General features: G+C 39.4%; 2 protein-coding genes across 2 annotated transcripts; both read right to left on the bottom strand.

The window, feature by feature from the left end:
* Window positions 1-27521: 27521 nt before the first annotated feature.
* Window positions 27522-29018, bottom strand: LOC118996145 (thymosin beta-15A). The gene is given in 2 exon segments (XM_037059410.1): window positions 27522-27541; window positions 28919-29018. Coding segments are annotated over 2 exon segments (120 nt in total).
* A 24672-nt stretch (window positions 29019-53690) lies between these two features.
* SLC25A53 (solute carrier family 25 member 53) lies at window positions 53691-57556 on the bottom strand. Its single transcript, XM_037059411.1, has one exon. The coding sequence runs from the start codon at window positions 56295-56297 to the stop codon at window positions 55377-55379; it is 921 nt and encodes a 306-aa protein (XP_036915306.1). The 5' UTR covers window positions 56298-57556; the 3' UTR covers window positions 53691-55376.
* Window positions 57557-72089: the final 14533 nt, after the last annotated feature.

Raw genomic sequence — 72089 nt, 5'->3', positions numbered from 1 at the left:
TCCTTCTCTCCTTCCCTTTCCCTCTAAATATAAATAAATAAAATCTTTAAAAAATTATATGGAACCATAAATGACCCCAAATAGCAGCTGCAATTTTGAGAAAGAACAAAGTAGGAGGGATCACAATACCTGATATCAAACTGTATTACAAGGCCACTGTACTCAAAAGAGCCTGGTACTGGCATAAAAACAGGCACATAGACCAATGAAAGAGAACAGAGAGCCCAGAAATAAACACAACTCTCTTCAGTCAATTAATATTTAACAAAGGGAGCAGCAACATAAAATGGAGTAAAAATAGCCTCTTCAACAAATGATGTTGGGAGAACTGGACAGCTATGTGGAAAATATGAGACTTGAGCACCAACTCACAGTATACATCAAAATGAATTCAAGGTGGATAAATGACTTAAATATAAGTAGTGAAACCATTAAAGTCCTAGAGGAGAACATTGGCAGGAAAATCTCAAATATTTCTTTTTTTTTAATTCTTGTTCAAGTACAGTTTTCTGTCTTGTATTCCCAGCCCTGCCCCCCCCAGTGCTCCCCACCTCCCTCCCATTTCCGCCCCCCACCTTAGTTATTGTCCATGTGTCCTTTATACTTGTTCATGTGAGTCCTTCCCCTTTTCTCCTGTGATTCTCTCCCCTCTCCCTTCTGGACCCTGTCAGCACCTTCTGTATTTCAGTGTCTTTGGTTACATTTTGCTTGCTTGTTTGTTTTGTTGTTTAGATTGCTGTTAATGGTGATATCATATGGTATTTGTCTTTCACCGCCTGGCTTATTTCGCTCAGCATAATGCTTTCTAGTTCCATCCATGATGTTGCAAAGGGTAGGAGCTCCTTCTTCCTTTCTGCAGCATAGAATTCCATTGTGTAAATGTACCATAGTGTTTTGATCCAGTCTTTGACCGATGGGCATCTAGGTTGCTTCCAACTCTTGGCTATTGTAAATTGTGCTGCTATGAACTTTGGGGTGCATAGGTTCTTTTGGATTGGTGTTTCAGGGTTCTTAGGATATACTCCTAACAGTGGAATTGCTGGGTCAAAAGGCACGTCCATTTTTAGTTTTCTTAGAAAATTCCATACTGTTTTCCATAGTGGTTGTACCAGTCTTCAATCCCACCAACAGTGAACTAGAGTCCCCTTTTCCCCACAACCTCTCCAACACTTGTTGTTTGTTTCTTTGTTTATGGTAGCCATTCTGACCGGTGTTAAGTGGTATCTCATTGTGGTTTTAATTTGCATCTCTCTGATAGCTAGTGATATCGAGCATCTTTTTATGTGTCTCTGGATCCTCTGTATGTCCTCCTTGGTGAAGTGTCTGTTCAAGTCCTTTGCCCATTTTTTAATTGGGTTGCTCGTCTTCTTTGAGTGGAGTCATGTGGATTCTTTGTATATTGTGGAGATTGAACCTTTGTCTGAGGTATCATTGGCAAATATGTTTTCCTAAACAGTTGCTTCTATTTTATCTTGATACTGTTTTCCTTAGCCATGCAGAAGCTTTTAAGTTTGATGAGATCCCATTTGTTTATTCTTTCCTTTATGTCCCTTGCTCTAGGTGATGTATCAGTAAAAATATTGCTGCGTGGAATATCTGAGAAAATCTCAGATATTTCATGCAGCAACATTTTTACTGATATGTTTACTGTCAGTTTGTTCTTTATTTGGTATCTCTGCTTGTATTTTGCCAGCTTGTTTGTTTTGTTGATTAGGTTCCATTTATAGGTGAGATCATATGGTATTTGTCTTTCACCATCTGGCTTATTTCTCTTATCATAATGCTCTCTACTTCCATCCATAATGTCACAAAGGGTAGGAGCTCCTTCTTTCTTTCTGCTGCATAGTATTCCACTATATAAATGTACCACAGTTTTTTGATCCACTCATTTACTGATGGGCACTTAGGTTGCTTCCAGCACTTGACTGTTGTAAAATGTACTGCTATGAACATTGGGGTGCATAGGTTCTTATAAATTGGTGTTTGAGGATTGGGGTATAATCCCAGCATTGGAATTGTCAGGTGAAAATGTTTTCACCTGACATTTTTGGTTTTTTGAGGAAATTCCATACTGTTTTCCACAGTGGCTGCACCGATCTGCATTTCCATCAACAGCGTACTATGGTTCCCTTTTCTTCACAACCTTTCCAACACTTGTTGTTTGCTGATTCGTTTATGATGGTCATTCTGATGGTAAATCTTGATCCCAATGGAGATGAGCTTCTTGACACAGCTTGGCTATATTTTTCTTCAAGGTGTGATTCATCTATACCTTCCCAGAAGCCTGAGGTCTCCATGCTGTGTGGAGTTTTCACTTGACTCCTAAAAATTTACTAAACTTCTGTGTAATTTCTGAAACAAAAGGAGGTCCATTATCACTCTTGATGCTGCTGGGTAGGCCAAAGCATTATTGGCCTTCAGTGTATTTCATTACCTCTGAGGATTTCTACTACCTTCAGATTATGTCCTTCAGTGTATTTAACTACCTCTGAGGATTTCTCCATTCTAGTAGGATATGCTTCTACCCATCTTGAAAAAGTGTCAACAAAAAGTAACAAATATTGCCATTCTTGGACCCTTGGCATCTAGGTAAAATCCATTTGCCAGTCCTCAAATGGGCCATGCAGTTGGTATTGTTTCCCTTCTTTCTTTTGATGGAGCTCTATCTTGGGGTTGTTCTTCCAGCACACAACATATCTAGGAATTATTTTTTGTATGGCTTTAGAAATACCAGGACCTGTAAGCCACACTTTAATAGTCATGGATAATGAGCCCCTTACATAGTGAGTAGCATCATGCAATTGGTTTATAACTGGATATGCTAAATGTTTGGGAAGCAGTATAACTCCTTTCATATTTTTCTCTATCCATTATGAACACCTTCTTCATCAAAACCCCAGCTCTCAGCTTTCTCTAAGTCTGCAGTTGAATATTACAGGTTAAATTGTGACAAAGCTAGAACAGGTACCAAAGGCATTATAAATGTTCCTTTAGCAGTCTCTTTCATTGCTCAATCAGCCAGATTGTTTCCTTTAACCACTTCAGTGTCCTCTTTCTAACACTCAGGGCAGTGCAAAACTGCCACCTGTAAAAGTACCTGAACAGGAGCTAACAATTTTAAAATTTCTGCTGCATGCTTAATCTCCTTTTTATTGGAATTTAATAGTCCTCTTTCTTTCCAGATGAAACCATGTGCATGAAAAATTAGGAAAGCTTACTCTGAGTCAGTATACACATTCACTCTCTTTTTGTGTGACAATTCCTGTGCCCTCGTCAATGCAATCAGTTCAGCTTTCTGAGCAGACATTCCTGGTGGCAAGGCCTTGGCCTCCACTACTCCTTCAAGAGTCACAACTGCATACCCAGCCTTTCTGCTTCCTTTGTCCATGTAACAACTTCTATCTGCATATAGAGTCCAGTCTGCCCCTTCTAGAGGATAGTTCTGTCCTATTAATCAATTCTTCTAGAATAAACTTCATCAATTATCTCAGCACAGTCATGAGTTAGTGAGGTTAAGACAGGCTCTCAGAGAAGAGAGGCAGGATTTACTTACAGTTTTGATAGAAACATTGAGATTGTTGAGAAGAATGGCTTGGTACCTGCCCCTTCTTCCAGCAGTGAGCCACAAATTTCCCTTTTGCTCCAGCAGGTTCAGCACTTGGTGGGGTACATAAATGATGATAGACTGTCCCAAGGAAACTTTTCAGCTTCCTGTAAGAGCTTGCAGGTGGTTGCCACAGCTCTCAAATAGGCTGGCTACCCTTGGACAGTGTGATCTAATTTATTTAACAAGTATGCAATGAATTACATAATGTCACTAAGAATTTGGGTGAGGATACCTAGGGCAATGCCCTGCCTCTCATGAATGTATAAATGAGAGGGCTTTAGCCCCAAGGTTTGGAAGTGCCAAAGCTGGTGTAGAAGCCAGGTACACCTTCAGAGACTCAAAAGCCTGGGTGCACTCCTTAGCCCATTCTAAAGGGATATAGTCTAGCCTTTCAGAGTTTTTCCAGTTTAACATATCTGATGTAGAAAACAGAGTATGTGCCCAATAATAACCAGTAGACTTGCCCTCTGGCCCTACCCCCACCGGAAATCTTCACAAAGGGTTTTGCCCTGCCCCAGAAGGAGTTTGTCCTCCACCAAATTTGGTTCCCTGATGGGTGAGACCAGTTCAGGCTCGCTTTCCCCGGTTCCCTCAGCTGAGTAAGGAGGAAGATCCCCCAGGGCTGGATAGGCTGTAGGGACCCTGACCATGCTCACAGCAGCCATAATATCTAGATCTTCCTGGTCCCTCTCCTTTGAGCTTCTTCTTTTATAGGCAAATTCCCTTTTTGCTGGACTATTAATCTTTCCTTTTAATGCTGGATCCTTATATGTAAACTTGTAAAATTTTTCCAGATAAGATATTTTGACTCACTTCCATGATCTTTTACAAAACAACTCTAATTGCAGTATAATACAGTAATTTAAAGACCCATTCATCAGCCAGCCTCTCCTAAATTTAAATTATATAATACATAAGCCAAATAGTATTATAATATAAAACCATTTACTTTTTAGTCATAGGTTTGTAAGCATAGGTCAACCAATCAGCCAAAACTCACCCCAAAGGGCTGTTTCCTGGAATAGAGGCTTTTCCCCTATTTTACCAAACACAGCTCTGTAATATCACAAAAACTACAAGGCATCTTAATTAAACCAGAAGACACCTTTTTACCAGACAGAGCTCTGTAAACCAGGAGGCACCTTAATTCCTGATAATCTAAGTCACAGCCCAAGATTGTAACCTGAACCAGAAAACGCAGTGATTCAATCCAAAATCAAGAAGATGGGAGGTTCTGAGAGTCAGAGGAGAGTCCCCAAATGAAATCATTTTGCAGCTGCTAGGGATTCTCCAAATCTTCACCCTGGGGTCCCCCAGTCCAGGCAGCCAATGGAACTCCCACCAAATACCCAGACTTACCAGAGCATCCCAAAGTCTGTCCCAGAAAGCAGCCTGTCCCAATACCAGAAAGGAGTTGTCAGAATATGAAACTGGGAAAGCCAGAGTTTGTGTTACCTGTCACTACCAGAACAAATAAGCAGAAACAAGGATTGAATCGTTATGGGCACTCTATTCAGATGGCTGGCAATATTAGAAGATAGCAAGTTATGTAGCAGACCATCTTACATTTCCTTTCAAGATAGTCTTTTTTATAAGGAGGAAAAAGTGTAGGTAAGGGATTTGGAATTAAGGGATTACTTGCTTTGGAATTGATTGCTTATGATCTGTTCTGGAGCATAAAGGTTGAATTGCTTGTGGTCTCCAGGAGTCAGAGTGGGCTGTACCTTCAATTCCTGAAATAATAGCTTTTTACATGCATTAACTCTTATGCTTATAAGTACTAACAAAATTAAAATTTTCAAACTCTTTTGCCCTCATCATTTACCTATGCTGCCATTTTGACCAGAAGTCAATTAATCTTCATATAGACAAGTTCTGAATTTAGACAAGGGCCAGCACCTCACTGAAAGTGAAAAATAATAAAACAGTAAATTATATTTCCAAATTGCATAACCTCAGTTCTTTGGGGTGTCAAAAAATATAATGAGCAATTACATGCCCATCAGATGCTCAAGATAATGAAACTTACTGAAAATTAGGGAGGTTAACTATTTTGTTGAGTAAGATCAGACAAATCTATAAATGAAGAAGAATAAGGATCAAGGCTTCAAAAATACATACACAAAATCTTAAACCATTTAAAAGATATACTAATTTTAACTCTCTCAAGGTCATTTGGACAAAAAGTAAAAAAAAATGAAACTACATCCTCAATGTAAGAACTTTATAGTATAAAACAGGATTAAATGTGCACTGATACCAAGACAAGAGGGTCATATTAAAACCCTACATAAAGGACATAAGGGAGGCCATGAGAGGAGAAGGGGGTGGAGTGTTAAATGTGGGAATTAATAGCTATGCTTTTTTTCCAGGCCCAAATTCTCTAGCCTCAATGTTAAATTAATTAGAAGATATAAAAATACAAAAAGCTTTATTTGCATATGTAACACAGAAATTCGAGATTAAAAACTGTGGGACAGAAACACAATGAATTCAAGCAGAATTTTTGGGCCATGGTTTCTCCTGTCTTCCCAGCACAGAGCCTTCTGTTTCTGTGCAAACCACTGGACTCTACTTTTGATATTCCCTTCAGGTAGAGTGCTTGTTTTCACCTTGGCCTCTGTGTATGAGCAGAAACTTGTGTAAAAACTCAGAAACCAATGATGATTTTTTACATTGGCAGTTATGTGAGAAGCCACAACTCCACATTTATCAACATGGCCTTAACTTTCCCTCAGCTTGAATAAACCTCAGATGGGTTTTCTCCTGACTATAGGCCTATAACTTCCCTTTTCTTGGAGCTTTAACTTTAGAAAAGTTGTAATTGCACATTTCTTTCTCTGTCCTTTTGAAATGTAGACAAATATTCTCCCAGCCTCTGAGAAGTTTAGCAACCTAGGAATGTCTTTTTCAAAGACCTCGGAGCTATACGTTTGAAATACAATCATCAAGAAAGATATTGCCCCTGTCTCCCAGTCTCTGTGGAAGTGTAGGAGCTTCAACTTCAAAAAGAGAAAACTAGCCAATGCGGGATGAACTAATACCATTGAACAATGTCCCTCCTAACATTTCTCCAGTACTTTTCCACTAGGTCACTCTAGAGTTTAAAAAACTTCCCATCTCTTTATTGAAACAATTAAAAAAGAATATTGTAATATTCTTTTTTAATTAAATTATTTATTAAACTCTCTGTTAGGGTTACTGGCTGATCATTTATTTATTGGTTGGTTCACTTTTCTTTACAGTCAATATTATTTTGTATTAGTTTCAGGTGTGTGGCATAGTAGTTAGACAACATATACTTTAGAAATTTTTCTCACAATATTTCCAGTACCCATATGGCACCATACATAGTTATTACAATATTATTGACTATATTCTCTACGCCTGTACTTTACATCCCCTTGACTGTTCTGTAACTATCAATCTGTACTTCTCAATCCTCTCACTTTTTTGAACCGGTCCTCCAAACCCCTCCCCTCTGGCAACCATTAGTCTGTTCTCAGTATCTGTGAATCTGTTGCTGATTTTTTTGTTCACTCAATATATTGTTCTTTAGATTTCACATATAAGTGAAATCATGTGGTATTTATGTTTCCCTGAATGACTTCATTGAACATAATACCTTCTACATACATCCATGCTGTCACAAAAGGTAAGATTTCATTCTTTTTTATGCCTGAGTAATATTCCATTGTATATAGGCACTAGGATTGCTTCCATATCTTGGCTAAAGTAATGCTATAATTAATAAAGGGGTGCATACATTCTTATGAATTAGCATTTTGGATTTCTTCTAATATATTCCCAGAAGTGGAAATGTAGAGTCAAGGGATCCAAGATGGCGGCAGAGTAGCAGATAGCTTCGATCATCTGCTCTCAGACATGGACTAGATTTTAAATCATAACACAAAGATGAGAGTGAGTGAAAGTGTCTGTGAGTGAGAACATATGTGGAGGATAGTGTGGAAGTATGCAGGAACTGGCCAGCCTGTGGGGCACCCAGGGGCCAATGGCCTGGGTTTTCTAGGAGAACCACCGCCACTGCTCAGCCCAGCACTGCTGGCTGCAGAGTTGGGATGGCTATACATGGGCTCAGGACCCACGAGCTACCTGGGCAGTGAGAGAAGGCCTTGGAGGTATGGGCTCCAGAAATAGCACGGGGGGAACAGGCAGGCCCAAGGCTGAAGACCACTGGAGGGAGCATGAACAGCGCACCATCACCACCTTGTGTTATAGTACAGCTGAGGGGATCTTCCCAACACCATCCAGGAAAGATTCAGAGAGAAACTGTCTACAATTGGCAGAGGCCCTGTAAGGAGGTGGCCAACCCTGACCATGAGAGACTGTGTGATTTTGGCAGAGAGGGAGCATGGGGAGAACAGGACCCCTAAGGACTCATGCTACACCATGGGGGCCATAGAGAAATTCTTTTAAAAGGGGAGCCGAGATGTACCCAAGGCTTGGCAGGGAGCCAGGAATGCAGGCCTGCTGTGCATGTGAGTGGGACCTAGCAGTACTGGTAACCAAAAAACTCACAGGCAGAGTAAACACTGAAAGTGAAGGTCTGACCCAACACAGCTTAAGCAGTAGATGGAGCAGACTGGAGAATTCAGGCTGAACCTCCTGTGAGAGAGTGGTAGTCTTGGGTCTGGAAGGCAGGAGCTGAATGCCTGAGATTTGTACCAGTCAGCCAGAGCCTTTCGCAGACAGGTGAACTGAACACTGCCTGTGGGATTACAGGCTCAGCACAGCAGAGAGGTCAGGCCCAGGAATTTCCTGCTGATGAGTGCATTTCCTCAGGGGAAAGAAGAAAAAGGCCCTACAACAGACACTATGTGATACACAGCTCCTTGGGCCCTGATTTATTAAACCCAGCAGAGCAGAGAAACTAGAGACAGGGGCAAGGTGCTATCTTCTCTTCTGCAAAGCTGTTTAACATTCATTTCATATAATTCAAGTTTGGGCATAATAAGGCACAAGGCTTTATAATATAGTTCATCTCAAATTTCATATATTGTTCTTCCCTTCTCTTACTCCATCCTACCTCCTTCCTCCTCCTTTGTATATTTGTTTTAAAATCTATTTTCTCTCTTGCTATGACTTGTTTCTATTCCACACCATTACTATTGCTCTCCCTCCAGCCTCTCAAAACCATTTGTGATTGTCATTAGTCATCTCATATTCCTTCTCCCATTCTTAAAATACCCTTATTCTCTCTCCACTTTTATCAATCTTTGCTTGTAAGTAGTGGATAAGGTGGTTGCTATTGAAGTTATTCAATCTTATTTCTATACAGTGATTATCTTTGCATTTCAAATCTCAAAAATTTTAAAAGATTTTATGTATTTTATTATTTAGAGAGGGGAAGGAAGAGAGGGTGAGAAACATCAGTGTGTGGTTTCCCCTTGTGCTTCCTCTACTGGGGACCCAGACCAAAACCCAGGCATGTGCCCTAGACTGGGAATTGAATCAGCGACCCTTTGATTTTCAGGCCAGCACTCAATCACTGAGCCACACCAGCCAGGGCTCAAATCTCAAATTTCACTGTTTCCCTCTACTACTCCATTTTGCCTTCCTCATGCTCTTCCTTTTTTTTTTCATTTTAAGTGTTAATTTTTCCCTGTCTTAGCCAGGTTTTTATCTCTCTCTAAGTGTTACTTCTCCCTCTATTCTCCCCAAATAACTTCTCTTTCCTCTAGACATCTCTAAAACTCTTCTTTCTTTTCTTGTGTCCTCTTATTCTAACTCCACCTGTATAAACATTAGCTCACTGATTGTTGATATTTCTGTGGTGGAGATTTTTCTGCATTTAGGACCACATTATATATCTATATCTGTAGGTACAGATGTAGATTTTATATATATACACACATATATGTATATGTATATATACACATATATGTAAATGTATAAATAATTATGTAAATATAGGCATATATACACATATACATATATGTGTATATACATGTATGTGTATATACACACATGTGTGTATATACATATACACATACATACACATACATATACACATACATACACATACATATACATATATATGTATGTATATATATATAATGCTTCTCCTTCCTTACTCCATGCTTCTCCTTCCTTACTCTGTGCCATCTTCCTTCCTCCCTTTTTAGTTAGAAAGTAAATTTTATTTTCTTTCCTGATTTTCCTTGTCTCTATCTCCTACTCTTATTATTGCCCCTCCCTCTACCCTTGCAAAATCTGTTTTCTTTTAGTTAGTCATCTCATAATTGTTTTTTCTTTATTAAAGTAGTGTTAATCTTTTTACACCTTTATTAATATCGGTGCATTGGATGTTGAGAGTGTAATTGTGGGTTAGGGATATTTTTGGTGGGCTGTTTCCTGGGCTGTTTTTTTTTCCGGCAGCACCTCTACAACAGTATATAACATATGGAGGGAACAATGACTCTCAGTCAGACAGCCTGAGGGGAAAACACATCAAACAATAACCCAACAACAACAAAAACCCAATTACAACACATAAAAGGCATAAAAGGCAGTGCAAAAGTATCAAGCACAGTTGATCAAGGATACTGCACCACTGAGTCCCACAGGTCTTTTACCATAGAAGATGACACCACAAAGAAAGGGAGTCAAAGTGGATAAATGTAACAAGCAGGAAAAAAAAAGAGAAGAGTCACCTAAAATGGGAAGACAAAGAAACAACCCCAAATCAAAACTAAAGGAGGAATCCTCAGAAATACTGCTAAACAAAATTTTGGCAACCAACTATCAGATATCAAGTTCAAAATAATGGTTAGAGTATCCAAGATGGTGGAGGAGTGAGTGAGAGTTACACTAACCTCCTCCCAGGACCAATCTGGAATTACAACTAAATTTTGGAGAAATGACCTGTAACAAACAACTGAACAATAGCAAGAGAGAAGCCTTATAATGATACAAGACACAAGACTCAGCTTCAGCACAATGTGAATGGTAGAGAGTGCAGTAGAGATGTGAGAGGGCTGGCTGAGTGCCAGCCAATGGGTGACAGCTGAAGTGCCAGAGGGGTATTTAAGCAGCAAGTTGGATCACCCTAAGAATGTTGGGGTCTAAACCCTAAGCTAGGATCCCTAGCCTAGAGTACCAGAGTCCAAAAAGTACACAGATACCACCCAGCTATGAGAAGTGGCCGGATCTCTCTCTGCCAGAGATGACCAGCTAGAAACACAAAGAGTCGTTTAAAGGGCCAATGCATAAATTTTCATTTGCAGCCACTTACCCTTGGCTCTGACAAAGGTGGGAGTTTCAGAGTGGACTAGAGATATTTGAAGAGAGACTAGGGATGGAGACTTTGGGAAGAGAACTGAGAGTACCCACTAACATCCTGGTGCTGAGTCATTCCTCATATTGCAGCAACCATCTTGCTCAGGCAGACCACTCCCCTCTGAGTGGCAGTAGCCTGAGGGGAATCAATAGCTCTGCCCCCAGGAGGGACCCTGCCTCACCTTTGGTGCTTAAGACTGACTGCTGAGTGCAGAGTGACTAGATTAATAAGTGAAGGAGTCAGTCACAGACAATGGATCCCAGGTGGTCTCGAACAGGTTGCCTAAGGTCAGACAGTCACCATCCGTCATCACCAGAGGCAGAAACGGAAAGAAAAAACACTGATAAATACTAAATGCTACCAACACAAAATACACCATGGTCCTCTCCATGATTTGCAATATTTTCTTTCTTGCATGCCTTTTTAGATTCATTTCTTGTCCCTTAAGCTTGTGCACTTTGTCACTGATTTTATATTATAGTTTATTTCAATTCACATATTTTGTTCCTCCCTTCTGTGACCCTATTTTGCCTCCCTCTTTTCTTTTATTATTTTCGTATTAAATTTTGTTTTCTCTCTTTATAAAACTTGTTTCCATTCATCACTTTTACTATTTCTCCTCCGTCCACCCTCTCAAAACCAATTTTCTTGTCAATGGTCATCTCACATTCTTTTTCTTGCTCTTGAATACCCATGTTCTCTCTCCACCTTTAGCAATCTTTGCTAGTTGGTTGTAGATAGGGTAGCTGTTGTTGCATTTTTTAATTTTACCTCTAGAATTTCACTTTTTTTTGCATTTCAAATCTCAAATTTTCCCATTTCCCTCTCCTACTTCTTTTGTCTCAAATTTTAATTATTCCCTGTCTTAGGGAATGTTTTTCTTCTTTTTCTCTTTTATCCTGCCCTTTTCTTCTGAAATTTTAACTTTTAGATTAAAGTTAAATTTAAATTTTAAATTTAAATTTAACTTTTAAATTTTAACTGTCTTAGCCTGGTTTTTGTTCCTTATTCAGTATTCCCTCCCTACCACCATCTCAACATCACTTCCCTTACCTCCAAATATCTCTTAACCGTCTCTTTCTTTCTTTATTCCCTCTTATTCTCATCCCACCTATACTGATTTTAGCTCATTATTGTTGATAGAGCTGTGGTGGATTTTTTATCCAATGTGGTTCCTGTTTTTATTATTTATTTACTTTTTTCCTTTTTCTTTCTCTTTCACACTTTATATTTTTAATTTCTGTTTAAACCTAATACTATATGCTGCTCTTCTCTTACTCCATTCCACCTTCTTCATTCCTTTTTTATTCATGATATACATTTTACTTTCTCTCTTTGCATTGCCTGATCTCCACACTTATTAATGCACCTCCCTCAACCCTCTCAAAATAATTTTTCTTTCAGTAGAATATCTCACATTCCTTCTCCTTTCTTATAGTAGTTTAGTCTTAATCTCTTTACACCCTTTTAATACTGATTCATTTACTGTTGATAGTGGGATTTTGGGTGGCAGTTATTTTGGGGGGTGTGGGTTTGTTTCCTGGGCTTTGTGGTTTTATTCTGGAAGCACCTGCACAACAGCACACAAGTGGTGGGTGGATGATCCTCAGTTGACTAGGTGAAGGGAAAGACCCACCAAAGAATTACCCCCAAACAATCAAAACCCAATCACATCCAGAGAGCCAACATAAATGGCATAAAGGGCATCCCAAGAGCATGAAGTTAAGGTGATCCAGGGGGCTGCATCACTGAATCACAAAGGCTTGAAACCATGGGAGTTCAAACCACAAAGACAGGGAGTCAAAGCATACCGATTTAAAAAGTAGAAGTACACAATAACAGTATCCCCTAAAATGGGGAGACAAAAACAACACCAAATTAAAAGGAAAGGAGGAATCCTCAGAAAAAGTACTAAATAAAACAGAGGCAAATAAACTATCTGACACTGAGCTTAAAACAATGGTTATAAGAAAGATCAATGAAGTCAGTGAGAATTACAAAAAACTACAGGGAAATTACAAGGAACTTACTGCAAAGTACGTAGTATGAAAAAGTACATAGAAACTATCCATAAGAACCAGGAGAAAATGAAAAATACAATTTCTGAATTGAAGAACACAGGATAAGGAATCAAAATCAGGCTAAAGGAAGCAGGATATTGAATCAGTGTGCTGGAGGTGAAGGTAGAAAAAAAATCCCAGAAAGAACAAGAAAAGGCAAAGAGACTAGAAAAGAATGAAGAGGGGTTAAGGAACTGCAGGACAACATGAAATGTAATAATAGCTGTATAATTGGGATACCACAAGGAGAAGAGGAGCAAAAAAATAGAAAAGCAGTGTGAAAAACTAATAATGGAAAACTTCCCTAATTTGATGAGAGAAAAACTCACAAGCCCAGAAAGCACTGAAGGCCCCCATCAATGTAAACCCAAAGAGGCCAACTCCAAGATGCATCATAATTAAAATGTCAAAATTCAAAGACCAAGAGAGAATCTTAAAGGCAGCAAGGGAGAAACAGGAAGTAACATACAAGGGAACTCTGATAAGGACAGCAGCTGACATAGCAACAAGTAACACTACAAGCCAGAAGGGAATGGCATGAAATATTGAAAGTAATGAAAAGCAAAGGCCTGCAACCAACTACTCTACCCTGCAAGGCTCTCAATAAAAGTGGAAGGTGAAATAAGGAGTTTTCTAGACAAAAGAATGTTAAAAGACTACATCACCCCCAAACCAGCATTGCAAGATATGCTAAAGCAACTGCTTTAAGAAGATGAAGAAAAAGAATGGGACAGAGAGGAACACAAGAACAAAGGGAAAAATGGCAATGAATAAGTATCAATAATAACCTTAAATGTAAATGAATTATATGCTCCAATCAAAACAAAGAGTATCTAAATAGATAAGAAAACATGGCCGTGCATATGCTGCCTACAGAGAACCACCTCAGAACAAAAGACTTACACAGATTGAAAGTAAAAAGAAGGAAAAAAAACCATTGCAAGCAAATAGAAAGGAAAAAGAAGCTGGAGTAGTAATACTTATATCAGATAAAATAGACTTTAAAACATAAGCCATAAAAAGAGATATTGAAGGACACTTCATGATACTCAAGTGAAGAATCCATCAAGAAAATATAAACATTGTAAACATGTATGTACCCACCATAGGAGCATCCAAATATATGAGGAAAATCTTGGAGGGTTTCAAGAAAGACATAGACAACAACACAATTATAGTAGGGGATTTTAATGCCCCACTATCAACACTGGATAGACCTTCCAAATGAAATTTCAACAAGGATATTGTGGAACTGATGATGCATTATATCCAATGGATTTAACTGAAATATATATAGAACTTTTTATCCCAAAGAATCAAAATACACATTCCTTTAAAATGCACACAGAACATTTTCAAAGATAGACAACATGATAAGACACAAAACAAGCCTCACCAAATTCAAGAAAATTAAAATAATATCAAGCGTTTTCTTGGTAAACAAGGGCTTGAAACTAGAAACCAACTTCAAAGAAAAAATCCAAAACCACTAAACTTTGTGGAGATTGAATAGCATGCTATTAAACAAGGGATGGGGTAATAATGATCAAGGAAGAAATCAAAAAATTTCTGGACACAAATTAAAGTGAACACAAAATACCCCCCAAACCTATGGGATACCACATGAAGGAAGTCCTGAGAGGGAAGTTCATAGCAAATACAGGCCCACCTAAAAGAGATAGAATATTTTCAAATAAACAAACTAACCCTACATCTACAAGAACTGAAGGAACTACAACAAACAAAGCCCAGAGTGAATAGAAGGAAGAAAATAACCAAGATCAGAGCAGAATTCAGTGGCATAGAAACTAAAAGGACAATCCCAAAGATCAATAAATTCAGAAGCTGGTTCTTGGTATACTTAAACAAAATCGGCAAGATTTCAACCAGACTCATCAAGAAAAAAAAACAGTTGACCCAAATACATAAAATTAGAAATGAAACAGGAGAAATTACAACTGATAGCACAGTAATACAAAAGATTATAAGAAATTACTATGAACAACTATATGCCAAGAAATTAGAAAACTTGGGTAACATGAACAAATTTCGAGAAAAATATAATATTCCAAAATTGAATGAAGATGAAACAAAGAGCCTGAACAGACCGATAGCAGCTAGTGAATTTGAAGCAGTAATCAAAAAATTACTGGCACAAAAAGCCCTGGACCAGATGGTTTCACAGGAGAATTTTACCAAATATTTAGGGAAGAGCTAATGCCTATTCTTCCCAAACTATTCCAAAAAAATTCATGAAGACAAAAGACGTCCAAACCCTTTTTATGAAGCCAGCATCATCCTAATCAGAAAACCAGATAAAGACACAACAAAGAAAGAAAACTACAGGCCAATATCACTGATTAATATAGACACTAAAATACTAAACAAAATGTTGGCAAACCACATCCAGCAATACGTTAAAAAGATCATACACCATGACTAATTGGGATTCATTCCAGGGATGCAAGGATGGTACAATATTCACAAATCAACAAACATCATGCATCACATAAACAAAAGGAAAGTCGAAAATCACATGATCATATCAATAGATGCAGAAAAAACATTTGATAAGGTAAGGCAACAATTTGTGATACAAACATCAAGGAAAGTGGGAGTAGAAGGAGCATTCCTCAACATAATAAAGGCCATATATGAGAAACCTATAGCCAACATCATATTCAATGGGCAAAAACTAAAAGTTTGCCACTAAGATCAGGAACAAGACAAGGTTGTCTACTTTCACCACTTCTATTTAAGAGTATTGGAAGTTCTAGCCACAGTGATAACACAAGAAAAGGAATAAAAGGCATCCAAATTGGAAAGGAGGAAGTAAAACTGTCATTGCTTGCAGACAACATGATAGCATACATAGAAGACCCTATAGATTCCACCAAAAAATTACTTGACCTAATAAGTGAATTGGCATAGCAGTGGGATACAAAGTCAATATTCAGAAATCAAAGGCATTATTGTGCATCAACAATGACATATCAGAAACAGGAATTAGGAAAAAATCCATTTGCTATAGCAACAAGAAAAGTAAAGTACCTAGGAATAAACTTAACCAAGGAGGTAAAACACATATATTCTGAAAACTACACAACACTGAAGAAAGAAATTAAGGAAGACACAGATAAATGGAAGCACATACTATACTCATGGATTAGAAAAATTAACATCCTCAAAAGGCCCATACTACCCAAAGCAATTTATAGATTAAGTGTGATCCCTATTAAAACAATGACATAGTTCCCAGATACAGAACAAACATTTCAAAAATTTATATAGAACCATAAATACCCCAAATAGCCTCAGCAATTTTGAGATAGAAGAATAAAGTAAGAGGGATCAAAATACCTGATATCAAACTATATTGGAAAGCCACTCTAATCAAAACAGTCTGGTATTGGCATAAGGACAGACACACAGATCAATGGAACAGAATATAGAGCCAAGAAATAAACCCATGAGTCTATGGTCAATTAATATTTGATAAAGGGGGCAGAAGCATAAAATGGAGTAAACGTAGAGTAAATTGGAGTAAAAAATGGAATAAATGGAGTAAATTTACTCCAACACCTCAACAACAAATGGTGTTGGGAGATCTGGACAGCTACATGCAAAAAAATGAAACTCAAACACCAACTTATACCATATACTAAAATAAACTCAAGATGGATAAAAGACTTAAAAATAATTCACAATACCATAAAAGTCCTAGAGGAGAACATAGGCTGGAAAATCTCAGATATTCCACACAGCAATATTTTTACTGATATGTCCTGTAGAGCAAGGGATATAAAGGAAAGAATAAATAAATGGGACTTCAGAAAACTAAAAAGCTTCTGCACAGCTAAGAAAACAGCATTCAAATGAAAAGGGAACCAACTGTATGGGAAAATGTATTTGCCAATGATATCTCAGACAAGGATTTGATCTCTAAAATATATAAAGAACTCACAGGACTCCACTCTGGAAAAACAAACAACCCAATAAAAAATGGGCAGAGGAACAGAACAGACACTTTTCCAATGAGGACATACAGAGGGCCCAGAGACATATGAAAGGATGCTCAGCATCACTAACCATCAGAGAGATGAAAATTAAAACCTCAGTGAGATACTACTTCACACTGGTGAGAATGGCCATCATAAACAAATCAACAAACAAGTGCTGGAGAGGTTGTAGAGAAAAGGGAACCCTAGTACACTACTGGAGGAAATGCAGACTGGCTCAGCCACTGTGAAAAACAGTATGGAATTTACTCAAACAATTAAAAATGTAACTGCTCTTCCATTTGGCACTGCCACTGCTGGGACTATACCCTAGGAATCCTGAAATACCAATTCAAAAGAACCTCTGTACTCCAATGTTCATAACAGTGTTATTTACAATAGTCAAGTGCTAGAAACAGCCTAAGTGCCCATCAATAAATGAGTGGATCAAAAACCATGGTATATAATGTAGCTACTACCCTTTGCCATGGCATGGATGGAACTGGAAAGCATTATGCTGAGTGAAATAAGCCAGGTGTTGAAAGACAAATACCATATGATCTCACCTTTAACAGGAAGCTAGCAACAAAACAAACAAGCAAGCAAAATAAAAACAAAGACACTGAAATAGAGAACAGGGGGACAGTGACTAGAGGGGAGAAGGGAGGAAATTTCGGGGGAAAAGGGGAAGGATTTACAGGAACTAATATAAAGGACACATGGACAACAACTAAGGGGGGTGGAAATGGGAGGGAGGTGGGGAGCACTTGGAGGGTGGGCTGGGATGGGAGTAAAAGACAGAAAACTGTACTTGAACAATAATTAAATTAAAGAAAAAAACTACGGTACATTTACACAGTGGAATACTATGCAACAGAAAGGAGTTCCTACCCTTCGCAGCACCATGGATTGAACTGGAAAGCATTATGCTAAGTGAAGTAATCCAGGTGGTGAAGGCAAATACCACATGATCTCACCTTTAACTGGACACTAATCAACAAAACAAACAAGCAAGCAAAACAAACTTAGAGACGTGGAAATAAAGAATGAAGTGACAGTGACCAGAGGGCCAGGGGGAGGGGAATAATAGGGGAAAGAAGGGGAAATGTCAAGTCAAGGAATATGTATAATAGACCCATGGACAAAGACAACGGTTGGAGGAGGATTGAGTAGGGCAGGGAAGATTAATGGGCGAAAATAGGGACAATTGTTACTGAGCAACAATTAGAATTATTTTCCACCTTTTCATATTTGTCTTTTCAGCTTAGATGTGTCTTTTGTAGGCAGTATATGTTTGTCTTTTGTCTTTTGATGCAGTCTGCTACTCTGTGCCTCTTTATTGGTGTATTTATTACATTGAGATTTAGAGTAATTATTGATATATGAGGGTTTCCTATAGTAATTTTGTTCTTTGCTTTCTGGTAGCTCTGTGCCTCCATTGGTTCTTTCCCTTTGTGTTTCTGTCTATTGATTTAGTCTGGTGGGTGTCCATGCTTCTTTCCTCTGTTTCTTCTTTTTATAAGTTACAAGTCTCAGTTTTGGGTTTTTTTTTGTGTTTTCCATTAGGTTTATGACAAAAAAGTTGCTTATATACAGAAGGTTTTTTTGTTTTTGTTTGAGTGCATCTGATCTTCATCTTTCTTTGCTGGTTCAAATCTTTGCCTTGTTCCCCTTTATGATTTTGTTGTCACAAATTATCCCTGTTTATGCTGTAAGTTTTATTGGTGATCTTATTGATAGTGCAGTGACCTTTTACTCTTTGTTTCAGGTAGAATAACTCCCCTGAGTATTTTCTGTAATGGAGGTCTTCTGGTGATAAATTCCATCAGCTTTCATATGTCTGAAAAAGTCTTTATTTCTCCCTCATATTTAAAGTATAACTTTGCTGGATATATTATTCTTGGGTGGTAATTTCTCTCTCTCAGTATTTTGAATATTTGGTTCCACTCTCTCCTGACTTGTAGAGTTTCTGCTGATAAGTCTGGTGATAACCTTTGTAGTTCACTGTTTTCCCTCCTGCCCCCAGCTGCTTTAAGAATTTTTTTCTTTGTCATTGATTTTTGACAGTTTTAATACAATATGCCTTGGAGAGAGCCTCTTTGGACTAAGGTAATAGGTGTTCTTGCTTCTTGGATTCAAGGATCTAGTACTTTCCATAGGTTTGGGAAGTTCTCATCCACTATTTGTTTGAATAATTTCTCCATTCCCTTCTCCTTCTCATCTTCTTCTGGAATATCTATAATTCTTATATTGCTTTTCTGTTGGAGACAGATAGTTCTTATAGAGCTCCTTTTTTTTATGTTCAAGGTGTCTCTCCTCTTCTTCCCTCTGCATCATTTCTAGATTCCTATCTTCAACATCATTAATTCCTTTCTCCACCTGGTTGGCTCTGCTTCCTATGTTCAGTAGCTCATTCCTGATCTCCTTTATTGGATTCTTCACCTCCAGGATTTCTATTTGGCTCTTTTTAAAAAAGTTCCAACCTCTTTTGTAAAGTACTCATTTTGTTCATTAATTGCACAAGTTTTCTGAGTGCATCGAATTGTCTGTCTGTGTTTTCTCAAATCTCACTCAGTATTTTCAGAATGGCAATCTTGAATTCTCTGTCATTTATATCACATATTTCCACGTGTTCCAGTTTTCTTTCTGGAGGTTTGTCGTTTTCTTTCTGAGCTGCCTCAATACCTTGGTTATTCATAGTATTGCATGGGCTTCTTCTCTGTCTAGGCCTCTATTTTATTAATTTGCACTTCACTATCAGATTTCTATGAAGAGGTCTTTCTACTATTTTGTGAATCACAAGTTTTTAAGCTCTGTGAAATCCCAAAGCTGACCTCTGCAGCTTTATCAGTATTGCCCTGTATAGCCATAATGTTTGGGGGTGGGGTTTGTTTTCCCCTCTTGGTAATGGCAACCCCAGATTTCCACAGGTCCCCTGCCATGCACCACAACTGGGGATCAGTCACAGAAGGAAATAGCAATTCTGGTACAAAAGTTCTTGGGCTTGGAGATAATGTTCTCCAAAACCTGATACTAAGGGCCATAGGAGGCCCAGTTTGGGGAGTCTAGGAGACATCGGTGCTCTATGGCTCCATTTCTGTTTGGAACACTGACAGCCTGACAGCCCATGGTCACACAGCCATGGTAGAATCCCTGTGCTGTGTCCTTGCCCAGACTTCTTGTTTGGCTCAGCCACAGTCTGCACCACTCACTCCCGCGGGAGTGCCCACTGAGACTCTGTGTTCCTCTCAGCCCTGGTGAAGGAAGCACCAGCTATAATGAGCTTTCTCGCCTTTCCTTTCCTTGCCTAACCCACCACAAATTCCAGGCTGCAGGGCTTCTCTGAGCTCACCTCCTTTTTCGCCTCCCCTGGTTGTTGTTCCCATTTGCCCATCTTTAGATGCCTCAATGCATAGCTCTCTCAGGCATGCCTGTATGTTGAGCAGGGAATGATTTGTTGAGTTACAGCTAATCAACTTGATGAAATTTCAGGGGGCGACATCAAGGGGATCTCTCACACCATCACTCCTCTGATGTCACTCAGAAAATCTTTGAAAGTTGTTGCATAGGGCAAAAGGTCATCTGACCATGTTAGCCGGTTGATGCTCTGACAGGGGAACTTTGAAAAAGATTTCACCAAAAGCACCTAAAGTGTAGACATTTCTATTTTGGCTCCTTGAGAGAGTTGTACCTTCCTAACCCAAATCCACATGCCTTCTGGATGATTCTGCACCACAAATGGGCCATTTAGTTTCCAATATAAAATCTACTGGGCTAAGCTACCCTGGCTTAAGTAGGAAGTCTCTTTGACATGGCCAACAGAGTGCCCCTGGAAATCAAGGAGCCTTGCTGACTAACCAGCATCTCCAGTTCTGATCAAAAACCTCACTGGCTGGGATGGGAGTAAAAGACAGAAAACTTTACTTGAACAATAATTAAATTTAAAAAAAGATTTAAAAAAACCCTCAGTGGCTCAGGGAAAGAATAAATAGCAAAACCACAGTGTCCAAAGCACAACATAAACAGACATAAACAGAAACAGAAATTGGAATAATTATAAAATGTTTTAAAATCCTTAAACTTGTACCAAGTTTATAATTGTTTTCTTAGCAATACTTAGATACTAAAAATATTTCGAATTCTAGAATTGATGAATATACATAAGAGCTACCGGGTGAAATGTATATATTAACCTAACTGTGTAAGAAACTTCCTTAAAGAGAGAAAATGTATCAATAAAATCAGAAATATTTTAAAATAAAAGTACAATCATTTTAATAATCTTTATAGTACATACAAAGATATTTTTACATGTGTAAATGTAAAACAGTATAGAAATTGAACCAAACAAATTATATGACAAAATATAGTCTAAAATTTAACCACTTTTTATCATTTCAAGAAAATATAATATGATGATAAAACCTAATGAAGAAAGCATACTAAACATATTTCTGAGCCCTCCCATTTATTAATAAGGATAAAAATATCCTACTTAAATGTTATTAAATAAATCATTTTACATAAAAGACCAAATAAGGGAAACATATTTATTGCTATAAATAACAAATTACAAGCATCAAACTGGGGGGGGTATTATTTATAAAACAAATAACCCATACAAACATTTTTCAACATGTCCCCTGTTGTGGAATTCACTTAATAACGAAGGACCCAAACACTCTTTGTCCAGTTAAACAAAGAGTTAAATTAAAAAGTTCATGAAATGGTATGTTTTTCTCAAGCTTTTTAGAAAGTGGAGTAACTAGCCTAACTCATTCAGATCTACCTGAATCTATTTTTTTCTGGTTTATATTCTTTTAAAAAAATGACCTAAAAATGTGCATCACTGGATGATAGGAGTGTTCAAGCACAGTAGCTCCAGCCCCCTACCTCCATGGGCTCATCCAATAAAGGACCTACAGACCCTGAGCTGCAGCCACTGGCTCATGTGGCACCAGGTGACTCAGGGCAAACAAATAAGTGCCTTCCTGGGTATTCATTCTTGATGACTGAGGAGAAAATTGGCATGCTTTTTCAAAGAAATTACAGTTGAGAACTTCAGTCAAGATGAAGGTGTAGGTGGATATGCACTGCCTTCTCACACAACAACAAAAAGGAGTCACAATTAAATCTCAAAACAAATAAAACCCAGAACTGTCAGAAAATCAAACTGTTTGGAAGTCCACCAACCAAGGATTTAAAGAAGCAAAATTCATTCAGATGGGTAGGAGGGGTGGAGACTCAGAGAAGTGATGGAGAGGCAAGGAGACGTAGTGTGGAGAAGTGTGGTATGGAGAAGTGGCAGCAGTGTGGTGGAGTGGGCTTAGGTGGTCATACATTCATGTGTGGTGGATAAAAATTAGGAGCAATACCCTGAGATTGAGAGATCCCAGTTCCAAGCCAGACCACACAGCCCAGGGTTCCAGCATTGGGAAGATAAATCCCCATAATTTCTGGCTGTAAAAACAGTCAGGGTGGGGGCGGCAGAATAAATTGCCAGATACTCAGGAAACTTCACGTAAAGGGCCTGCACAGTCTTAAAACATATGCAAACCCACCCACTCTGGTATTCAATACCAGGGTATTAGCTGGAAGAGTGCAAGCCACATACAGGGAATGGACCAAGGGACTGGAAACAGGGGAGTGCCTGGAAACCCTCCAGAAGCCATACAATGGCACAGTCCCCTCTCTGTGCCTTCCCCTAGCACAGAGCTAGAAAGCAGTGAAGCATGTTGCCCACCCTGGGTATTACATAAGGCTCTGCTCTACACAATTTACAGGTTCCTTTTACAGGGAGTCAAAGCAGCTCTGCCTAATGCATACAAACAAACACAAAAAGGCTGCCAAATCAAGGAGATAAAGAATATGGCCCAAATGATAGAACAGAACAATGTCATAAAAAAAGAACTAAACAAAATGGGGACAGTTAACCTATCAGATGCAGAGTTCAAACCAGTGGTGAACAGGATACTCAAAGAACTCAGTGAGTATGGCAACAACATAAAGGAAGAAATGAAGGTTACACTAAGTGAAATAAAGAAATATCTTCAGGGTTCCAACAGTGAAGGTAAGGAAGCCAGGATTCAAATCAATAATTTGGAACATAAAGAAGAAATAAACATTCAACCAGAATAGAAAGAAAAAACAAGAATTCAAAAAAATGAGGGTAGCATAAGAAGACTCTGGGACATCTCCAAATGTGCCAATATCCAAATCAGGGATGCCAGAAGGAGAAGAGGAAGAGTAAGAAATTATAAACTTATTTGAAAAAATAATGAAAGAAAACTTCCCTAATTTGTCAAAGGAAATAGACATACAAGTCCAGTAAGCAAAGAGTCCCAAACAAGCAGGACCCACAAAGTATCACATCAAGACACATCATAATTAAAGTGCCAAAGGTAAAAGATAGAGAATCTTAAAAGCAGGAAGAGAAAAGCAGAGAGTTACCTAAAAAGGAGTTCCCATAAGACTATCATCTGATTTCTCAAAAGAAACTTTGCGGGCAAGAAGGGACTGGCAAGGAGTATTCAAAATGATGAAAGGCAAGGACCAACAACCTAGATTAGTCTATCCAGCAAAGCTACCATTTAGAATGGAAGGATAGATAAAGTGCTTCCCAGACAAGGTAAAGAAAAAGGAGTTCATCATCACTGAGCCATTATTACATGAAATATTAAAGGGACTTATTTTGTAAAAAGGAGATCAAAACTATGAACATTAAAAAGGCAACAAATTCACAACTATCAACAACTGAGTCTGAAAATAAAACACATACAAACTAAGCAAATAACCAGAACAGTAACAGAATCATAGGTATGGTGATCATTTGGAGGGTTACCAGCTGGGTGGGGGAAGAGGAAGAATGGGGGAGAAGGTGCAGGGATTAAAAATCATAAATGGTAGGTACTAAATAGGAGGGAAAAGCCAAATAACTTACATGCATGTCCCATGGGCATGAACAAAGAGGGGAGGGACTGCTGGAGGGAAGGGGTTACTGGGTAGAGGGGGGCAAAGGGGAGAAAATAAAGACAACTCTTAATAACATAATAAAATATTTTTTTAAAAGTCAGATAAGGCATGCCAAAATAAAAATAAAACAGTTCACAGTCGTTATTTTATATTAAGTTTAGGTGTACAGCATAGTGGTCAAGCAATCACATAATTAATAAAGTAATACCCTCGATAATCCTAGTATCCACCAAACAGTGTTACTACAATATTATTGACTGTATTCCCTGTGCTGTACTTTACATCATTGTGACTATTGTGTAACCACCAGTTTGTACTTCTTAATCCCTTCACCTTTTCACCCAATCCTTAACCCCCTTCCCATCTAGCAACTCTCGTTTGCTTCTCTGTATCTATGAGTTTGTTTCTTGTTTATTTATATTTTTAGAGTCCATATATAAGTGAAATCATATGGTATTTGTCTTTCTCTTATTTCACTCATCATAATACCTTCTAGGTCCACTCATGTTGTCACAAATGGTAAGATTTCATTTTTTACAGTTGAATAATAATCTATTGTATATATGTGGCACTTCTTTATCCATTCCTCTCTTGATTGCCTCCATGGAGGCACGTGGGTTGCCTCCATATCCTGGATATTGCAAATAACCCTGCAATGAACATACTGGTGCATATATCTTTCCAAATTAGTTTTAGATTTCTACATACTCAGAAGTGAAATTATTGGGTCATACGGTAGTTTTGTTTTTTAATTTTTTTGAGGAAACTCCATACCCTTTTCCATAGTGCTGCACCAATTTGCAATAGGTGTGGCATTTGTGAGTGTGTGTTTTCTCAGGACCCTAAATCCCAATCCCTGCTAATAGTGGTTTTATTGCAGGAAAAAGTCTTTTTCTGATTAAACAAGCAAGTCAATATACTGTAGCAAGTGAATATAGTGCAAGAGTGGCCCTACATTTATATTTAAGAAATGCTGAGTGCCCTGGTTGGTGTGGCTCAGTGGATTGAGTGCCTAACTGAGAACTAAAGGGTCACTAGTTCAATTCCCAGTCTGGGGAACATGCCTGGATACAGGCCAGGTCCCCAGTAGAGGGTGCGTGAGAGGTATCTACACATTGATATTTCTCTATCTTTCTCCTTTTCCCTCTCTAAAAAATAAAATCTTTTTTAAAAGAAATGCTGACTAAAACTACTCTCCACAAGCAATTGCTTTTCCCACCTTGTATTTGTATAGAGTACTTATTTTGCAGCTACATGTCTTTCACCTGCCACCAGGTCCCCTCATCTGCTCTGACTCAGTTTAACACACTGCTCAGGATGGAATCACTGTTCATGAACAGAATGATTACCAGATGCAAATGAACAATGGGAGTTTTATCCAACATCAGCTCACCTGACAATGTTTATTCTTTCTTTTAATAAACCATTTATTTATTTATAGACAGAGAAGGGGAGAGAGGGAAACATCAATTTGTGGTTGCATCTCATGCACCCTTATTAGGGACCTGGCCTGCAACCCAGGCATGTGCCCTGATTGGGAATCAATCTAGCATCCCTTTGGTTGCCAGGCTGGCACTCAATCCACTGAATCACACCAGCTGGGGCTATTTATTCTTTCTTTTAGGTCCTTTGAAATGAGCCCGATTTTGTGCTGGATTAGTGTGCAAATGCAGAGGTTGATAAATCTATCATAGGTGTACAGTATCTTTCTCAAATTTGCAAATGGCAATGTTTAAAGGAATGCAACTAGTTGGCTGACAGAATCATGGTACAGAGATCTGTCCATGAGGAAACTTGAGCACAACAATAACCAGGATGGTTCCCCATGCATGCAATTTGGATCCAACAGATCTGGAAGGTGTCATCAGAAGACTTGTACATATACAGGCGGACACACAACAGCTGACTTCAAATACTGGAGCAGGGATTAGGCTGTGTGGTTCTCCAGCATACAGAATTGGACTACTGGATAAAAGATATAGGGGCACAGGGTAATTAGCCTGTCACAGCAAGGGGCTGAGTGGCCCTTTTGGATAATTGTTTCAAGCAAGATGTAAGGTATTGGTGACTAACATGGTTGCTTCCAAATCCCAAATCTGACTACACTAAGCCCTGTGCTTGTGTCACCTCATTGATATTTGATCAGTAGACCCACCTACTGTTTTTGCTTTGGATGTTTATGCTATTGCAGAGAAAACAGCTTCCATTTCCTAAAAACCCAGTGATTGTTTAAGGATGTCACCCCTAAGAGGTGGGTGGTAAGATAATACTTGCGATTCCAAATAGATACAGACAACACAATCACTTTCTGTAGGGAAAGATACAAATGTTAATAGACCAGTCTGGATGGTTATACACACAAATGCTAGCATGTCTAATTGGTGGGATCATAGATGATTGATTTTTAAATTTCAAGTGATGAAAATATTGTTTAGGGCAAAGGATTGGCACTCTATTTATATCATATTAGTCTGCTCCAGTCGCCATAATAAAATACCATAGACTAGGTGGCTTAAACGACAGTAATTTATTTTCTCACAGTTCTGGAGGATCTGAAGTTCTAGATCGAGGACCAGCAGGGTTGGTTTATGGTAAGAACTCTCTTCCTGGCTTGCAAATCACCACCTTGTGTCCTCACATCATCCCAGGAGAGGGATGGGGAGATACCTCTGGTGTCTCTTCCTCTTCTTATACGGACACGGTCCTATGTGATTAAGGCTCCACCCTCATGACTTCAGTTAACCTTAATTATCCTACCTCAAGATCCAGTCATATTGGGAGGTAGAGATTCAACATATGAATTTCTTTTTGGTGCAGGGTTGGGGGGTGAGGGGAGATGATTCAGTCCATAGCATTTATGGTCACTATAAACACCAAAAATGCTTGGTTCATAAGAGAGGGAATTCTGTTAGAAATTGCCTCCTGCTTCCTTCCCTATCCAGTCCCAGCCTCAGCTGCCCCCTCCCATTAAGCTGAAAAGCACTGTCCAGAAAACAAATTCCAGCCCTTATTCACCTTAGATCACTTAGGACCCTATGTTTTCATTTCTTCAATTTATGAGATGAGAGGGCTAGTCCACATAACCTCTTCTCCCAAAGGTTCTCAAATTCTATTATTTCAACTCTACAGAAAATCATCTTACATTCCCAAGTCAGGACCCACTTGATCTAGACAGAAAAACGCCATTTCTGTGTGATAAACCTGCTAAAGCACCCCCCCCCTTTTTATGGCTGCAGTATACCTGTGTGCACTTCTTAAGGAGACCACCAAGAATGAACAACAGGAACCTTAACATGCATCATTTTATTGCCACATTGGAAATGAAAATGAACTGTGAGAAGCTGCAAAATCATGCCACTTAATGAAGATTGTGGAGCAAGGAAAGCATCCATTGTAGACAGTTATGAGTGACTTATCCTATAGGGGATGCAAGGTGTATGTGCACAAAAGTCATCCATGGTGAGATTATCAACAGTACCTGCCTGCCAGCTGGAATTTATGCACCAATGGAAAGTTTAAAAATGTAGGTGAGGCAACATTGGTTACCCTTGACTTCTTAACCAGGAAGTATGGGTGAGAAGATATCAGGAGATGCCTAAAATCTCTACAACACAAAGGTTTACAAAAAACAAGCCCTAAACCAAGACACTCAGGCAATGTTGACATTTGTTCTTGGGAGAAGATCCTCATTTTATATTTGAACACACTCTTTACCCAGCTTGACAGCTAGGAGTACAGGTGAGGAAAACAAACACAAAACATCATTAAGAGGGCATTTACCTAAGATGGAGTTCAGTTTTTTTCCAAGAAGGCTCTTTGCCAAGTCATTGAAGGCTGCCAACTGTTTTAAATTTAGAATGGCAAGGCACTAACCTCAAATTCTCAGCTGTGTGTGTATGCTTAAGTGTGTTTTCATGCACACTTTAATGACTTGAATATTCATTAGACTCTCTCTGACTTGTGGTGTATTTTTTCTCCATTTGAGTGGTAGTTTAACACTGTTGCCATTTTTTTCATAGTTATTTTGAGAATAAGGAGCAAGTGAAGCATTTTCTTCAGGTTTATCTATCACTGTACAATTAGGAAGTTATGCCCTTTCAGACAATTTTGACTAACTTTGGAAATTTCAAATATGCTTACATGACACAGTGTACCCTTTGGCTTGGAGTTTGTTCCTCACACTGTAAGTCAGAAGGACAAAAATGATTCCTGTCTCTCTGGGAAACTTGAACATGTATATTCAAGATATAAACTGGTTCTCTAACTTCATCTTGTTAGTCAGAGAAGGCCATGACCAGTTTGCATGGCTCCTTAAGTATGAGATCACAACCCCAAATGCTAGATGCAGAAGAATGCCAAATAACCAAAAATTAGGCAAATCTAAGATATTTCCATTTTAAGTCCAATATTCCAAGATTGGTTTAAAAGTGATTTTTAGTAATTTTCCAACAAAAAGTACCATATTTTGCCATGAATAATGTGCACTCCGTTGCTCAAAATTTTGAGGGGAAAATAAGGATGTGCATTATACATGGGTAGTACCAGAAATATTTTTATCTGTTCTCATGTTTTGTAATTATGTTACATAAAATTTCTTGTACCATAATATGTTAAAAAATAAATGCTAGAAGTTCTTTATAATACAAAACAAATATCTAAATATAAATAAAAATTGAATAAAAAATTAAAATGAAAGACTTTTTCCTGACAGTTTGGGCCCAAAACTTGGTATTCAGTATACACAGGAGCCCATTATACATGGCAAAATATGGTAGTTTTTTAATTGCCCCATGACTATTGGGGCCTATTTTGTAAGAACCGCTTACATACGCCAAGTTTAAAAAATATGTTATTTTTAAGTGTTACATTAAATACACTGATATTCTATTGCTTGATTCATGACAAAATTTACTAGATGCGCTTATTTACTCAATGTATCGATTTTCACCATTATCTCAACTAGAAAGCCCCCATGACTTACTTCCGTTTGAGGGGAGGGTATTTTTTTGTTAGGTATTAGTTTTCTTCAGCTTTGACCTGTCAAACTTCTCCACTTCACACAAGTCTGTTTTATCACTCATCTTAACTGAAAAAAAAAAAGAAATAAAAAAAGAAAAACCTCATCTGGTAGAACTATTATCACTCTAAGGAGTAATATCAACGTGTTTTTTGCCCTCAGATTTTCAACAAGAAAACAGCACACATCTCAGAAAAGTCATGTTTTTATTAGAATATTTTGAATTCCACATCATCATTGTCCCATTTCTGATAGGCACTAAATGCCATTGGATCGGGATGCAATAGAAACCAAAATGCTCGAGAAACCCAGAGCCAGTATGTCCAGCTCTTAAAATCACAGCAGAGGTAAAATGGAGGTGATAGAAGCACAGGAGCAGATATATATAAAAGGAAAAAATAAATAATGGGTTTCACCAGTTAATGAATTTGTAAAAGGAGATGGCATTATTTGATCTTTTTTCACTGTATTTAATTACTTATAGGAGAGGACATTTTCCTTGCAGGGTAGGAAGCAGCACACACACAAAAAAGGGTAGCATAAGTTGGACTAGTTTCTATCGTTTTTATCTGCCCAAAGACAGGTTAAGGAGCTACAACAAAAGAGGAAGGTAATTAATCCAGTCATAACTAATTATGGGTCTCATAATAGCTCCCCGTGGCTCTAGTTTGTGAGTGCTGTAAGAAGGTACAGCTAGATAGGGTCAGACCATGGGCTTTAGCAGACTGGGATAAAACCAGATAGGGTTGATTTTTATTTTATTTCACCATGTTTTCTCTGCAAAGGAAGAGGGGAGGAGAGGAGATGCCCTGTCACCATTCCAGGTTTGTCCCAGAGACTGGAGGGCAGAGCTCTCACGTGCGTGTCTGACCCCACCCTGATGGGGCTAAAGCACATCTAGTGCTCATAATAGAATGGAGAAGCCCTAAGCAGCCAAAAGTCCCAAATATGACTCCCTTCTGGCAATGTCAGCCTAAGACCCTTCCTTGACCAGAGATTAGACGTCATCTCCAGAGGTGAGGAAACAGGGACATCAAACAAGCAATAACAGGGCTGGGTACATAGGCCAGTCTGTTGTCAGCAGATTGCTTATATTTTAATTAACTATCACAGTTGTTGGGCGCCCAGACTCACCTATTGGCCACAGAAGGGGATAAAGTGAAGAGCCAGCCCCCCCAGGGTCCATTCGGGACTGCACTCACACTCCTTGCCCTAGAAGCCTCAGACCTGCAGCCACAGCCAACTTGAAGCTCCAGGGGCCGCTCCCTCAGGCCTTCTTAGGGACCCACCCCGGAGAACTCCGCAATGGGTGCAGAAGGCGGCGCCACGGAAGAGGAAGACACTGATTCTACAGGAGGCACAGCCGAAACACCACTTCCAACCCGTCCTCTCCAGTTCTCAAAGGCCAAACAGTCCCCGCCTCACAGCCGCCACGCGCTCTTGTCCCCATAATCCTCTGGCTCCGGCAGAGCTGCTTATCCTCACCTGAAGACTGGAAGACCGGAAAAAGGTACTTGGCGGTGGAAAGAGAACACTCCACAGAGGTTAGCCTTCCCACACAGAACCCAGCAAGTTTCAGCAGGGGAGCAGGCCCCGCCCCTTACTCCCACACCCACCCTCTATGATTAGCCGGGGAACCCTGGGCCCGCCTCTTCACCGCTTTAGCCTTGCAGGCCTGAGTTCATTGTCTTCGCTCAAGACCTCACCCACTGAAAAAGGGTTTTGATGACGTTATAACGGAGCGCCTCCCTATTCCCGTCCAAGCTCTGTCTGATTCTCCCAGGAACCGACGTCTGACAAGCCTGCCCTGAAAGTCCTGCTACTTCCTCTTCCATTCTTCCTTCTTCCCAAGTATACGCTTACCTCCTTGATAGTATGGGCAAGCAGACGGTTCTGACCAGTTAGCTTTGAACATCTAGAACTCCGAGATCCAAGCTGAAGGATCCTAGTTTGGCTTGACTTTTTATAGCCGTAGTGCTGCCGATAGATACGTCTCCAGGCTCTTAGTCCCGAACAATAAATTGGACTGACTACACACACAACGTTACATGTAACGTGAAAGGTTTATTAAAGAAAGTGTGTCTTTTAATGAACAAAGTGCAATTAGTGTGATTTATGAAGGAATGTACACTCCCGAAATAGGGAAATTTCACCTCCTTTGCCAGAACAGCTACCAACAAGAAAATGACCTCTTCCCTAGAGACGCGGGTTTCAGAGGGAAAGGGGGCTGGTTTCTGAATCTCTTTGTCTTGTTTCGCGGGCTTTTGGCAACGCTTAAGCAAAGAGGTTAATTTCTTTGTTTCCTTTCGCGGGCTTACTGTGCATGCTTAGTTACATAACCTTTAAGCGTGTGCGCAGGCGCGTTTCCCACAACTCCCTTTGATTGCCCCTTTGGAGTCAAACAGCAATGCTAATTAATTATAATAGCATGATAATTAAGTGGGGGTGAAACAGGGGTTAACTACCGCTAAAGCTAAGTGCGCAGCCTTGGTCTCTACTAGGTGCTACAAAGCGTTTCCTGGCAACCAAGACGCTACACGCTGACCGGCAGCAGCTGCAGCAGCAGTGCAGTCTCAGAGCTCCTCTATTGCTATGCTGTCTCCTGCCTTAACTGGAGCGAAAGTATCCTGCTATGAACAAACAGTGGTTTGGAAACAGTGCTGTGTTGTCTGTTTTAATCTTTGGCCAGGTCATGGAGGAGGGGTCTTCATGAAGAGGGTGGACAGTTCAGAATCATTCACCCCTAAAAGTGGACATTTCTGTGATAGTGGTTCTTTTCTATGTAAAAGTCACATTTTCAATTGTCTTGGCCACTGCACATGGTGGGGCATCAGAGGAGAATCTATTGAAATTATTCATCTTTATATCCTAATCCCTAGCACTTTGGTTGTTCCACAGAAGACACTAAATATATACCTGTCTGTAGACTGAAGCAATGTAGCCATGATAGAGCAGAATGTTTGGACAGCAGCACCGCCTAGTGTCTATGCTGGGGGAGAAAAGTAAGGATCCGGTCATTACTTGACTAAATCTTTAAGGTCACTTCCTGGATATTCACCCAGAATCTTAGCCCATTGTAAAATGAAAATAAGACTATGTCTTTAGCTTAAGCCTGATATTTTCCATTTGGCTCATGTATGGTGGCAGAGTTCTACATAGATTATCAATCACTCCACAGGATTTCTCAAGACTTCCCCACCTCTTCCATTCTCTTTTCTATGCTTTTGCAGCACATTGATTTAATGTGATAATTTTGTATGTTGGAGAAACTTCTACATGAGAAAGGCAGACTCATTCAATAAATACTATTCATTGAATATCTACAATGTTACAGATATTAAATATAATAAACCAGTATTTCTACTACTTAGATTTGAATGTTTTTAAGTATATTTTACTGATTATGCCATAACAGTTGTCCCATTTTTTCTCCCCTTTATCTCCCTCTGCCCTGCACCCCTCTCCCCCCAGCACTTTGCCCCCCTTAGTTTATGCCCGTGGGTCGTACATATAAGTTCTTTGACTTCTCCATTTCCTGTACTATTCTTCACCTCCCCTATTTTGTGCTTACCAGTTATGCTTCTTATTCCCTGTAACTTTTTCCGCCATTCTCTCCCCACCCACCCCTGACTGATAACCCTCCATGTGATCTCCATTTCTGAGATACTTTTCCTGTTGTTGTTTGCTTAGTTTTTGTTTTCATTGTTTTTCTTATTTTATTTTAGGTTCATGTGTTGATACTTGTGAGTTTGTTGTCATTTCACTCTTCATAGTTTTTGATCTTCCTCAATTTCTTAGATAAGTCCCTTTAACATTTCATATAATAAGGGCTTGGTGATGATGATTTGGACTCTCTGAGCTTTCCGGACTTCCTAGAAATCTATTTCCTTTGCCAGATTGAGGAAGCTCTCCTTCATTATGTTTTCAAATAAGTTTTCAATTTCTTGCTCTTTTTCTCCTTCTGACACCCCTGTGATGCCGCTGTAGGAATGTTTGAGGTTGTACCAGAGGTTCCTAAACCTCTCCTCATTTATTTGAATTCTTGCTTCTACATTCTGTTCTGGTTGAGTGTTCATTTCTTCCTCTGTTCCAAATTGTAGATCTGAGTCCCAGTTCCCAGTTTCCTTCCCTTCACTGTTGGTTCCCTGTATATTTTTCTTTAGTTCACTTTGCAGAGCCCTCACTTCTTTCTCTATTTTGTGTCTGTACTCAATCATTTCTTTGAGCATCCTGATTACCAGTGTTTTGAACTCTGAATCTGATAGGTTGGCTATCTCCTTGTCGCCTCTGGGGTTTTGATCTGTTTTTTTTTTCATTTGGGCCATATTTCATTGTCTTGGAAATCCTGTTATGTTGTAAGGAGCAGATCCTTAGGTATTTGCCAGGGTGGAGTTACCCACTTTGCTGCATTGTGGTGCTGTGTGTGGGGGAAGGGTCAAAGAGGGTACAATGCTGCTTACCTAACTTTTGCTCCACTTTCTATCACTTTCCTCAAGTGGATTGTGCCCTTTCAGGTGTTAATTCCCGAGTGGGTGGGTTTGTGTACATTCTAGGGTCCAGTGGGCTCCTCCAACAAACTTCTTGTGAGGGTAGGAGTTTCTCCCACCACCACAACCCCCACAGGTTTTTATAGCCAGAGATTTTGAGGGTTTATTTCTCCGTGTTGGAAGCCTGGGTTGCACAGTCTGTCTCACGCCCCAGTTGTTCCTCCCAGCTTATCCACATTCAAATATGGAACCACCTGGTCTGCCAGCCACCACCTTGGTGTACGTCCTCTCCACCCCAGCTGCCCATCTCTGCCCCCCTTACCAGTCTGGATGAATGTTTCTTCTTTAACTCCATGGTTGTTGGACTTCCATACAGTTTAATTTTGTGGCAGTGATCATTGTTTTTTTCTTTTTAAATTGGTGGTTGTTTTTCTTTTGGTTGTGTGAGGAGGCAAAGTGTGTCTACCTAAGCCTACATCTTCACTGTAAGTCAGATTTGAATGTTTTAAATATTTAAGTATATTGGCTTTGTCTTTTTTCTAAGATTTTGTTATTATTTTTTAGAGTGGGGAAGGGAGAAAGAGAGGGAGAGAAACATCAATGTGTGGTTACCTATCACATGCCCCCTACTAGGGACTTGGCCAGCAACCCAGGCATGTGCTCTGAGTGGGAACTGAACCAATACCCTTTGATTCGCAGGCTGGCACTGAACCACTCAGCCACATCAGCCAGGGCTGCCTTATCTTTTCAAAAGAATAAAAAACATTACAGAAAAATTGAGGCCTCCTTGACTGTTGCCTTATGACCACCCACCTTCCCACTTCCTTAGAGGTAATCCTATCCTGAATATGAAGTGTAGTCTCAAACCTAATGTTGCAGATTTTCCCTATCTCTTGCTCTCCATTGTCTTCCCTCTGTCTCTAGCTCAAATTTCACACTGTCTTTGTAATCACTCCTTTTACATATATCCCCCTCTCTCCTTCTCCTCTTTCACTTTGTGTTGTTTCCCTGGCAAAATCATAACTATGGATAAGTCTAAATACATGCCAAGGAGCCTAAACCCACAGAGCTACACCTGGCTGTAGGAAAACACAACCACATGACTAATTTCAGTTTAAATATTATGACCATGAACCTCAATCAGGCCCCTTAATGCTGTTGGACAATTAATATATAGTCCTCTTGTTCCTTAACTTTATGACTTTTAAAAAAAAGATTTTATTTATTTTTTGAGGGAGGGAAGAGAAGCAGAAAGAGAGGGAGAGAAACATCAATGTGTGGTTGCCTCTCACATGCCCCTTGCTGGGGACCTGGCCTGCAATAACAGCATGTGCCCTGACTGGGAATCAAACCACAACCCTTTGGTTCATAGTCCCTCACTGAATCCACTGAGCTACACCAACCAGGCACTTTCTGACTTTTTAAAAAAATTTTATTTATTTACCTTTAGAGAGGAAGGGAGGGAGAGAAGGAGAGAAACATCAATGTATGGTTGCCTCTCGTGAGTCCCCAGCTGGGAACTGGCCTGCAACCCAGGCATGTGCCCTGACTAGGAATGGAACCACAATTGTGTGGTTCACAGGCCCGCGCTCAATCCACTGAGTCACACCAGCCAGGACCTTTCTGACTTTTTTAAAGTTACTATTTCACAAGTTTTCTCTCCTCAAACTCCCAACACCATTTCCACACCCCAACTCTTCATTTGTTATTTCACTCTCTAACGCACTGTAAAATTTATTTACTTATTATGTTTGTTGTTTTATATTAGTCTTTCTCCATTGAAATGTGAAGTCTTCAAAGTTAAAGATTTTTGTTTTGTTCATTGATCCCAAATACCTAGAATTATATACAAAATGAAGGTTTGTTAAATGAATTGTTCTCATGATTTTTGCATCTCAATAAATTGTATCCCATTGTGTGTAATCTTCTACAAGTTACTTTTTCACCCAACATTATGATTTTTTAGATTTATCCATGTTTGTTCTGTAACATATGTACATCCATTTGAACCACTATATAATATTCCATTATATGAATATACTATAATTTACTCATGCACTTTCATTCTTATGGACATTAAATTGCTTCCTTTTTTCCCATTACACACAATATTACAATTAACATTCTTGCTATAGCCTCCTATTACTCTATAGACACATCGCCAAGAGGTGAAATTGCTAAATGACAGAGTATGTGCATTTTAAACTTGACTAAATGTTGCAAAATAGCTTGCCACAGTAATTGCACCAATTTACATGCCTGTCAGCAGTGTAGAATTCCTATTTCCCCCACATTCTCACAAATAAGTATTTTCAGATTATTTTTTTACCAATCCAATGGGTGAAAATGAGCGTATCACTAATATTTGCATCTGCATTTCCCATAGTATTTCACAAAGAAAACATATTTTTGTATGTTTTCTAGTCACACATATTTTCTCTTTTCTGTGAATTGCTTTTTCATATTATGTACCCATTTTTATTTTGTCTATCTTTTTAGTATTGCTATTTATGTGTGCTTTACATATTCTATATTATAATTATTGGTGTGTAATATATTTTGAAAAAGTTTTAAAAGAATTTATTTGTTTATTTTTAGAGAGAAGAAGGGAAGGAGAAAGGGAGAGAAACATTGTTGTGCAAGAGATACATCCATTGGTTGCCTTTTACATGCCCCCAACCAGGGATCTGGACTGCAACACAGGCATATGCCCTAGTGGGGAATTGAACCACTAGGGAATTTGGTTCTCAGGCCAGCAGTCAATCTACTGAGCCATACCAGCCAAGGCTATATTTTGCAAGTTTTTGTGCATTCCTGTTTTGTTGGTTTAGAATAAATATAACTGGAATAATACTGAGAATAAATACTTATGATACATATACAGTTTGACTGATGGGAGCCATGTATTAAGAAAGTACCCTGTCCTGAGTGATGTAGCTTAGTGGATCAAGCGTGGGCCTGCAAACCAAAAGGTTCTATTTCCAGTCAGGGCACATGCCTGGGTTTCAGGTCAGATCTCAGGTTGGGGGCATGTGAGGCAACCAATTGATGTTCCTTTCACACATCAATGTTTTTTCCTCCTCTCCTTCCCTTTAAAAATAAATAAATTAAAAATCTAAAAAAAAGAAGGTATCCTACTAGTCAGATTTTCAAAATATTAAATATAATATACACTTGAGGAATGACAACCCCCAAAATGGACTTATCTTCTGGAGGGTGGGCCTCTTGTATGTAGTACAGGTTTATGTTGGGAACTGCCCTGCCTGGTTTCAGAAGCTATGATCCCCCATGGCTAAGGCTGAGTAAAAGACCTTGGAACCATAAGCCACTTAGGAGACAAAGCTTATCTTCCTTGTAGGAGCACCACCTCTGCCCCCTTTCTCTTCACCCTGCTTGGCCCTGGGCAGATGACTGGTTAGCCAGTGACAGGTAAAATTCTTCAAAAATGGGATGACCTAAGACAGGCACAGTCACAAAGGGGCCCTTAGGGAAAAACTGAGGGACTATAGAAAAAGGGCATGATGGACCCTCACCCCTTGGTTTTAACATAGCCTGAGTCCTCATTCTGTCTGCAAGAAGTCTCCCAATCTCTTGGCTGCCTTACGTCCACTGCCTGACTTAAGCCTGAAACAATGCTGGAGGTGGGTGTGGCCCAGTGCTGTAAAGGGTGGGTTCCCCAGGGCAATCAGACCTAAGGAAGAATGCATAAAATCCTATGAAACCTACTTTGCTAATACCCTCAATTTATTTATTTATTTTTCTTTTTAAAAAAAAATATATTTTATTGATTATGCCATTACAGTTGTTCTATTCCCCCCTTCATTCCCCTCCACCCTGCACACTCCCTCCCCCACCATTCCCCCCTTTAGTTTATGACCACTTGTCTCAAGTTCTTCAGATTCTATATTTCCCCTACTATTCTTGCCCTCCCCCCTATTTTCTACCTACCATCTATGCTACTTATTTTCTGTATCTTCTCCCCCCTTCTCCTCTTCCTACTCCCGTGTTGCTAACCCTCCATGTGTTCTTCATTTCTATGGTTCCACTCCTGATCTAGCTGTCCTCTTGGTTTGCTTTTGTTTTAGGTGTGGTTGTTAATAACCGTGAGTTTGCTGTCCTTTCCCTGTTCATATTTTTTATCTTCTTTTTCTTAGATAAGTCCCTTTAACATTTCATATAATAAGGGCTTGGTGATGATGAATTCCTTGAATTTGACTTTATCTGAGAAGCACTTTATCTGTCCTTCCATTCTAAATGAAAGTTTGGCTGGATAGAACAATCTTGGCTGTAGGTCTTTGGATTTCATGACTTGGAATACTTCTTTCCAGCCCCTTCTTGCCTGTAAGGTCTCCTTTGAGAAATCAGCTGAAAGTCTGATGGGAACTCCTTTGTAGGTGACTGTCCCCTTATCTCTTGCTGCTTCTAGGATTCTCTCCTTCATTTTCATCTTGGCTAATGTAATTATGATGTGCCTTGGTGTGTTCCTTCTTGGGTCCAACTTCTTTGGGACTCTCTGAGCTTCCTGGATTTCCTGGAAGTCTATTTCCTTTGCCAGATTGGGGAAGTTCTCCTTTATTATTTGTTCAAATAAGTTTTCCACTCATGGCTGTTCCTTTTCCCCTTCTGTACCCCTATAATTCGGATGTTGGAACATTTAAATATGTCCTAGAGGTTCCTAAGCCTCTCCTCACTTTTTTGAATTCTTGTAACTTCACATTTTTCTTTTTGGTCATTTCTTCCTTCCTTCTGGTCCAATCCAATGATTTGAGTCCCAGTTTCCTTTCCATCACTGTTGGTTTCCTGTGCATTTCCCTTCATTTCTATTAGTTTAGCCTTCATATGTTCCTCTAATTTGTGACTAAAATCAACCAATTCTGTGAGCATCCTGATCACCAGTATTTTGAACTGTGCATCTGAGAGGTTTGCTATTTCCTGGTCACTTAGAGTTATCGGCTCTGGGCTTTGAGTTCTTCTTGAGCCATATTTTGGACTGTTCGTGCCTGTTACATAGGAGGAGCGGAGCCCTAGGTGTTCACCAGGGCAGGGCAACTCAGTCACTGGGTTGTGATGCTGTATGTGGGGGCGGGGTCAAAGGGAAGCAAGGGTGGTCCCCTCTGCCGCCTCCTGCAGCCGGGGCCCATGCTGTCTGTCCCACTGTGCGTGAATGTGCAACCGCGGTCAGCCTGTGGCCCCAGGCCCTCACTGGGTCCACCCGATGCTACCCTGGCTGCCTGAATGCCTGGGTCGGGGGATCCTTCCTGCCTGACCCTGCTCCACTGCTGGCTCCACCCCTTACTGGTCCGGTTGAGCGGTTCGTTGTTGTTGGACTTCTGTATAGTTCAATTTTCTTTTCTTTGGCTGCATCTTTGTTTACTAAACCTTTGTTGTATTCAAACTTGGTTGTGGGAGAAGGCACAATGTTTCTACCTATGCCTCCATCTTGGTGGAAGTTGCTAATACCCTCAATTTAAATGATAAAGGTCCAAGCAGGAAGTGAGTTTGTTCCCCAAAGTTTTATGGCCCTTTAAATATCTGGCCCTGACTCAGAATAAGCCCTGAGGGTTCTTTGAATGTTATCTGTTATTTAATAATTTCTGCCTGTCAGTGATTGATGAGCTTTACGTGTGCACCCTGTATTCCTGTGCAAATTGAACCCAATAAAACTTGTCAAGGCATGCTTCCCTTGAGAGAGTGGTTGCACTGCCCCTTTCCCTCCATGGGACTCAGTAGTCCATGTGAATTTGTATCATATCTTATCTACAATGCCAAGGACCCCAGGATCCGGGATCCATGTCAGGCTTCCTCTTCTAAGGGAGCGTTCTAGGTTCCTATCTGTATTAGTATACCAGCTGGCATTGTTCTGAGAGGCTGCATTCAGCTTCAGTAAATTTTTTTTGTATTTCGAATTGGTTTTGATTTTTGATTGTGTCCTTTTGGTCTTTTATACATATAGACTTTATACATATAGACTTGGTGGCAACACTGCACCAAGTATTCAGCAGTTTTTTTTGTTTAAAGATTTTATTTATTTATTTATCTTTAGAGGGGAAGGAGAGAGGGAGAGAAACATCAACGTATGGTTGCCTCTCATGCATCCCCTACTGGGAACTGGCCTGCAATCCAGGCATGTGCCCTGACTGGGAATCGAACTGTGATCCTCTGGTTCACAGGCCTGTGCTCAATCTACTGAGCTACACCAGCCAGGGCTGTATTCAGCAATTTTTGACAAAAAACGGCATGACCCTTATGCCCCACCCTCCCTATTCACCCCATCTAACCCCAAGTGACTTCTTTTTGTCCTCGAAGGGAAACATTTTGCTGACATGGAAAAAGTGAAACAGAAATTGGCAGAACCACTAAAAGGTATCAAAAAATTGTTTTGAGAAGTGGAAAAATGTCTCAATATGAGTATTGCATCAAATAGAGAGTACTTTGAAGGTGACTAAAGTTTAAATATGTAAGAATAACTACACAATTTTTAAAAAATAAATTCTGAGTTTTGGGGGAACCCCCTTGTCCAAAAAATGAACATATTTTCAGTGTACCACTTAATGAATGTTCACAAAATGAAGACAACCATATAACCAGCCTCCAGATTGAGACGCAAACCATGACCAGTACCCCCAGAAGCCTTTCTTGTGCACCCTTTCAATTCAATGCTCAAGAATGATAACCCCACCCCCAACAATTAAGTTTGCCTCTTTAGTATTTTAAGTAAATAGAATCATTCAGCACATACTCCTGTATCAGGCTTCTTTTACTTAACATTGGGTTTGTGAGATACATAATAACAAATACACATTGACATTTGTTCTTCTTTCTGTACCGCATTTCAATGTATGAGTATACCACAATTTATTTATATATTCTACTGTTATTGGACATGTGGGTTTTTTCCCAGTTGGGGGCTATTACAAATAGTGCTGTTATGAATATACTTATACATGTCTTTTAGTGAACATATGCATGCATTTTTCTTGGGCATATACCAAAGAAGTAGAATTGCTGGTCATAGGACATGCATATGTTCAGCTTCAGTAGACAGAGCCAAGTAGTTTTCTAAAAAGCTTGTACCAATTATGGCTTGTCCTTTGACTTTAACTTTGTTTCTTATATCCTTTATTATATAAATTTCATGGAATCAAATGTATTCATTTTTTCCTTCAAAAATTATGTTTTGGGTTTTGGTCAGGAAATTCTGCTCTACTCTGAGGACATTATGATTTTTGTTTGTATTTCTAATTGGTTTTGATTTTTGATTGTGTCCTTTTGGTCTTTTATACATATAGACTTTATTTTTTATAAGGAATAGATTTAGATTTTTTTCCATATGGGAGACCAATTGTCAATTATATTTATTAAAGTATCAATCCTTTCTTCAACTCTTTGCACTGCCACATCTTTCATATACCCATTTCCTATATATACCTTTTCCAATTTTATAATCATTTTGTCAAATTCCATAAAAAATGGTCCTACTAATATTTTGATTGGAATGTTATTAGATGTATGGATTCATTTGATAAGAATTGCTAACTTACTGACATGAAGTATTCCCATGCATGAATGCAGTATTTTTGGAGAGACATTCCACCGTGGGCCCTGAGCATCCCTGCATGTTCGTGCTGTTTATGACAAAAATGCATGTCCCTGATGAATCTTTATCTGAGCCATTTCTCAGGGTCATTTGTGCAGTGATCAATCCTGAGGGATGAGTAAACATCTCTCCACAGAAAAAGTGAAGATTTGCTTCTGTTTTCTATAAAAGCAGTGAAACCTCATTGTTCTTCTCCTATAACACAATCTGCTATGTGTGCAGCCATCCATCATGGGTCCTTTACATTGCCCTTGTGGGATGTGGGGGGCACTGGGAATAGGCACCAACATGAAGCTCTAATTATTGCTTTTGCCGTGAATAATATCCTTTGACTCCATCCAAGATTCTCATGTCTGATGCCAAATCAATGAAACTACAGCAGGCTCATTTGTCAGCTTTATATAAGGTAAAATCCCAGACTCCGTGCAGGTCTTGATAAGTATATTTCTCCACTTATACATATTTTTAAAATTTCCTTTAGTACAATTTTGCACTTTTATCCATAATGGCTTATATATCTTTGTTAGCTATCTTCTAGCTGCCTTTATAGATTTGGGGGCTACTGTGAATGGGTTATTCTTTCTATTGCAATTTCTAATTAGTTGTTGAATTCTTCATCCTTTTTAAATATCACAAGTGTAGCTACTCATATGGAATAATGTATTGTTTTCCTCAATAACTGTTGGCTTCCCTGGCAAGCAGAAATCATGTCTTATTCAAATTGTGAATAACAGACACATACACAAAATATTGCCATGACCAAAGTAGAAGTCAGCATCATAGCAGATACAAGCATATATAAACAATGTATCATGGAAGTAGGGGTAATTCATTGTGACTTGGAGGACTCTGGAAGTTCTCATACAATAAGTAGTGCTTGAGTTGAGCTTCAAAAATTAATCAGGACCTAGAGTGCTACAGATGAAAAGTAGGGTAAGGGAGATGACTTCTCATATTACGACTGGCATTCAAGGCCTTCCACAATTTAGCCCCAAGCTACCTTTCCAAACCCAGCAGTTAACTCTTCCAGGAAATAAAAATTAGTCTCTTATATATTAATCATCTTCCAAACTCATAATGTTTAAGTTCCCACCATGTTGCTTTGCATTATAGCACAATAATTAAAAGCAAAAGATCTAGAGTCAGGCAAATTTGGATTCTGGCCCAGGCTCTAAAACTATGAGATCTTGGGCAAATGGAAGTTAGTATTAGTGCTTATCTCATAGGGTTATGTGATAAACTATATAATTTTTATAAAGCTTTGGATTTGCACCTGGCATAGAGCATGCACTTAATAAACATTAACTATTATGAATGGTAACTCTACTTTATCTAACCTTCTGGTATTAATTCTCAAGTCAATTGTAAAACACTTACTGTATATCCACTAGGCATAATAGATTGTATTAAGCATCATAGGGAACATAACATGAATAAGATCCTATCTCTGCCCTCAGTGACATGTCAGGTGAAGAAAATAAAATATTTACATAAATAATCATAAAGCAAGGCAGATTAAAAGATCTGGATTCTTGCTCTGGCTCTCTGTAGCATGAGGATGTTGGACCACATAATTACCCAAAACTATTTCCAAGTGTAACATTATGTAACATTATGATTCTATGACTTCTATAATTATAAGTACTAAATCAAGATCAATAAGTTCCAGCAAAAAATGGAAAAGAAGTTAAACCCATTTCTACCTGTGAGAGTTGGGGATGCCTGCATTGAGGAAATGACATTTGAACTGTGTCATAATAGATTGGTGTCATTTGATGAGGGAAGAAATCAGAGCAATTTAATTCCACAAACAAGGGGAAACAAGAACAAAGGGAAGTATAGGGCACACTCAGGGAATAACTAAAATCTTATATAATGGGAATATCAGGATCCATAATGGTTAAGTAAGGAAAAATAGGGTAGAAATGGTAAACTGGTGTCAGATCATGGAGAACCAGGAATGTCAGGTTAAGCAGTGTGGATTTTATCCTGTAAGCTATTCACGTTGTAAGGTGATAAGGAGAACTGTTAAAGAGTTGACAGTTGTTCAGGTATTAAATGACAAGGAGCTGAACAATGCCTGCAGGTCTAACAGAAAAAAAAAACCAAAAATCTTTCAACATTTTTCATATATTACCTGGAGTATACTGTGGAATAATTTTTACTCAAATGTTTTAGTTTCCAGCCAAGATGTAGGCTTAGGTAGACACACTTTGCCTCCTCACACAACCAAAAGAAAAACAACAACCAATTTAAAAAGAAAAAAACAATGATCACTGCCACAAAATTAAACTGTATGGAAGTCCAACAACCATGGAGTTAAAGAAGAAACATTCATCCAGACTGGTAAGGGGGGCAGAGATGGGCAGCTGGGGTGGAGAGGACGTACACCAAGGTGGTGGCTGGCAGACCAGGTGGTTCCATATTTGAATGTGGATAAGCTGGGAGGAACAACTGGGGCGTGAGACAGACTGTGCAACCCAGGCTTCCAACACGGAGAAATAAACCCTCAAAATCTCTGGCTATAAAAACCTGTGGGGGTTGTGGTGGTGGGAGAAACTCCTACCCTCACAAGAAGTTTGTTGGAGGAGCCCACTGGACCCTAGAATGTACACAAACCCACCCACTCGGGAATTAACACCTGAAAGGGCACAATCCACTTGAGGAAAGTGATAGAAAGTGGAGCAAAAGTTAGGTAAGCAGCATTGTACCCTCTTTGACCCTTCCCCCACACACAGCACCACAATGCAGCAAAGTGGGTAACTCCACCCTGGCAAATACCTAAGGATCTGCTCCTTACAACATAACAGGATTTCCAAGACAATGAAATATGGCCCAAATGAAAAAAAAAACAGATCAAAACCCCAGAGGCGACAAGGAGATAGCCAACCTATCAGATTCAGAGTTCAAAACACTGGTAATCAGGATGCTCAAAGAAATGATTGAGTACAGACACAAAATAGAGAAAGAAGTGAGGGCTCTGCAAAGTGAACTAAAGAAAAATATACAGGGAACCAACAGTGAAGGGAAGGAAACTGGGAACTGGGACTCAGATCTACAATTTGGAACAGAGGAAGAAATGAACACTCAACCAGAACAGAATGTAGAAGCAAGAATTCAAATAAATGAGGAGAGGTTTAGGAACCTCTGGTACAACCTCAAACATTCCTACAGCGGCATCACAGGGGTGTCAGAAGGAGAAAAAGAGCAAGAAATTGAAAACTTATTTGAAAACATAATGAAGGAGAGCTTCCTCAATCTGGCAAAGGAAATAGATTTCTAGGAAGTCCGGAAAGCTCAGAGAGTCCAAATCATCATCACCAAGCCCTTATTATATGAAATGTTAAAGGGACTTATCTAAGAAATTGAGGAAGATCAAAAACTATGAAGAGTGAAATGACAACAAACTCACAAGTATCAACACATGAACCAAAAAAAAAAAAAGAAAGAAAAACAATGAAAAGAAAAACTAAGCAAACAACAACAGGAAAAGTATCTCAGAAATGGAGATCACATGGAGGGTTATCAGTCAGGGGTGGGTGGGGGGAGAACGGGGGGGAAAAGTTACAAGGAATAAGAAGCATAACTAGTAAGCTCTAAATAGGGGAGGTGAAGAATAGTACAGGAAATGGAGAAGTCAAAGAACTTATATGTACGACCCATGGGCATAAACTAAGGGGGGGCAAAATGCTGGGGGGAGAGGGGTGCAGGGCAGAGGGAGATAAAGGGGAGAAAAAATGGTACAACTGTAATAGTATAATCAATATAATATACTTAAAAATAAATTTAAACAAAATATTTCTTGAGACCAGTGATTATTTGCTGGGGACCACCCTTCCTGGTTTCAAGAATTGTAAACTGTCTCCCATGTCTAAGGCTGTGAGCGACCTCTGGAATGCAAGCCACTGAGGAGACAAGGCTTCTCTGTGGCAGCAGATGCTGCCCCTGCTTCATCTCCCTGCCCCCAAAGTATGGTCGGATGGTCAGAAACAGATGAGACCCCTCAGAAGAGGGGCAACCTAGGCCAGACACAATCACTTGGGAGGCCATCATGGGCGGACTGGCAGGGGGGTTCTGACAAAGAGAGAGTGGTGGACTCTTACCCCCCGGCTTTGACAAAGAGTCCCCATGTCCTCTGGGAAAAGTCCTTCTTGGCTCTAATCCACTTAAGCCTCAAACCCTAAGATGGGGAAGGTGGTGCAAACCTTGTGCTGGGAATGGCGGGTTCCCTGGGTAATTAGGCCTGAGAAGGAATATGTGAAACCCTGTGAGACCTGCTTTGTTTAAGAATGCTTTTAGTTAGATGATAAGGGCCAGAGCAGAAAAAGAGTGTATGTTCCCAAAGTTCTGTAGCCTTTTAGCTGACAGGCCCTGACTTAGAAGAACCCTAATAGTTCTTTGTATACTGTCTACTGTTTACTGCTTGACAATGATTAATACGCTGTACCTGAACTCCTGTGCAAAAATCCCAATGAAAGCCTGACTAGGCAAGGGTCAGCGTGCTCTCTCTCTCTCTCCCTTTGAGAGATTTGCCCGGCTGCTCCAAGCAGCTCTCCCCTTGAGAGGGTGGCGAGGTCATTCTGAGGCTCTCCCCCCTTGAGGCAGTAGCCATGTCAGCCCTTTTCCTCCACAGGACTCAGTAGTCCATGTTAATTTGTCTCATGTCTCATGTCTCATCCATGACACCGTGGGCACTGCTTGTCAGTGCACACATCAATTATTCATTCAATGTTCATTGAGTACCTACTATATGTGAGACATTTTTCTAGACACTTTTCTATACAATGGAAATACAATGGTGAATGAGAGTCAAGATACCTATATGCTAGAATTCTGCTTGAAAGTATCAAAAAATGATGTCACTGGAAGTGGGAAGACTATGGACTAGTTGGTAGGGGAAATAGAGAGTTCTCTCTTTGTCATATAAAATTTGGGATGCCTATAAGAAATCTCAGTGAAAATGTCAAGTAGGCAATTGTATACAAATACCTTGAATGCTTCATGCTCCATCCCACAGTTCCTCTCCATTAACATAGTAATTTGTTAAGGTGTATATTTTACTTTTTGAGAACTGAATGAATTATTGTCATCTTTATAGATAATAGTATATTATGTCAAGCAATGTATAATATATTTTATTGAGTACATCAATTTGAGGGATCAACACATAAAAACTAACATATTGACACAAGGTTATATTCTAAAACAAAAGAGCATTACCTATAAAAATCATTACAATCCATCCCAGCTGGTGAAGCTCAGGAAAATGAGCACAGGTCTGTCAAACAAAGGGTTCAATTCCCAGTCAGGCCATATGCCTGGGTTGCAGGCCTAGTCCCCAGTAGGGGGCACATGAGAGGCAGCCACACACTGATGTTTCTCTCCCTCTCTCTCCTTCCCTTCCCCTCTCTCTAAAAATAGATAAATAAAATCTTTAAAATATCATTATAATCCCATTACTAATCCTAATCCTCTTTCCTTTCAGCAATTTTTAAAAGTCTCAGCAACTGATAAAAATTCAGTAAAAGATGTGTTAAGACACTATGAAAAATATTATGAAACTTAGAGAACAAAAAATTAGAATCTTGGGCTTCTGGACAAGATGGAGGCATAGGTAGACACACTGTGTCTCCTCATACAACCAAAAGAAGGAGAACAATTAAAAAAAAACAGAACTGACAAAAAACCAAACTGTATGAAAGTCTGACAACCAAGGAGTTACAGAAGACACATTCATCCAGACTGGTAGGAGGAACGGAGATGGTTAGCCTGGCAGAGAGGACTCATGGCAAGGCAGCAGCTGGTGAACCCAGCAAGGCAGCAGCTGGTGGAGAAGGTGGTCCCACATTCGCATGCAGATAAACTGGGAGCGAGACCTTATATTTTTGTCTCATAATATTTTTCATAACATTTGGGGAGCGAGATATTATGAAAAATATGTTATTTTTCATAATGTATTATGAAACTAAATATTTTAGTTTCATAATATTTTTCATAACATCTGAAAAGCGAGACAGATCTCACAACCCAGGGTCCCAGTGTGGAAAAATAAAGCCTCAAAACACCTATTGAAAACATCTGTGGTGGTTGAAGTGGCATTGGGAGAAACTCACAGCCTCATAGGAGAGTTTGTTGGAGAGACCCACAGGGTGTTAGAATATACAAAAGCCCACCTACCCAGGAGTCAGCACCAAAAGGGCCCAATTTGATTGTGGGTAGTGGGGGAAGTGACTGAAAACTGACAGAGAGCAGAGCAAGTGCCATCGTTCCCTCTTGGACCCCTTTCCCACATACAGTGCCACAATGCAGTGACATGGGTTGCCCTGCCTTGATGAACACCTAAATCTCCACCGCTTACTATGTAACAGGTGTGCCAACACACACACAAAATGGCCCAAATGAAAGAACAGATCAAAACTCCAGAAAAAACACAACTAAGCAATGAAGAGATAGCCAACCTATCAGATGCACAGTTCAAAATACTGGTAATCAGGATGCTTACAGAATTGGTTGAGTATGGTCACAAATTAGATTTAAAAATGAAGGCTATGGTAAGTGAAATAAAGGAAAATGTACAGGGTACCAACAGTGATGGGAAGGAAACTGGGACTCAAATCAATGGAGTGGACCAGAAGGAAGAAAGACATTCAACCAGAAAAGAATGAAGAAACAAGAATTTGAAAAAATTAGGAGAGGCTTAGGAACCTCCAGGACATCTTTAAACATTCCAACACCTGATTTATAGGGGTACCAGAAGGAGAAGAGGAAGAGCAAGTAATTAAAAACTTATTTGAACAAATAATAAAGGAGAACTTCCTCAATCTGGCAAAGGAAATAAACTTCCAGGAAGTTCAGGAAGCTCAGAGAGTACCAAAGAAGTTGGTCCCAAGGAGCAACACACCAAGGCACATCATAATTACATTACCCAAGATTAAAAATGAGGAGAATCTTGGAAGCAGCAAGAGAAAAGGAGACAATTACCTACAAAGGAGTTCCCATAAAACTGTCAGCTGATTTCTCAAAAGAGACCTTGTAGGATAGAAGGGGCTGGAAAGAAGTATTCCAAGTCATGAAAGGCAAGGACCTATATCCACGATTACTCTATCCAGGAAAGCTTTCATTCAGAATGGAAGGACAGATAAAGTGCTTCCTAGATAAGGTCAATTTAAAGGAGTTCATCACTAAGCCCTTGTTATATGAAATGTTAGAGGGATTTATCTAAGAAAATAAGATAAAAATATGAACAGTAAGATGACAGCAAACTCAGTTATTAAAAACCACACCTAAAACAAAAGCAAAGAAAGCAAATGACTAGAACAGGAACAGAACCACAGAAATGGAGATCATATGGAGGGTTATCAACAGGGGAGTGGGAGGAGGAGAGAGGGGAAAAGGTACAGAGAATAAGTAGCATAGATGGTAGGTAGAAAATAGACAGAGGGAGATTAAGAGTAGTATAGGAAATGGAGAAGCCAAAAACTTATAAGTGTAACCCATGGACATGAACTAAAGGGGGGGAATATGGGTAAGGGGGTGTACAGGGCGGAGGGGAATAGAGGGAAAATAGGACAACTGTAATAGCATAATCAATAAAATATACTTAAAAATTAGAATCTCAACCATTATTATTTCTTGTGTTTTAAAGATACTTTTGCTAAAATTAAAATCTGAACAATAGTTTTTATAGAAAATAAAGTCTCAGCATCTATATTTTTAGATATTGACCAGAACAGTTAAGAAACTCTTAATTAAACAACAGGAATGAAGTAGAAATCACTTTGCCTATCAGATATCAAGTGTTATTACAAAGCTACAGTAATTTCCCTGGTTGCTGTGGTTCAGTGGACTAAGCACGGGCCTGTGAATCTAGAGGTCACTGGTTTGAGTCCCAGCCAGGGCTGATGCCTGGGTTGCAGGCAAGGACAGATGTTTCTCTCCCTCCCTTCCCCTCTCTCTAAAAATAAATAAATAAAAATCTATTTTTTAAAAAAGCTACAGTAATTAAGGCAATGTCACTGGCTCAAGATTAGACAAATAGACCAATGGAACAGAACAGAGAGGCCACAAATAGTCCCAAGAATATATGAGCTCTTGATATTTTATAGAGGTGCCATTGTGAATGAGTGGAGGAAAGAGATTTTCCACAAATGATATGGGGCAATTGGATATTTTTAAGGAAAAAATAAAACTAGATGTCTATTCTTACTCTATACAAAAATTAATTACAAAACATTAAAACCTAAGTTAAAAGACAAAATTATGAAAATTTTAATTGTTAATGTAGGGAATTATCTTCATGATGTTGAGGGTAGGGAAAGATTTCTTTGAAAAGACTCAAGAGGTATTATGCATAAAGAATAAAGACTGATAACTTTGACTATATTATAATTAAGAACTGTTTATGGAAAAAACTATCAATTACATTATCAAAATATAAGAAGCAAAGTGGGGAAAGATATATGCAACACATGTAAAGGACAAAGGACTGCAGTTAAAATGTATACATAACTTTTACAAATCAATTTGAAAAAGGTCACTACCCAGTGAAAAAAAAGGCAAATATCTTGAATAAATGCTTCTGAAAATAAATCCTCAATCTCTAATAAGCATATGAAAAGATGCCCAACACCATTAGTAATCAGGAAAATCAAATTATGAGACTCAGTATTTCACCTACTAGATGGGCAAAACTTTTTAAATCTATTGGCCAACAGGTGGAGCAATGGGAACCATTAAACACTGCTGCATAGGGTGTAACTTGCACCCCGTTAGGAAGTTTGGCATCATCTAGAAACGTTGAAAGTGCCTGTACCCCATAAATCATCAATTCCACTCTTGGGTAGATATCCTAGAGATGCCTTTATTTATGCACACTTCCAAGAATATTCATGGTAGCACTGTTTTTTTTTTTTAACAGTCAAAAACAGGAAACAGCACAATGGCCCTTGAAGTTATCATAGATAAATTGTGGTATACAATGAAATACCACTACTTACCTATTAGAATGACCAAAATTTGTAATACTGACAAAAAACAAATGCTGACAAGAATGTGAAGTAGGATCTCTCGTTCACTGTTGACGGGAATGCAAGGTATAGCCAGTCACTTTGGAAGACATTTGCGCAAATTCTTTTTAAAAAACTAAGCATATGCTTACCATACAATCCAGCAATTTTGTTCTTTGGTATTTATCCAAAGGAGTTGAAAACATGTCCACACAAAAATGTGCACACCGATGTTTATAACAGCTTTACTCATAACTGTCAAAACTTGGAAGCAACCCAGATGTCCTTCAGTAGATGAATGGACAGTGATACACCCATTTATTCAGCGCTTAAAATAAATGAGCTATCAAACTATAAAAAGACATGGAGGAATCTTAAATGCATATTACTAAGTGAAAGAAGCTGATCTGAAAAGGCTACATACTATATGACTTTAACTATATGACATTCTGTTAATGTAAACTATGGAGACACTAAAAAGATCAATGGTTGCCAGTTGGAGAGGAATGAACAGGTAGAACACAGAGGATTTGGTGTAGCAGTAAAACTACTCTGTATGATACTATAGTGGTGGATACATATCATTATACATTTGTCCATACCCATAGAAAGCACACCAAGGTAAACCCTAATGTAAACTATGGACTTTGAGTGATAACTTTTTCTAAATGTACTACTCTGGAAATGTTGATAATGGGAGAGGCTAAGGAATAGGGGATGTATATGCAGGAATAGGGGATGTATAGGGAACCTGTTTAGCTTCCTCTCAAATTTGCTGTTAACCTAACACTGCTCTAAGAAACAAAGACTTTTAAAAGTAAATTTATCATAATTGAAAGAACTACAGCTACCTGCAATAACATGAGTGAATCTCACAAGTAATGTGAAATGAAAGAAGAGTCACAATCCCAAGTATATAAACTTTAAATATCTGTAAAACAAAACCATGTTGTATACACAGTTTTACACAGTAAGTAAGGATGCTTACTTCCATGGAAGATAAACCTATAGAGAAAAGCAAAGAGCCCTGACTGGTGTAGCTCAGTGGATTGAGTGCTGGCCTGTGGACCAAAGGGTTGCCAGTGCAATTCTGTCAGGGCACATGCTTAGGTTGCAGGCCAGGTCCCCAGTAGGGAGCCCAAGCAAGAGACAACCACATATTGATGTTTCTCTCCCTCTCTTTCTCCCTCCCTTCCCTTCTCTCTAAAAATAAATAAAATCTTAAAAAAACAAAAGCAAAGAAATATCGCAATAGTCAGGGTGGGGGTTACCTCTAGGATGGTGGAGGAATGTCATTACTGGGGACTGTGGGGGAAGGAGAGTGAGGGGATGGGAGTTATCAAGGTGTTCTACTTGTTGATCTGGATATTCCTTACATGATTGATAGCTTTGTAAATGTTCTTTCAATGGGCAGTTCTCTTCTGAATGTTTTCCTTTCTTAATGAAATGGAAACCAACTGGGACTGAAGATGAGAAAAGCGATGTTGAAGATTTGATGAGAAAGAAAATGGTATGAAAGAAACAAACAAGTTGGAGATTGAATGCAGCAGAGAAATATGGTATTTCTTATTTTTTCTTTTCATGAAAACTCACAATTTCCTGATTTGTTATGCTTTTTTATTATATATATGAGGTAGCATTATTTTATTAATTTTAATATGCACCATATGTAATTATCCTAAACATGTAGTTAAATTATTGTTATTTAATGTTTTTAAAATGAATTTAAATAAAATATAATTTTAAAGCAAAATTAAGTCAGTATGCCATATAACTGTGATAATAGTTTTAATACATTAGTAATTTATTATCAACTTGCATTTTAGAATAGCTGATGTAGTTTATATTAAGACAAAAATACAATGAGTTTATACAAGGAATTTTATTTATTTATTTTTAGAGAGAGGGAAAGGGAGGGAGAAACAGAGGGAGAGAAACATCGATGTGAGAAACATCTAATGGTTGCCTTGTGCATGTGCCCTGAGGGGCTGAACCCCAAACACAGGTGTGTGCCATTGAACCGGCAACATTTGCTTCACAGGATGATGCACAATCAACTGGCCACACTGGTCAGAGCAGGGAATTTTATTCTTTTTCCTTCAACTTTTTATACCAAGTAGCTTTATTGTTAAATTTTGCATTTTATAAATTTTAAAGACATCAGTATTAATTAGCTCCTTATTTTATTGATCCCAACTTCAAAAGCCATTTTAAATGTTAGAAAACATAACCACATTAACATCACAAAACTAAATATGGACACTTAAAAGTAAGAGAAACTATTATACTCTTATACTTTACTCAGAAGATTTAAATAGAGAAGCTGATAGGTTTATATAATTTTATAATTCTGTTTTTATATGAATCAGTTGGTAAAAATAAACTATTTAAATTATAACATGCTTTGGTTGTAAATCTGTATTTACATTATAATTCCATAGCTTCAATTATTAACTTACCTACTGTAAATTTAATTTTTTTATAAAGGCAAATATAGTAAATCAAAACAATTACCACCAATGTAGGTTTAAAATATGCCATGAGATTTCATTTCTAATATTCTATAATAACTGTGCCATTGTCATGGAGATAAAAGATTTTATTTGTTTTTAAAAATATTTTATGTATTCATCCTTAGAAAGAGGGGAAAGGAAGGAGATGGAGGGGGAGAGGAAGGTCAATGTGTGGTTGCCTCTCACACACCCCATACTGGGAACCTGGCCCACAACCCAGGCATATGCCATGACTGGGAATTGAGCCAGCATCCCTCTGATTCACAGGCCGGCACTCAATGCACTCTGTTCACTGAGCCACACCAGCCAGGGCTAGATAAGAGTTTTTTTTTAAAGGATTGGAATCTACTAACATTGAATCTAGAAATGCTAAAATTTCCAGCTCTCGGATGGTTCGGGAAAAGTATTGTCAGTGTATGTAGATAGAGAATGAATTCTCAAATAATAAGGCAACTGTTAATAATATTAACAGTATCTAAATTTGGGTAGACGGTGAGTGTTATTCATACTTTTGTTGTGCTGGCAAATTTTCTGTAAGTTTGAAATTATTTCTAAATAAGTTTTAATGAAGAAACAACATAGAATGGCAGTAACTTAAGTGGAAATTGACAGCGTATGTGGAAATGCATCTTTGGATTAAAAAGTAGGTGAATACAGTAGTTTATCCTCTTCTCTTCAGCTTAAAAACCAAAGTCATAGCTAAGTTACAAATTTTTGTAAACAATATTTTCTTTTTTCTGAGCTAGCCTTGAAATATAATCAGATGCTCTTGTAGTTTTCCTTCCCTTGTGAAGACTGTGTCCCCGTCCTTGAATCCACAAGCAGAGTACTTCCCCACCTCATCTAAGTCTGTATGGTATCAGAGGTGGGAACTCATCTGCAGCTATTCTGAACCAGCCATTTTCTGTTGACCTTGCTGGCAAATGCTCTCTGCTCTCTTATCACCTATAGTGTTGTCTTCAACTCTTGTGATACTTAGTCAGGAATTCTCACTCCAGAGGATCTACAATCAATCAGGTCATTACATATAACAAATTCAGTTCAGTAAGGATGTACAAGTGGAGGTCATTATCATATCTATAAAGGGAAAACTGCAAGGTGTGTCATCTTGGAAATCCTCAAAATTCCATTTGAAAAGAATGGGACAATTAAGCAATAAATTTCTGTTGGTGAAATTTCAGTTTCTGTAAGTGTTGCTAATAGCAAACAGGTCATCAATAACACAAACTGATCAAATATTCCAATTGAAAGTCATTTTATTATCATTATTATCAACAGCAGCATCATTATCATGAGCACAAAACTAAATCCACTAATAAAAGAATATTACACCCCAAAGGCATGTGTCTTACTGACAGTGGGTCATTAACAGTATCTTCATGTACAAAAGACAGCACCCTGAAGATAATGACCATATCACAGCTTGATAATTAATTCAATAATTCAACTAAAATTATTGAGCACCTAGGCACAATAGGAGATTTAAAAATGTGTACAAGAATCCCTGCTTTTAAGGAGTTTTACAGTCTAGTATGAGGTGTTGAAGAACACCAAGAACACAGGGCCACATGAAATCAGTGACATAATGGAATCAGTGCCATGTACGAAATGTTATCTCAAGAGACTATGGTCACATTTAGTTGTGGGAAATCAGGAGAGGATCCACAGTGAAGGTAGCATCTAAGCTGGGCTTTAAGGTTCTGGAAAGATTTTCGCAGAGTGGCATATGGAGAAGAGGCACTGGAGGCAAAGAGAATTAAGTATGGTCAAAAACATGGCCACAGGAACATGTGGCATTTTAGGGGAAAAAACAACAGTTTGGCTGGTATATGAAACCTATGTAAGTGGGAGTGGTGTGATAAAATGCTGAAAGTTAAATGTGTACCATATTTTGAATGGCTCTGAACTACAGGCTAAGCTTTCTGATCTTTCATCTATGTCACAGTAACTATATATCTGCAGCCATAAAATATGCAATGATCTGTGAAGAGATATGGTTATTTCACCCCCAGATTTCTTAGGGAAACTAAAGTGGTTTGTAAGCAGTGTCATTGCTTTGCTATCAGAAATGTCACAGCAGATAATCCCAAGAAATCTATAGTAATTTTTTCTATTTTACATGCAACTGTATCTCTTCCCTCAAAGTCTATTCTTTCTATCCATCGAGGGACCACAGCAGTACTCACTCTCACCTCCGGCCCACCAGTTCTTGTGGCACCTAATCAGTTGAAGCAAGTCTAATTTAAGATTTCCAGCTATAAATGCTACTCTAAAGCTAGGACCCACAGCTGTGAGAAGTGAGAGTAGTGGTGATAGGTGTAGTGAACAATGTCACGAAAATGTAGCCACCTGAGAATTCCTCTGTAATTCCCATCCTAAGAGTCAAGCTTATTTCGTTGAAATTAGAGTCTTTGGTTCTCCACTCAGTTTGGTGCAGAGGATAACTGGAAGGGTCCCAAAACTCACAGTGCCTAAATAAAGTTTCCTCTATTGTCAAAGAGGAGACTTTTTTTTAACATTTCCCTTTATCATCAAAGAATTGCTTAAGAAATAACATTTCATCTGGGTTACAAAATATTTAAAGGCCTCATGGGTATGAGGCTGTTGAAGCTGTGGATAGACAGGAGTGACCAAGGAAGCCAGCTAGGCTTTGTTTGTGCCCCACAAGATGGTGGCTGGGAACCTCTCTAGTGCACTGACAGTTCAAATATGCTAAAGAATGACTGTATTAAGTAACCAAGACAAAGAAGTAAGCTATTTAAAAAGACCCAAGAAGACTTAAAATAACAAACTTGCCATGGCCACATTTCTTGCAGGTAGTCAGTCTTTCAGCTCTTTCACGGAACGAGACTTCCTCTGAAGGAAGTCATGGATAGCAGTAGTGAGGCCCCATGTTACACTGGACCTTAGGATGATGAGGGAGCCTCCACGATAAATCAGGAACACCTTTCGGCCCCGAGTGTCCCACATGTCCCGGGCAGAGGCCCACAGGCTGGGCATGCTCTGCCAGCCAATATGGGACTGCATATTGGCAACCAGCACAATCAGAGGATAGAGGACTAAGCAGGTGATCGTTCCATTGACACTCCCAGACACCAAGGCAGGAACCCAGTGGGGTAGGCCTTGCTTTGCCAAGCCATCCTGGATAGGGTCCTTGAAGGAGAAATACAGAGCACTCCCCAGGCTGTTCCTGAGAAGAATGGGCCAGAAACCACGATAGTAGCCTAGCGACAGCCGCCCCCAAAGCCCATATGAGTTGAATTCCTTGAGAATGCTGGAGGTGGTAGGGAAGCGAGCTTGCTTGCGACCATCCTGGAGCACATTTTGCACTCTTTCAAAGGGGCTGAGTGCCACAGCCTCCACAACACCAGACATGAGCCCCGCAGCCCAGCGGTGTCCCAGGGAGTGTGGACCATCAGGGGAGAGAGAGCACAGCAGGCCATCATAAGTCCCAAACAGCAGAGTCCCTTGCAGCGTCTTGGAGAGGAGAGGTGGGTAGATTCCCCGGTAGAAGTACTGGGGGCCTTCATGCCAAAGCTGTCGCAGAGCCTCCGACACTGCCACAGCATGGATCTGTTGCCGGAACACAACCTTGTAAATAGGAAAGGTCAGAAAAGTAGACATAAAATTGGAAATGGCCCCAAGGGCGTAGGCCTGGGAGTGCCAGATTTTCTTTCCAGGAGTCTCTGATTGTGTCCAGTGCTGAAGCTCATTCCCAGGAGAGTGGTTCTGTTCCCCCATGCTGGAGACAACCTGGTGCAGATGGAAGAAACTGGCAAGAGTTTGGGGCGGGGGGGGGGGGAGAGGTTAGGCTGACCATTATATCTGTTGATGAGCATTTTCACTGTTTAGTTAGAAAGGGCCCCAAAAAGCTCAGTTTAAGGAAACGAGCCCATCTTTGGGCCAGTTTCTGAGAAATAAGCATACTGTTAAGAAAAAATTAAAACAAAGGCGTTTAGTTTTTCTGGACAGAGTTACCTCCATAGTGTTTCACTGACACAGCAAATATTCTAATGTTCAAAGGTCTAAGATTGAAGAAAATAAAATTGGAAGAAGGGCTCCAAAACATATTCCATTTAACTTCCACCAAATGAAAATTCACATTTGGTAAATTGCTAGAATTATCAGTTGCTATTCTTCTTCTGAAAAGTAGCACTATCTTGTTGAGGCAGAAAGGCATTCAAAAGTTATAGTTCTGTACTTTCTCTAAAAATTGGTAAAAATTTGGGTAGTGGGGAGTCTCCCTCTATTTTTTTCTGTAGATTCTTGCCAATGTTGTAACTATTTCATGGCAACACCCGACCCCCCTCCCCAGAATAAGGAAGCAGAGAGAGGAACTGTTTCTGAAAATTTAGTGTCAAAAGGCTCCATACCTAGCAATTTCCAGGTCTAACCCTATAGACTTGTAGCTACATGACAGAGCAGAGGTTCTCAGCCTTGATGCTATTTAGGTCAGATAATTCTTTATTTTAGTGCCTGTCCTCTGCATCATACAGTATTTAGCAGTATCCTGGCCTCTACTTGCTGGGTGCCTGTAGTACCAACTGTGACCTACCCAGCTGTGACAGCCAAAAATATCTCCAGACATTGCCATATATCTCAGGGAGAAGACAGACAAAATCACCCTTGGTTCAGAACCGTTATACTAAAGAGAAGAAGCAGTGCTCAAGAAGAAATTAATGCTCAGTGCAGATCTGAGAATCTGAGGGAGTTTGTCAGGAAGGAAGTAAGGGCCCTGCTAGGCTGAGAGGACAGGGTGTGCTGCAGTGGGAGATGGTGTGTGGAGGAAAGAAAGCATAGATGTATGAGGAGGAGAGGGGAGAAGGGAGGAGAGTTCCCCCAGGCTGGAAACTCACATCTAGATTGACAGGAAGCCTGGTAGGAACTGCAGACCCAGAGGGGAACTGCAGAACCTTTGGCCATGTGGTCCTGAGGGGAGGGAAGTTCTGGGGCCCAAATCATGCTAGCAGTTGATGGCCTGCTCAATAGGGACAAAGGAATACCCTAGGCTGAGGCCTTCCTCCAGCCCAGCCTTCCCTGGGCTGCTGCACCCAGAACCTGCCTTGAAGGGCTCCTCACTATAGAATCAACCCATCAGCCCTTTTCTGGCTTCTTGTTCCAGTGCCATCCATGATCCCACAAGCTCATCTTACAACCCCCACCCCAAGCCACACTCTAACACTGTCTCTTGGTGGAGGGACACAGAGGCTCAGCCTCCCCTGCTGTGCCATCACCCCTCCCCCACCCCACATTCCCTGTTTGCTTTAAGCCTTACCTCCTCAACCCCATGGCCAGAAGGAGACTAGGAGGGCCCTTCTGCCTGGGACCCTTTAGCTGAGAACTGACCTGGAGCAAAAGCTTGAGAGGTCCATTCCTTGCATCCTTCTGGGGCACTCCTGGGGCCCTGGCAGTTACCTCTATGTCTCCAGAGCCAAAAGGGACCCTTCCCCCACCTACAGCAGGAGGTAGCTCCACTCAGAGCCACAGGGGCCCCCAACATTCCCCAGCCATCCTCCCAAGGGATTTCTTCCCCAACTTTTACCTGCACCTAAGTAAAGATGGGTGGTGAGGGAAATGTCTGTGCCTTTTTCTATCTCAAGTGCAATAACGTTCCACTTCCCACGTGAAATGATTTACAGAGATAAACAATTTATGCTATCATAGTTTCTTTCCAGGCCCAGGTAGAGTAAAAGAAAAATAGATACATGCTACATTTAACCACCACCTTTTTTTTCATTGGAGTTCCTTGGGTGTTCAGTACAGACCAATGCTTTGACAACGGTTCTGTGATTCATTCCCTTTCTGCCCTCCCCCAATTTCTCTGTTGTTTAAAACTTGACATTGTCTAAATTTTTCTTTCACCATAATGATGCAAACAAGATATTTTGTTTTACTTTGTGTATTGGTTTCTCTATTTGTAAGACATGGGGCATTTGAATATCCAGATCAGATCAAGGGAGTGGGCCAATGTAAGACTTTTAGAGAATTTTGCGTCTAATAGCCTTCATTTATGATTATGGGTTTTTTCCTTCCTTTCTTCCTTCATTCTCTTTACTTGTTCAGAGATGAAATAAGTATTTTGTAAGGAGAAACTAGCCTTTGAATGACCTTTTGCATTATCTCCCTCCTTCTAAATACTGTTTTTCCTTGGTTTCCATGACACCAGTCTCAGTTTCCTCCTCCCAGCACTTTCTGGTGCCCACTTCTCAGTCTCCTTTGCTGAATCTTCTTTCTCGTCCTGACCCTTCCATAATAGATGTTAAAAATTAAAATCGCTGCAACACAACTGTGATTTATTGAAAGCTTATTTATGTGCCAGGCACCCTTTAAATTCAGTAGCTCTTTAATTCTCATAGCAATCCCGTAAGATAGTTATACTCTTACTTTCTAAATTACTATTAATATTAATTACATATATTTCAGATGATGAAACAGGCTGGAAAATTAGGAAACTACCTAGGACCAGGTAGTTAATTAGTGGTGGACCCTGGGATGAGATGCTTGGCTGACTGACCCCAAACCATGTGCTCCTTGCTTGGGTTAGCTCTCAAGTACACAGCACCCTATGATGTAGGTACTATCACAATCTGCACATAATGCATAAGGAGACTGAGGTCTTCACACATGAAGTGATCAGCCAGACTTCCTAAGAGCAAGTACTTTGCTTGTCACACTCAACGATGAAAACTTTAAGGAACACTTGTGTGACAGAAAACAATTTTTTCTAACCTTTCTTTCTCTTTCCCTCTGGATTTCATCTAGCCCACCTACCGCCTGGCAATCATCCCTTCCCCACATTCAGTTGCATTATCACATTCCATTGGAGCACTAAATTGTTTCTTGTCTTTGCTTTAAGGTGCAAATGGTTGTTAATTTATCGTATGCAAGAAGAGACAATAGCACAACTCAGTGGGGAAGGGATAAATTGTTCAATTAGTAGTGCTAGGGGGAATCCAATATTTGACTAAAAAGATGTTTTCTTTGTCTTATGACACTAAATATGAATTCCAGATCATTTTGAGAATTAAATGGAGATTTTATAGAAGTGTGTACTAATTCTTTAATAATATATTTTGTTGTTACAAAAGTAATTCAAAGAAATGTTCACAAGCAATCTCTTTTAATGTTACAGAAAACAACTCAGCCGCTATCAGGTGTACGGAGTGGAACTTTATTTTATGCGAGTGCAGACCCAGAGGAGGCAGTCTCCAAATTCTGGGCCCCAATCAGTGGGCGACAATTGTTTATATAGGGTGAGGGGTGGTCTGCCACTCGGACCGTTACTTCTGGCGCTAAAGCAAGAAAGTGGAACTGCTGATAGGAGTTAATACACATTTCTTTGTTCTTACTTCCTAGTTACTTAGTTACTTGCTCTCCCTGATCCTGTTGACTCAGCTGCGAGCCCTCGCCCTGGGTAGGCCATTAGCCATTACATTTATCTTATTGATTCACCGGCTAGCTCCCCTCCTGGGCAGGCCACTACATTAAAACTGCAAGAAAACAAATATTTATTAAATCTCTGTGATACAGAGATCTGATGAGATCACTGGGGAGAAGAAAGAAGGGGCCCTAGGAGGAGGTTGCCTAAGGCAATGGTTAACAGTCTAAAACGAATTTGGCTGAGAAGCTGAATGCCTGAAGTGTGCATGGAATTATGGGATGCTAGATTTGAAATAAAAGATGGCACTGGCTGACTCAGGGCCTCTGGCTCACAGGCTCTCTCTTTTCTTCCTCAAGGATACCTGAATGATTGTGCTGCAGCTGCCTGAGTTTCCCAAAGGATGATAATTTGGATGGATTTTGGATGAGAGAAGAAACTCTGGCACAGCCTAGGGTCAGGCTGGCCTGGCAGAGGGTGGCAGGTTATTTTTCTTTGGATGTTCTGGAGGGAACAGGCTCTGTGGCAGAAGTCTTCCATTCTTCCAAAATTTAGCTTTTGTATATTATGTTATTTCAGTTTGTAAACTAACTGTATAGAAATAAGATAATTAGAAACTAACAAGAGGGATGCTAGGAGAATGCAGTTGTTCAAGAGTTTTGCCTTAATTGATAGGCTTAAATGACTAATGCATGTGGAAAGCTGTTATTCTAAAATTTTGTTGTTTTTAAATAAAAACTCCTTTCCCTATCAGCAAACATTTGGCTCTGGAATTTTGCCTATAGGGTGGGGGCAGGCAGAAGAACCTGACTTGCTCTTCAGTAAGAGCCATGGTGACTTTGATCAGATCCTAACTGCCTGTAGCTGGTGGACCCCAAGAGTAGGACTGAAACTGGAAAGGCCATCGTTTGGGCTACCTGTCACCTACCAGACCCAATAAGCAGAGACAGGGATTGAATCTTTATGGGTGCTTTATTCAGGTGGGCAGCTATCTGAGAAGACAACAGGTTTGTACCCTAATAGAATATTTTACATTTTCTTTCAACAGCTTTTTTTTATAAGAGGGAAAATGTGTAGGTTAGGGATTTGGAATTCAGGAAAGAGGTTAATCAGATAAAAGCTGCAGTCCAGCAATTTTCCTAACATGCTTTCATCCACTGATGGTAATTTTCTTTATCTGTGTTCTGGGTGGTAAACTGTCTCTGATACCACCTTGATTGCTTATGGTCTCTTCTGGAGCATAAAGGTCAATTGCTTGTGGTCTCTTGGAGTCAGGGTGGACTATATCTGCATTTCTTGAAACAATAGCTTTTTACATCCATTAACTCCTAGGCTTATTAGCTATTACCTTAAACTAAACGTTTCCAACTCCTGAGTTCCCCATCAGGACTGGGGGTTTCCTAGTCTCAGGGAATTTTTCTGCACGTTACCTCAAGGTGTCAGCCACCTAAACACACTTGGCTGGTGAAAAGAAAATAGGGTCTGGGAAAAAGCCGTGAAACAAAGTTCTGGTGAGGACTGCTTTGTGGAAGCAATTGTGTGGTGAAACAGTTTGTGAGAGTGGTTGGCAGATTTGCTTGTGAGTACTCTTTGGAATAATGCAGTCCTGGATACCAGTTTTGTTTATATATTCTTAGGTCTCTTGGATTTTTCTGGTTATAGCTTTTGGTCTATACACCTGGTCCAATAATGGCAATTCTGTGCTGGCTCCTGGAGGGAGCCCAGTGGGTAGGATTTTGGCAGACTGGAACATGTATTGCTATTATCCAATATCCAAGGAGGTATGATTTATTACTGTAATACTGTGTGGCCTACGTATGTTTTGGACTGTGGGGAAAGGTAGCCTGTGCATAGCTCCCTAAGTTACTGTACCATCAATGGTTAGATGGGATGTAATGCCAATGCACTTATGTCATTGTACAGTAGGGTTCTGCCAGGGACTAAGAATCTCTTTAAGGTACAGAGAATGGAGGAGGCCTTAAAACCTCTTCCCAGTACTAAGACACAGGAAGAAAAGAAGAATGAGGAGGTAAACCTTATCAATGTTCTGAACCCAAAAGACCCATGGTTGGTGGGAGGAGGTTATTACTTGCCACCACCCGCTTCATGATGTACCCCTGAAGTAGAGACCACAGATCCAAAAGCTCCACCCCTGTATGATGAGGGATATGCTTCCCCCTCAAAGACCTATCAGAACACCCAATTTGGCCAGGGAACCTCCCCATACAGAGCAAGGCAGTTCCCTTTGAAGCAATATGCTGTAGGTGGAGTGAATAAGGAAAACCAGCCCGCTGTCTACTATTGGGCCCGTACTCCATTCTCCACTTCAAACTTACTAAATTGGAAGAATTCCACCCCCTCATACATGGATAATCTTCAGAGAATGGCAGATCTTGTCACCTCCATTTTAGCCACTCATCATCATCCAAACTGGGCAGACACACAGGCTCTCATTAACACCTTGTTAACTGCAGATGAAAGATGGCTGGTTATAAATAGGGCCAATAAAGAGGCCCAAGTGTCCACCAAGAGAATCCTGATGGGACCCCCAACCCAGTTGGAGTATTTCCTTAGACACAGTCTAACTGGAACTTAAATAGTGGGGGCCTAGCCTTCCTGGAACACTGCAGAAAGTGCAGACTGGAAGGACTTAAGAAAGGGGTGCCCAAGCAAGAAATCCTTGGTTGAAAAGCCATATGATAATGGCTTTTCAACCAAGACCAGATGAGGAGGAACCTTCTGAAGCTTTAGAGAGGATCTATCAGGCCTATAGGGAGCACACTGATGATGACCTAGAGGCATCAGAAATGTGAGGATGGTAAATATGACTTTCATTGGGCAAAGTGACCCAGATATTAGAAGGAATCTCCAGAAGTTAGATGGAGATTAATAAATCGCTCTCAGCTGGTAGACATAGCCTTAAAATTTACAATGTCCAGGAAGCAAGGAAGGTAAAGCAGGCCATAATGTTCTTAGAAGGATAGGGAGGCCAAAGGAGGACGCAGAACACTAAAGGAAGGAGGAGAGGCCCAAGAGGCATTGATTTGTGCCTATTGCAAGGAGGAGGGCCACTGGAGAAGGGAGTGCCCAAAACTAAAAAAAAAAAGGAAAAGTAGAATAGATTAGTTTTGAATTTTCTAGAATTTTCTGTAAATGGAATCATACAGTATGCACTCTCTTGTGCCTGGGTTATTTGATCAGAAAAATATTTTTTGAGATTTAGTCATGTCATTGTATCAGTTGTATGAATGTGAGAGCAGCAGTAAGCCGGGACAAGTGGAATAGGGAAACTAAGTAGACTGTAAATGGCCAAGCAGTTTATAGCCATGTAGTAAACAGCAAAATCCTAACTTCACTGAACCAAGGATACTTAAGAGTAAATGGTTTACACTTCTCCCCAACCCGAGGGTAAATAGCTTAAATCACTGTACTCTGGGAAATAGCTGAAATCCAATTAGTGCAATTTGTACTAAACCCACTCAAAGACACAGGAAACACCCAGAAGACTCAAGGTCCTGAACATCAGCTGGCCTAACAATGGACTAATCTTTATGATATCCTGTTGACAACACATTCTTCCCTAAAGCTGATGGGAACCAAGTCCTTGATCCACCACACATGGATAAAATGGGCACCGCCTGAGGAGAACACAGACCCAGCTGCTATGTTCAATGCTGAAAGGGAAAGCTAGACTTGCACTCCAGAAGTAAATTTGATATTTCTCTTCCAGAAAAGGACAGTTTCCCCAAATATAGAGTGACAATGTTTCTTTTATTAATGTGCTTGTAAATCTAGGAACTTTTAGCCACCAGATACAGAGTCTGAGTATGGTCCTTTCCAGTGTGCAAAAGAACAAGAATTGAAAATGAGTTGTGGCTAAATCTGAATGAGTAAAGGTATATGGAAATGTTATAAAAGTTTTAAACCTGGAGAAAAGAAAACCTAAGTTTTGGGTATGATTATTATTTGCTTGCGTGATTTCTTTGCTTGTTTTCTGATCTCCTGGGGATGTGAGTTGAACTTTACTGTTTTGGGTACATCAGGAATCCTCTGTCTCCGCTTTTTTGCCGTTGGGATCTAGCAGAGGTCATCTATGAAGCCAGTTGGAGAGAATGCCTTTGCCATTTGGGGCATAAGAAGGGTCATTTCGTGCCAGTGCAATCTGGCTTGGAGTAAGAAAGCATCTCTGTCATGGGACCAGGTGGTGAGAGGTCATGTCTCTGCTAAGAGACCAGTGGACATTCTGGTAGGTGAGAGAATATCCCTACTATTGGGACTTTGGGCCATTTGGCACCTGAGAAAGTTTGTCTATGTTAGGCCAGAGTCACTCAAGAAGCCAGATGGATGCAGCAAGCTAAGGAGTAGGATATATTAGTGGGGAATAAGAGGGAAAGTGGAGCCAACCTAGGGAGGTTGGGAAGCCAACCAAAGGAAGGTAAGACTGGCTCAGCTGTTCTTAGGACAGTGTTTTTAAGTGCAAAAACCCACGAAGGCCAACTGGTTGGGGTGTCAGAGTCTGATTGGCTAGAGCTGGTTGCTGGTTGCCATTCCTGCTGATCATTGTTCTTGATACATTTTGTCAGACTCAAGTTAAAGCTGCATCCTCTTATGCCAGATAGGCTGACCATAGACCCTAATCTTAGCTGGGCATCTGTTTGTCCTGTGTAGGGTCTGCAGGCAGTTTACCAGGCGGGCATTTCCCAAGCTAGTTTCCCATGGTACAGTTTTCCCAGCTGGTGATTTTCCATTCCTGCTAGGCCTACCTATGTTTGTCAGTCTGTGTGACTGCTTATTGGGACTGGTGAGAAATGAGACAAGAGTATAAGGCTAGTTCTAGTCCCCCTTCTTCTTTTTTAAAATTTTATTTATTTGTTTCTAGAGAAAGGGGAAGAAAGGGAGAAAGAGAGGAAAACAGCAATGTGTGGTTGCCTCTTGCACACCCGCAACTGGCTAAATGGCCCACAACAATGGCGTGTGCCCTCATTGAGAATTGATCTGGTGACACTTTGGTTTGCAGGCCGGCACTCAATCCTCTGAGCCACACCAGTCAGGGCCCCCTTCTTCTTTTGGAACTCTGTCTTTGCCTTGGATTTTTCTTTGTTTCTGTTCTGGAAAAAATTGAAGTTTCCCAGGAAGAGTTAAAACTCCACATCAAGTAGGAAAGGAAACAATAGAAAGGTATAAGGCATGGAGATGCGATTTTGGTGAGCATTAGAAGGAGAAAGATTTTCCTTCATGCTTTATATTTTTCTCCCTATTGGATCCCTCCAGAATTTGACATTCTGAAGATGACATAAAGCTTCTATGTATAAAACCAATTAAGACCAGTTTCCAATGGTGGTTTTGTTAACCAGGACTTTGACTGGAATATCATGCCTGAAGGAGGCAGGCCTGGACTTGGCTTTGACGTACAGCATCCTGTTCTATGAATTTAAGAACAGACTGAGAGCTGTCAGAGGGGAGGGGTTTAGAGCTGGGTGAAAAGGGTGAAGGGATTAAGAAAAAAAAAGGAAGGCTCATAGTGGGGTCAACACAAGGCCTTTTCCCCTCCCATGACTGAGGGCTAGTCAGAGGGCCACTGGCCACAAGGCATGTGTATTGTTTTGGAAATGGATTGGAACTTTCTCCTTATTGCCTTTTGAGAGCGGCTTCTTGTCCTGTGACTGCTTCTTGACCTTTTCTTTACATTGTAGTAATGTGGTTTTCAGTCATGTGTAGGACATGTGCCTCCTTTATCTGGGACCCCTTAAAACAACTTTCAGACAAGGGGTGGTGCGGTCTCTCTTATACTGCCCCACCACCATCCACCAGTGCACTCACCTGTAATGTGAGTAATTAACATGTCTACATCTGCTAGTCTGCCAGGTAGTTTTTAATTTGTTTGGAATACCACAAACATGTAGCAGCTCCCTGGTTCGGGGCTCCCGTGTTACACTCATGTACACAGACATGAGTGTGGTGATTACCAGAGGGAAAGGCAGGTGGTGGGAGATAAAAGAGGGTAAAGAGAAGATAAATGGTGTTGGAAAAAGACTTGACTTGGGTGGTAAACACACAATACAATATACAGATGATGTGCTGTAGAATTGCATACCTGAAACCTATATAATTTTATTAATCAATGTCACCCCAATAAAATCAATAAATTTTTTTCAAAATAAATTACTGCCATAACTGGGTAGTTCAGCTGGTTAGAACATCATCCTGATGTGCCAAGGTTGCAGATTTGATCCCCAGTCAGGGCACATACAATAATCAACTAGTAACTTCATAAATAAGTGGAGCAGCAAATGGATGTTTCTTTCTCCCTTTCTCTCCCTCTAAAATCATTCAATATATAAATTTAAAAATAAATTATTTATCCATTCTACTGCTGATGGACATTTGGATTGTTACCCGTTTGGTACAATTATGAAAAATGTTATTATAAGCATCTTTTTTGTCTCCTGGTGTGCATACACACACATAAGGTATGTGTGTAGGAGTGGAATTGCTCGCTTATGGAGAATGTGTATTTGCAACTTTACTAGATACTACCAAACAGTCTACCAAAATTGTACTAACTGACACTTTTGCCATCAGAGTGTAAGAGTTCCTGGTGCTCCACATTCTCATAAACACTCGGTATTGTCAATTAAGTTTTATAACTTTCACTTAAGGTTTTATACATTTTATTAAATTTAGTTCAAGGTAGTTATCCTCCATTTTTGAGAGTCTATGTTATACCACTTTGCTTTTATGGAACACCTACATTAGTATCTGTTTTCACTAACTGAAAGAAATCCCAAAATACAAAGAGAACTTTTGGTTTTATGAAAAAAGAAGAAAAGTGAAAATAGAGTTCAGCATTTGTTTTGTAGCAAACCCCTTCCATGGAGCTACACTCAGCATCTGAGCCTCAACCCTCATAACTTTGAACTGTGTCTGTGAGTGTCTGTGCTTTATCTTGGTTTGTTTGTGCATCCATTAGAAGATGTGTTCTAAGGCCTTAGAAAAGTCTAAGAAAACTTGCAAGGATGTTAAACTCAGTGTAAGACTGGATGAAATTAAGCATATTTGTTATCATTTGGTAGATTATTTTTTTTGTCTAGAAATGCTTAAAAAGATTTCCAAAGAAATTAGTGGTAATAGCTTCCCTTTATGCCATTTGGGCTTAGGAAATGTAAAATAGTAGTTCTTAACTTTTGGACAACAGGGGAAACCTGTTATTTTATTTTATATGCTATTGTAAATGTAATGTTTGTTTACATTTCATTTAAATGCTCACTGATGGTATATAAAAATGTAATTGAGCTTTTGATATAGAATCAAAATTCTATTGATTTTGCTAATCTCTCCTAATAATTTTAATTTTTTATACATAGATTCTTTGGAATTTTCTGAAAACATAAGCATATCATCTGCAAATACTATCATAAGTTTTATTTCTTCTTTTCCAATCCATATTTATTTCATTTTTTTCTTGCCTTTCTGCACTGGCTAGGGCCTAGAGTACAAGAAGTGGTGAGGGGGTCATCCTTATCTTATTCCTGAACTCAAGGGGACCACTTTCAACAATTCAACATTAAATATGACACCAGTGTCAGGTTTTTGGTATGCCATTTATCATATTAAAGATGTTTCCTTATATTCCTATTGTACTAAAGGTTTTAAAAATCTTCAAAGGATGTTAAATTTTACTGAATTCTTTTTATTTTAAGAAGATCACAAGTTTTTCCTTTTGTCTCTTAATATGTTAAATTACAGTGTTTGGTTTTCTAATAATAAACCAACCAGACATTCCTAGAATAAACCAAATTTGTCCTCACCTACTATAATTGTTATATATTGCTGCATTCAATTTACTAATACTTTGTTTAGGACTTTTGTATCTGTCCATTAGAGATATTAGCCTGTTATTTTCCTTTCTTGCAATGTCCTTGTCATATTTTGGTATCAAGGATTTGCTAGCCTCATAAGACTAGCTCAGGAGTTCTTTTTTCTATCCTACTTTGGTTTTCTCCATTTACAAACAAGGAGACTGAGGTCAAAGGTATTTAAATAGATTTTTTCATATCTGCATTATATCCTATTATTTGCTTATTACCATCACTTTTTGAACCAATCTCCTTATAGATCCTTGTTTCTGACCTTTCACTATTATAAACCTACTGAGAAGAGTATTCTTATTCACATACAGGTTTGTACATATGACCAGTTATTTCCTGAGGATACATTTCTGGAAGTAAAGTTGCTGAATGAAGGACTATAGAGTTGCTGAATGAAGTAGAGTTGCTAAACAAACTGGAGGGGGAGGTGGCCCATGGAATGACTCACTATAGTAGCACTGGCTCACATTGGGGGTCTTTGCTCATTTTTTAATGTGCCTCTAATATTGTACTCTTAAACTTTGAGCTAGTAGAGACTTTAATATGTTATATTTAAAAGATTCAGCCCTGGCTGGTGTAGCTCAGTAGATTGAGCACGGGCCTGTGAAGCAAAGGGTCGCTGGTTCGATTTCCAGTCAGGGCACATGCCTGGGTTGCAGGGCAGGTCCTCAGTAGGGAACACATGAGAGGCAACCACACATTGATGTTTCTCTCCCTCTCTCCTTACCCTCCCCTCTCTGTAAAAATAAACAAATAAATAAATAATATTTTTAAAAAGATTCAGCTTTAGGAAATCACCAAAATAAAATTTTCAAATTATTTGGGTTTTCTTAACTTTTTAAATGGAACTTTTTGAACACATACACAAGCATAGAGAATGGTGTGATAAACCTCTGAGTTCCCATTGCCCAGCTTCAAGAACTCAATTTTTTGCATATTTTGTTTCACTGACAATCCCCCATATTTAAAAAAGATTTTATTTATTTATTTATTTATTATTAGAGTAGGGGAGGGATGGAGAAAGACTGGGAAAGAAACATCAATGTGTGGTTGTCTCTAAAGAGCCCCCTACTGGGGACCTGGCCTGCAACCCAGGCATATGCCCTGCCTAGGAGTTGAACCAGTGACCCTTTGGTTTGTAGGCCAGAGCGCAGTCCACTGAGTCACAGCAGCCAGGGCCACAGTCCCCCATATTTTTAATGGAGTATTTTTAAAAGCAACTCCCAGATATCATATCAAATGGTATGATTCTTTTGTACTGTACCCACAGTTATATCTCCCCCATTTCATTTCAAATATTTTTATAGGGGTAAAATTTATATAAGATGCAATTCACCATTTTTACCATTTTTAAAGTATACAATTCAGTGGCATTTTGAATACTTTCAATTTTCTGTGTATTTCTCTTTATTCTAGGTCAATTTCCCCAGAAGTTTACTAGTCTTTTGGACAAATTTATATTGGTTTAGCCAACTTTTCCATTGTACTTTTGCTTTGTACTTCTTTAATTTCTACTCATCTTTATTTGATTCTCCCTTCTACCTTACCAAAATTATTATATTAGACATTTGCTGCATATTATTTTCTGTCTTTCTTCATTTTAAATACACACACATTGGCTTTAAATTTGCTTCTGAGTACTGTTTGAAGTATATTATACAATTTTGGCCAAAAGCCTGTTTTTCATTATCATTCAGTTCTACATGTTTCATTGTCCATTTCTAGGAGATGCAGGCACTTAAAACGAATGGTAGAATTTATTCTCAAGAAGGACACAGGTTCCTGTAAATTTCCAGATCCAGAGCCCCAACCAGTTTAGCTTCACCCTAGTTAAATACTACATCTGGAGGCACTCAACTAAAAACTTGCTGATCTTACTTGTTTTTTGTGGAATGAGACTACTCATATATCAACCCTTCTTTGGCTACCCTAAATATGCTTTTTATGAGGATACTGCTACCCTCAATAACATATTGATGAAAAAGAAGGTAATAATCACAAGTTTAGTTTCAAGCAGGACATTTTGCTACACTGTACCAACTAAGCCATGTTCCTTAATCCACCTTTTGGGAGTTGGGCACTGGCTAAACTCTTTGAGAAGTGGTATTATGATTCCAATCTGAATACTGTACTTTATATAGAAGTGTCCAGTCACTTTTAAATGTCAGAAAAAAGGACCTTTAAGGAGGTCGATTCAATAAATTCTGGTTATAGGCAAATAATTGGATATAATGGAGATATGAAAATAATCTATTTAAATAACTTTGACCTCAGTTTCCTTGTTTGCAAATACAGAAATCCAAAGGAGAATAGAAAAAAAAGATTGTATTTCTGAACTAGTCTTATGAGGCTAACAAATCCTTGATATCCTTTGGAAGTGTTGGATAGTTTGATAAAGAGAGGAGAGACATGATTTAGGCATCACTAAAACTCTTAACTCTTTCCTTTATAAACTGTGAACTTGGGCAAGGTAGGTAACCTCTGTTAACCTGTCTGTGATTCAGCTTCCTCATTGGTAAAATAAAGTAATAACCAGAAATCACTCACACAGTTATGGTGAGAATTAAATGAATGAACATTTGCAAAGTCTTTCAAAGAGTGCCTGCTGAACTATGTTGTATCATAGAATACTATCGTAACTGCACCAAATGTTTGTCTCCAGTATTTCTAAGCAGCCTTTTAGATGAATTACCTAACTATCCCTTTCAGCCCTTTCACAGGGAACTTCATTAAACTCAGTAGCTTTAGACTATTTTACCAATATGATGGGGGAGAAAATAAATCCTTTAAGAGTTAATCAAATAATTCTTCTCCAAACAGAAAACATCTTTGCATTAGGAACACACCTGAAAGGGGCACTTGCTTAGCTGGGGAGGTGAATGAGGTTCTCTGGACCTGGCAGAGATGGCCTGGGTCTAGAGGAGGATAGCAGCTAAACTCTGAGGAAGGAACTCTTGTGGATAGGAGCTGCGAAGCCAAGGAGGTGAGGGAGCCCAAGAGCTAGGCTGGAGGCTGAATGGAAGAGGAGTTTGAGTGAAACTATCCTGAGATTCTTTTGTGTAATTTCCTGATATTTTATTGGTTGGCCTTTAGAAAAATGGTTTTAAAATTGTTTAATGTTGCACAGGTTCAATTAAAATGAAGTGGCTTTCAAGTACAAAAGGGACAAAGTAAAAGTTCCCCCAACTCCCCATAGTTTAGTCCGGTGTGTGTTCTTCCAGATCTGCTTTTACACAAACACCAACATGTTCTTACTTTTTTCCTACAAAAGTCAGGTCATGGCAGGCACTTGGTTCTGAGATTCTTTTAGGTTGTCTGCTGTGTTGGGGGTGGATTTTCTCCGCTGTCCCAAACCTTCAGCAAGATCCTGCTACTTTGCTGGCAGGTCTTTGGACTAGGTCCTTGATTTCTAGCAGCACTTTCTCTCAGTAAAAAAAAAAAAAAAAGAAATTACAGTTTTAACTCACTACATTTACATAATAATTTTAATATAGCCACTGCTTATGGTACCCTACTCTGTGTTAGACAGTTTCCTTGGTGCTTTATTTGAATTCTTATGTCATTTCCTAACAACAACCAGAACTCAGATATGTAGTGTCTCTTTAAATCTGTTCAGTGACTTCATGAGGGAGCTATCACAAGTGAGGTAACTGAGGCTGCATAGTTGACAGAGCAAGATGAAGCCACAGAGAATCTACTGGTCCTCTCATTTCATAGGTATATTTTCCTGTAAAACACTGATGAGAGGAAACACATGAGCAAAGATTTAAATAAATGCAGACATGCAGTATTTACTGATTAGAAGATTCAACATAGTAGATATATCAGTTCTCCCCAAAGTGATCTCTAGATTTAACATAATTACTATCAAAATTCCAGGAAGGTTTTTCATAGATATAGACAAGCTTATTCTAAAACTTAGCAGGAAAAACGAAGTAACTATAATAGCTAAGTCAATTTTGAAAAAGAAGGACAAACTGGGAAGAATCACTCTATCCAATTATAAGACTTATTATATAGCAACAGTAAATTGAGACAGTGTAATATTTGAGGAATGATAGGCGTGGATCAGAAAAAACAAAGAACCCCGAAACAGACCAACCCAAATATGCCCAACCAATTTTTGACAAAGGTATGAAAAAATTCAGCCCTGGCTGGTGTAGCTCAGTGGATTGAGTGCTGGCCTCTAAACTAAAGGGTAGCCAGTTCAATTCCCAGTGTAGGGAACATGACTAGGTTGCAGGCCAGGTCCCCAGTGGGGGTGCATGAGAGACAACCACACATTGA

The sequence above is a fragment of the Sturnira hondurensis genome, unplaced genomic scaffold (assembly GCF_014824575.4).
Source record: "Sturnira hondurensis isolate 20B ecotype Veracruz unplaced genomic scaffold, ASM1482457v3 Scaffold0010857, whole genome shotgun sequence".
NCBI lineage: Eukaryota > Metazoa > Chordata > Mammalia > Chiroptera > Phyllostomidae > Sturnira > Sturnira hondurensis.
The sequence above is the reverse complement of the archived record's forward strand: the minus strand, read 5'-3'. Positions and strand labels throughout refer to the sequence as shown.

Bases quoted from the DNA above. Each gene is read 5' to 3' on its own strand.
- SLC25A53 (XM_037059411.1), bottom strand. From the start codon at position 56,297: ATGGGGGAACAGAACCACTCTCCTGGGAATGAGCTTCAGCACTGGACA.